At 38.9% G+C, this 72,089-nt stretch overlaps 2 protein-coding genes and 1 pseudogene across 4 annotated transcripts; 2 read left to right on the forward strand and 1 right to left on the reverse strand.

The window, feature by feature from the left end:
• The first annotated feature begins 12,042 nt into the window (after nucleotides 1-12,042).
• LOC145011160 (protein TIC 20-I, chloroplastic-like) lies at nucleotides 12,043-15,190 on the forward strand. Of its 3 annotated transcripts, none has more exons than XR_013664031.1 (3): nucleotides 12,043-12,210; nucleotides 12,770-12,968; nucleotides 13,568-14,359. XR_013664031.1 is itself a non-coding variant. In XM_078969800.1 (3 exons), exons 2-3 carry the CDS (start codon nucleotides 12,794-12,796, stop codon nucleotides 15,034-15,036), a joined length of 825 nt encoding a protein of 274 aa, XP_078825926.1. In that variant the 5' UTR covers nucleotides 12,050-12,217; nucleotides 12,770-12,793; the 3' UTR covers nucleotides 15,037-15,190. The 3 variants fall into 3 exon arrangements, 2 of the variants coding, with proteins under 2 accessions (XP_078825926.1, XP_078825925.1); XM_078969800.1 differs by lacking the exon at nucleotides 13,568-14,359 and adding an exon at nucleotides 14,387-15,190 and having other exon boundaries at nucleotides 12,050-12,217; XM_078969799.1 differs by lacking the exon at nucleotides 13,568-14,359 and adding an exon at nucleotides 14,387-15,190 and having other exon boundaries at nucleotides 12,051-12,210.
• Nucleotides 15,191-19,010: 3,820 nt separating this feature from the next.
• On the reverse strand, nucleotides 19,011-30,616 carry LOC145008646 (acyl-coenzyme A thioesterase 4, mitochondrial-like; annotated as a pseudogene).
• A 28,145-nt stretch (nucleotides 30,617-58,761) lies between these two features.
• On the forward strand, nucleotides 58,762-61,941 carry LOC145012271 (GDT1-like protein 3). Its single transcript, XM_078971063.1, has 9 exons — nucleotides 58,762-59,078; nucleotides 59,186-59,254; nucleotides 59,887-60,027; nucleotides 60,189-60,287; nucleotides 60,407-60,479; nucleotides 60,859-60,944; nucleotides 61,027-61,110; nucleotides 61,265-61,324; nucleotides 61,491-61,941. Exons 1-9 carry the CDS (start codon nucleotides 59,001-59,003, stop codon nucleotides 61,677-61,679), a joined length of 879 nt encoding a protein of 292 aa, XP_078827189.1. The 5' UTR covers nucleotides 58,762-59,000; the 3' UTR covers nucleotides 61,680-61,941.
• The last annotated feature ends 10,148 nt before the right edge of the window (nucleotides 61,942-72,089 follow it).

Raw genomic sequence — 72,089 nt, forward strand, 5'->3', positions numbered from 1 at the left:
CACATCATCCCACCGTTAGAGGGAATTTCGTCCCGAAATTTGAGTTTAAACAGAATTGATAATCATGCTACCGTTAGAAGTTTTATTTGCTTCTAGTGTTCTTAAGTGAACTTGGTTGCTCGCTTGGCATTCCAGCGAACCTTTCACTATCGGGATACGACTTTGCTTCTTTCATTTGATTTCACTAGCATGATAACTCTTCTTGGTCGAACGTATGTTGAATGTTTTTGTGGATTGTTAGAATAGTACATCTTGTACCCTACAAGTAGTGTCTCCAGATCTTCAAAGAAATTACCGTTGCTCCTGACTTAAGATCATGTGTTGTATAGTTAACTTCCTGTGTCTTAAGATGTCTTGAGGTATAAGCAGTGACCCTTCTCTTGCATAAGAACAAAACCAATTCATACTGATTATGAAGTCAGAACCTTGGGGTTGATTAGATGTCATGAAGATCTAAAAGAAAGTATGATTACTCATGAATTAAGGAAAAAGGATAGTGTAGGGTTTCAAAGTACTCCATGGATGATGACAATGGGCCCCTTGATGAAGTGTAGGTTAAAAGCCCAAGACTTGTCTTTTCCCTATAAATAGTCATGTATTATTCATTATTAGGGTTAAGAGTGAGGCAAAATGTAGCCGCCACTGTGTGAGGTTTCTTATGTAGTGTTAGATTCTTTAGTATATGCTTAAAGTGTAATTCATTCCTCATGTTTTCAATAAATCGAGTGATCATTCGACATAATCTTCATATTTTGTGTTTGTTCTTATTTTCCGCATCTTGTTCATCAAATCTCAATTAGGGTTTTAATCCCAACAAGTGGTATCAGAGCGGGTCTTTGAAGATCTATTGATTTTTGAAGTATCGGTTCTTGATTTGATGATTTTTGAACATTGAAGATTTTTGGTGTTTTGGCGTCTTGGAATCAAAACTGTTCATGGAGAATTATGTTACTGTTCATCAGTGTTTATCATGGTATGTTATGTTCCGATTTGATCTATTGTTCAATTCAAGGTTAATCGATTTCTTCCCAGATTTTGTTCACTTGATTAAGCGCGTGTTTTTTTGTCGATCTATTTTTAATGAGCCCAAGAAGTGTCTATTCATCGTTTGACCCAAAAAAAAATTGTTCTAGTCGCAAGTTAAAATCCCTTGTTCGTTCAATCTTATGTCGATTGAGAATTCCTGTATTTTAATCGATTCAAAATTACATTTGGGTTTTTCATAGTTTTGAGTACAATCCTTTCAATTGATTTAATCTTCTCGATAATAGAGTTTGTGGTTGAATAACTGATCTGTGATCTGTTTAAAGTGAGTTGATTAAGAACAAATTTCTGTGAATCTTTGATTTTGTGGGCTGTGTCAATCATCAATAATAAGAAGTCGATGGTGATTATTGATCGTATCATCTGGAAATCGTTTTTTTCTTCATTTTTTGATGTGGCAATTGGGTGTTTGTTAAATGGAAATTTCGACACCTGAGATGAACCGTTGAAGAACATATGAACATGGTATGCTAATCTTGTAGTCTGATGATGAATGGATGAATAACTTGTATCTCGATTTGGTTTGTCAATCTAGAAAAGTCAAAATTCATATCAGTTGAAATCGGGATGTTATAATCAATGAAGAAGTATTCAATGTTTTGGAGTTACTGTCAAATCGCCATATAGGTCTAGCATCATCAAAGCTTAATACAACCTGTGAATGAAATCGGGACTCAATCGGGAAGAACAAAAGTCAAACGAAAAGTCAAAATTACGAATGGATTCTCTACCTGCGAACGATTTGAATTCACACTTCTCTTTCATGGACGATCGTTGATATTGATTCACAGAATTTGTTAATTTGGATTCGCCGTCGCATGTGTGATGTTCGAAACGAACGGACTTGGAATCGGAACTGTGATTGTTATATTCGCAGCGAACCTGTGTTAGGAATCATTTTTCTGGGGTTTCGTACTGAGTCTGTAACCATTTGGCCCGGGTCCTTCTTGGTGATCTGGCTTGAAATCGACTACGAAAGGCTCGAATTCACATCTTTATTCTCGCAACGAAAGGCTTTGATCCATGATTTGTGGTTTCGTATGCGAACGATTGTTTGAAATTTCCGTTCCAGTCGTATTCTTTTAATCAGGCATCCAAATGGGGAAGAAGACACAATGTTACATTTTTGGTCCTTACAACTTCAGCGAATTGATACTTTTGGTCCTTGTGGTTTTCACAGCTTGGCGATTATGGACTATTTCCAGAATCTGTTGTGAATGAAGGGGAATATGATGCAAATTTATTATTTTAATCCCCTAACTTTCAGCAAAGTGACAGTTTTAGCCTGTTTTTCGAAAAGTTTGAAAATTTGAGGGCTGGTGAACAGTTTTGGATTTTTTTAACGCATATATTTTTTTCCTGAACAGAAAAATAAAGATTCCATCAAGTCCTGGCAGTTCGGAAAGTTGTTTTTGCTGATAATGACAAATTTTCACGACTTTTTCGGATTTTATACTTCATTGTATATATCATTTTGTCGCGGGGGAGCACAATAATTTTTATCCATTCAAGATCATTCTCATGACCATAAGAAGGATTTATAATCACGTTTTCGATTATAAATCAGGGGAGAATTTAGTATGGCCATTCGAAATTGGATTCGTAACTTTTCAAAGTTGAAGATTTTTGATAAAGCTTGTGGTAGAATTATGAAGGTAGCTTTTACAATGGAAGTTCTTCATCGAGCTCTGCTAAAGCTTTTACAGAGAAGTATCCTTTACAGCGTAAGTTCTTTATCGAGCTCTGCTAAGGACTTGTTATATCTCCAACTTCTTGTATTTTCTCGATCAAGCAGCATTACGAATCTTAAAGTTTGGGTTGTTACATGATATTTTTTGATGGCTTATATCATTAGCTTATCTGAAGATCATTGTGACTTGGAGGGGGAGCTCTTCAAAGACAAGAAGTGATTCGGTTTTTTTGTTCTGAAATGGTTTTTTATGGCGGGCTTGGTTTTCATGAAGAATTTTTTTTGGGATTACATTCGAAAATGAAGTTTAAAGACATTACTTCAGTGCTTGATTTATATATCCTAGATCTCGTGTTTGAAGACTATTGAAGAATCAAGATTCATGGTTTGCTTCATATATTCCTCGTTGTAGATCTTTTTATTTGTTAGATTCTTGTTTTGGAAGTTAAAGCATTGTCATCCATTCCATAGTTTGAGGGGGAGATTGTAGGGTTTCAAAGTACTCCATGGATGATGAAAATGGGCCCTTTGATGAAGTGTAGGTTAAAAGCCCAAGACTTTTCTTTTCCCTATAAATAGTCATGTATTATTCATTATTAGGGTTAAGAGTGAGGCAAAATGTAGCCGCCATGGTGTGAGGTTTCTTATGTAGTGTTAGATTCTTTAGTCTATGCTTAAAGTGTAATTCATTCCTCATGTTTTCAATAAATAGAGTGATCATTCGACATAATCTTCATATTTTGTGTTTGTTCTTATTTTTCGCATCTTGTTCATCAAATCTCAATTAGGGTTTTAATCCCAACAGATAGGTATTTCTAAGTTTATTCTCACAGAAGTACGATCACTCACAGTCTTGGGCTGTCTCTATCCTGAAGTTCATAGTAGAACTCATACCTGGTTCCTCAATCAAAGTCTCGGGTATACGAGTCATATTTAAGATTGAAAATGTGGGTCTTTGGATTGAACTTGACGTACTGCACGAGTGGTACTTCCGGGAGGTCTGCTGAGGTTTATTCGGAAAGGATAAGAAACATGAGGTACTCTACGCATGAGTACTTTGGAGTTCTGAAGTGATAGTTTCGTTAGAAAGATGATTTCGGAGAAAGAGATTTACACACGAAACTGGTATTGTGAGGATCAAATAGACTCTTATCGTATGATGAAATCGGAATCACTTGGAAATAAAGGCACTAGATTTGATCATGAAGGCGTTACAAACAAAACACAATAGTGTAATTTTTTTAACAGAGTTACAGTAGTTTAGAGTAACTACAGGAATACTGCTGCGAACAAAGTATACTACAAAAGGCAAGTATACGCAGCACGAGGGTCCCTTAACTGATGGGATCTCCCAAAAGATAAGACTCGAGTTGCACTAATTTTAAACATGTTTTAAAAAGACATACATAATACTGATGATTGGAAGTGAACATATACTATAGTAGGGTCCTTCGTTGCCTCTTTCCATTCCGAGGTCAAACTCCTCCGGATTCGCCGTCGTCCTTCTCTGTTGGACAGTCCCTCTTGAAGTGTCCCATTATGCCACATAGATGGCATATTCAAGAGATTTCGACATTGGTGTTTGAAGTAATGTGTTGGGTCTGAGTCCAACATATATTGGTAGTATGTTCATTCTTGTTGCATTTAAAGCAGTGTAACGGACGACAACTACCCAGATGATGGAAGCTGCACTTATTGCATTTCGGTAGGTTTCCGACATATTGCCTAACTGGTTTAGGGACAAATGGGATACCAGAAGGGATGGTAGTAGGAGGTACAGATGTCGTGGCTGCGAAGGTTGCCACATGTTGTTGTCTTTTGCTCGCCCCTTGTGGTGATTTTCCTTTAGATTTAGCTGAGAACTTTTTTTTTGTTATTCTTGGGTTCGGGATTCAGGGTGATGTGGTAGTTTGTTGCTCGTTGAGGTATTTGATTGTTACTTGGATTGGAATTATTGTTAACAATCCCGCTAACATTCGCGTTGTTAGCGTTAAGGTGCGTCAGAACAGCTGACATGGCAGCCGAGACTGCAGCTTGAAAGGTAGCTGCATCAATCTGAAGAGTTGGTGTTTGGTTGAAGGGTTGATCGTTTTTCTTCGGCGACATGATTCTGTTACATGGAAAGAAAATGAATTTGTGAGTGAGTATAGTTGAACCTGGATGTACTTCGATCACTTAAGTAAAGAGTAGAAGCATGTTGTTGAAGGTTTGACCTACATCCCTATGATGCAGTCCTAGTACAGATTAGAAGTATGTTCATGATGGTTTCACCTACATCCCTATGATGCAGTCCTAGTTCAGAGTAGAATTATGTTTGTAGAATGGTCTTTAAACGTTTGTTGTTCAAGCCGAGGTATTATAGGTTGGTGGATAATATGATCCAACCTTTAAAAGAGGCTTGAAAATGATTTCGGAGTTAAATTACCATAGTCCAATAACTTGACTAGGTGGGGTTTTAGATAGACTCCAATGATAGTATAATGAAGGTATTTGAACAAAGAGTAACACGGGAGTTAGCCGACTTTCGATATCATTGATGTTTAAGATGTAATAGGTTTGGGGAAATTGACCTTGTTGTAGGTCATACATCATATTCGGAGTAGAAAAGTCTTTGACAGCATAAAGACTTAACTAAAAGTACTTATAGTACAAGGTAGTCACATAGAAAGTACTACACAGAACATAGACAGGAACACGGTTCTTTAAAACAAAGAAGGAAGTAAGGTATCTCCTACTGGCGACGGTCACCCCTATGGTGAACCCTTAGTTCGATTAGTTGACGTTTCATATCAAGTAGGTATCTCTCGTACACCCTCTGGCGTACTTGGAGCTCTATGACTTCGGCTCAGATTTTAGCTAGTGTTCGTAGAAAGGTTTCATGGTCTCTCTCAGATCTCTCATGGATGTGTTCAAGGTGATTGGTGCGAATGGTATGCATTCTTGCATTGGCATTAACCTCTTCGATACGTTGAAAAGTCATCCTGCCCTGAATTTCGTTTCGGGCAACTCTACGGATTAGGATTTGTAGAACTCTGTATGCTGAGATTCCTTCGCTTGAGTGGTTGAGATTCCTTCGCTTGAGTGGTAGAAGCTTCGGTATCCATTAAACCGCATAGGTTGATCTTGCTCTTCGCTCCATGTTTCCAAGCATTCTACCCAAGGAGGCGTCGGGCCATGAAGAGTTGGACGAGGGTTAGGGTTTGAATTAGGAGCTACTGGGGGTAGGTTCTCATCCTCAGGTTCGGAGTTATCATCATCCAAAAGGTCTTCAGCATGGTGATCATTCAAAAGGGAGTGGATGATCATTCTCTGGTTCTTCTCTGAACCATCCAACACTGCCTTTGATCGGGAAGTACGGGTTGTCGTGGGGATGGAGTCCAGTCATGTTATCTATACGAGAATTTGGGTAAAGAAATAATTATTAGATGAACTATCTAGATAATTATTAGATAATCTTCATTAGTTACATCATTATTTGTAAAGTGCATACCAGTTATATGTGATCAAAACAAGATAGGCTTTCGAATAAGTGAACTCAACTCCAAATTCACAAGGAACCGGGGTAAAGCAGAATTTCACAGATTCTAAGTCTATGACATCCTAGTTACATATAACCTTAGTATATCCACTTAGCAACTATCAACTTAGTAATGAAGATCCTTTTTAGTTCTCAAGTAAGTAATTATGGTAACACAAAATACTCCTATAGTATTTTAGACTTAGGTTCTGTTATAATGTTCTCATTGTGGTAGTGTTGGTAAGTTTTTAGACTTGTTGCCACATCACAACCATTCTTGGGCATATGCTAATCACTCCTCGGACCAGCATAGTTGATCTGGCTATGCCATTCCCAGGACCGACCATACATCCCCAAGCTTACTTGTGATATTCAACAATCGTAATACTTTTGTTCTTGTCATTGTGACACTAATTTTAGTATGAATGCAGGCATGTATACTTAATTGAATATTTTATTATTTAAAAGTATAAACTCTTGGTCAGAGTATTTTTAATCCCATTGTAGTTATAGTTAGTATATCTTTTATGGGTTGATATACTTAATTCGCTATAAACAATGCTTTGATACCAATCTGTCACACCCCAAAACCGAGAACGGCGGAAACGTTATGGGGCGGAGGACGTCATGTAATGTATCACAACAATGTAAAGTAGTAAACAAGCAACAACATCATCCATTGCATTAATAGTATAATTTTAATTACAAGTGTGTTCTTTCATAATATACAACAATAAAATGAATAATCAGAAAATAAGACGAGTCTGGACTGCTCCGTCTTCACAAAACCTGGTCGTCGTACTTGTCTATTTGTGACCTGAGAATACAAGTTATCTTGAAAGCGAGTATCAGCCAAAAAGCTGGTGAATTCATAAGTATTAATGTGTTTTTGATTTGTAAAACTTGTAATGAAAGACTTAATATTGTTATGAAAGAAATTTCGTATAAGTGTCGAAATGTTTGTAAGTAATCGAAACCGTTTGGTAAACCCTAGAAATCCCTATGATTCCTATTAGTATAGATGAAATCTTCTACCAAGACCTAGCTGTTTTGAAAGTAGTCTTCTACCAAGACCTAGCTGTTTTGAAAGTAGTCTTCTACCAAGACCCGACTGTTTTGAAAGTAGCCTTCTAACAAGACCCGACTGTTCGATAATTATTATTAATATAAGAAATTGTATCCTTTGGTACTAGGATACTTAAATACAATTCACCTCATCGGTTATGTGAATGAGTCACAAGATAATGGTAATAATATAACTACTTACATATTATCCCTTTATACTAGGATAACTAACAATGTTAACTTTATACATCCGTAGATGTACATTTACCTCTGTTGCTAATAGCTAGGTGTAGGAATAGTTAGTCCCTTAAAGTATACCTGTAATGGTATCAACCGTAGACATCCATAGATGTGCAATTACCTCTGTTGCTAACAGCTGGGTGTAGGAATAGTTAGTCCCTTAAAGTATACCTATAATGGTATCTAGACATATAATATATAATAGTAATTCGCCATATAATATCTATGTAAAAGTATTCATGTAAACGTACTCATGTAAGCGTACCTATGTAAATGTACTCATGTATCATGTAATGTACTCGTATAGACTCATGAATGAACTGACTCTTGTGTGATTCCCTATACTTGGAATAGTAAGTGGTATCTCCTAACTATACCTATTATAGTTACTAGTAATGTACGAGTATAACCGGAAGTATACATTTGCTACTCAAAGGTATTGAACTGAATAATGGAACCTTGATACCTATATATGTATACATGATATATAAATAATATTTAGACGACCTTCGGACGGGTACCCGATATCCCACCAGACCACATCCAAATCGAGGAAAAGGAAACAGGGTGGATAGCTTTCCTAAGTCTTTTAAACATTTCTTATATAACTATACATATAAAGGCATGCAATTTACAATATAAAAGCGTTAAAGAAGTTTTCTAAAACCTTTGAAAAGTTTAATAATAAGAAACGATGACCTGATGTCAGTTTATAAAATGATTGAAAGTATTTTGTTTGATAATACAGTTTATGTATACAGAAAACCTCTGTTTGAAAACACCTTTGTAACAGAGTTTGAAAGGAAGCTTACAGCGTGTAAGACAGTATGACAAAGAGCTTCAAACATATAAAAACGTTTTAAGAAAGTCATTTTAAGTAAGATGTTTGGTAAAATTGCTAAACCTATAGTAAATCCATTTGTATACTAGTTATAAATCCCATACGATTGATTTATCAACAGTAAGTATAGTAAAAGATTGATGTTTTTCATGCGAAATTAATCGTATGTTTGTAGTACCAAAGATGGACACATATACATACCGTATACGCAGGGTGTTTGATTCACATATATATATATATATATATATATATATATATATATATATATATATATATATATATAACAACATTTTTCATTTCAAAAGTTATGATGTTATCGCGATATATTTTGCATACGAAAGTTTCCCTATAATAGTTATAAATCACATATGATTCCGTTGATAAAAAGCGTATAATGAAACTTTATTATATAACACACGATAATAATCGAGTGTTTTACTTGTATTCCCCCCCCCCCCCCCCTTAAAAGCATATAAAAGTATTTATAAAACATTTAAAAGTGTGACTTATAGGGGTATGAACTCACTTGATTGAAATGGTTGATTTGAAGTAGTCGAGAGAAGAATCGAGCAGAACTTCGACAGGAAGAGTTGAAAACGCGGGAAAATCTCGGGATTCTCGGGAATCTCGGGAACACAAAACCTTCCTTCGGGACTTGAAGGTGAAAACCGGGGCTTTGGGAGGGTCTCAGGGGCTTAAACACAGAGTTTCGACGCGAGAAAGAAGGGAATTGAGCAATGGAACTCGGAGCCCTTGAAATCTATTTATAGGGGCATTTCTGGTGTGTGCCATGTCATGGCAAGGTATGGCCACGTCGTGGGGAGTCAAACTTATCCTCTTCCATTGATTGGACGCCCTCGGTCACTTGTCGGGTCGCGACAAGCTTGTGCCACGTCATGGGGGCCTGACAGCCTCGGATTTTGGACCCCAAACTTGTAAAATTCATAACTTTTGCGTACGAGCACCGTTTTCGATGTTCTTTATATGAACGCGTAGCTGAAAACATGATCTACAACTCTCGTTTAGACTTCATCAGCTAATTTTGAATTTATTTTTAATCATTTATTTTTAACGGGCCGGGACACGAAAATTCCGTTAAAAATCCATAACTTCTTCATCCGATGTCCGTTTTCGTCAGACTTTTCATCGTTGCACTACTATTGTTGAGACCTTTGATTCTCATTTAGGTTGTTTTGGCCAAAGGTCTCTCGATCTCTATTTCGAGTTTTTTAGTTGTCTACTGCTATATCCGGATCTTGGAAAAATCATAACTTCTTCATATGAAGTCAGATTTGGGCGTTCTTTTTACGTACGTTTACGGTTTAATGTTATCTACAACTTTCATTTAGATATTTAAGGCTAAAAACTATTGTATTGAAACTTCGCGTTTTTCGTGTAATCGGTGTTCCCGGTTTTGCCGAGAATCTTTGGTTGGTCATAACTTCTTCGTTATAACTCGGATTCTAGGGTTCTTTATATGTACGAAAACCTTGATACGATTCCTACTATCTTATTTAACCCAAATAAGATTTTAGGAAAGTTAAATTTTGACCTAAGTTTGACTTGTGATCAATCATATTGTCTCGAAATATCGGGTTGTCACATTCTGGTGATAGGTACACTGTTTAGGGGTGGATGTACACTTTAAAGGGTTCCTGTGAGAGGTACACTTTAAAGGGGTGGGTGTACACATTCAAGGGTTCCGGTGAGAGGTACACTTTTACACTTTAAAGGGTTCCCGTGAGAGGTACACTTTAAAGGTATGGGTGCACATGTTCAAGGTTTCCGGTGAGGGGTACACTTTTCAAGGGTAGGTGTACACTTTAAAGGGTTCCATTGAGAGGTGCACTTTTTTAGGGTGTGAACAATCAGCGCCGCAAAGGTTAATGGTAGGTGTACACTTTCAAGGGTTTCGGTGATGGGTACACTTTTTAGGGGTGAGTGTACACTTTAAATTAATAAAATATGTACATTTTCAAGGTTTCCGGTGACCTGTACACTTTTTAGGAGTACGTGTACACTTGAAATGGTTGGGTGTACACTTCTAAGGGTTTTGGTGATAGGTGCACGTTTTGAGGTTGGGTGTACACTTTAATAGGTTCCTGTGAGAGGTACACTTTCAAGGGATGGGTGTACACTTTCAAGGGTTCCGATGAGAGGTACACTTTTTAGGGTGGGTGTACACTTTAAAGGTATACATTCAAACTGTGAGAGGTACGCTTTAAAAGCTTACTGGTTATTATGTAGGGGTGGGTGTACAGTTTAAAGGGTTCCGGTGAGAGGTACACTTTGTAGGAGTGGGTGTATACTTTAAAGGGTTTCGGTGAGTGGTACACTTTTTAGGGGACGGTGTACACTTTCCATGGTTTCGGTAAGATGTACACGTTCAATGGGTGGGTGTACATTTCCAGTGTGGGTGTACACTCTTTAAGGGTGGGTACAATTGCAAGGGGTGGTTGTACACTTTCAAGGGTTCCAGTGATGGGATACTGTCTAGGGGTGGGTGTACACTTTAAAGGGTTCCCATGAGAGGTACAATTTAAAGGGGTGGTTGTACACCTTGATGTGTGTGAAACAAACTAGTTTTAATCCTACTAACTTAAACACAAAGACAAACACACGAAAGGCAGTGTACCTATCGATTATCAGTTTAGTTCAGGTAACTAGTTTTAATCACTAGGTGGACGGTTATATTTTTAGAAAATACATATTGGTTTACAACTATGTGAGCTTATATCTACGAACTCCTAGTAGATATCAAGGATTGGGGTAGACCCTATTAAACTCAACCCTAATTACCTTATTCGGGCTGGGATTCGCGTTAACCAAGTTTGAGTTTTTTTGACACCCCTAATGAGGTGCATAAAGTTACCTCTTATGGTAAATATTATTACATTGAAAGACTAAAATCACCAAAAAAAATATTCAAATTTAGACCATTAGTATAAGTGCAAAATTTTTAGACAGTAACCATAGAAAATATAAACCAATAACCATTTTTGCAATTTTATATGTTAAGAGGGTGTTTGGATAGATTAACTTATAGCTTATTAGCTTATAACGGTGTGAGAAATTAGTTTTTACAAAAGTGTTTGGATTAGAAATAACCTATATGCTATAAGCAAGAGGATGCTTTTAAAATTAGTTTATTTAACTTATCTTCACCACAATAATCCGATTATTAATGTTTTTTTATCAAAACACTTAAACTTAGCTTAAAAATGTGGGAATAAGAAATAAGCTATAAACACTCTTTTTTTTCTCTATCCAAGCACCCTCTAAGAGAGTGTTTGGATAAATTAACTTATAGTTTATTAGCTTATTGCGGTGAGAATAAACAGTTTTTGTAAAAGTGTTTGTGGTGAGAATAAACAATAAGTAATAAACAATAAATAAAAATGAATGCTTATTAAAATCAACTTATTTAACGTATCCCTACTACAATAAACTGATTTTTAAGAATTCTTAGTCAAACACATTAATTTAGCTTATTATAATGAAACAAACAATAAACAATATCCAAAACACCCTCTAAAAAGGTGATTTTGTGATCCATTTTGGTCATTTTAGTGTTAATTCCGTTACCTATCACCGTTAGCTAATGTTATCCCGACCCAAATTTACAGGGTGCTTTCCGTAAATACTCGGAAATGCCTGACGATAAAACTGCTCCGGTGCATTATCCTCTCTATGTAAAACCCTCAGCCCTACTCGGAGACGAGGCCGTGCACCATCGTTCGTGATCGCAGTCGCCCATCAATCAACTGTTTGTTCCGCTGAAGAAGACATTCAGCTAGTGAATTTCGTTACTTGGTTCGCAGTACTATATCACTTGTCAATTTGTTTTTAGTTATATTTTAATTATGAGTAGCTCCGCCTAGGAAATTTTCGTGTTCGTTTATGTTTTAGCTGACTCGCGTTCAACGTTTGAATATGCTACTCAACGAGCAAATATAATCGATGGAAGCAATAATCGAAAAAAGTTTTGTTAAATCCTTCACGCTAAAGCGTCAATCTATTTGCCAATTTGGGTGTGTCTTTGAACTTTCATACTTCATATTTTAGCTCATTTTGGGAAACAAGATATGAGCTACGAGCCCTAAAATATCTGTTACATTCTCCGTTGTAGCGGTTACCGAGTTCAATAATCATTGCAGTTTGCAAAATTTATTAAAATAACAACACTTTTTGCAATACAAAGTTGCAATGTAGCTCTTTAGTCGGAATTGAATCTAAGTGATTTTCCAATACTGTAGCTTCTAATGTGTTTATGCAAATGAATATGGGATAGGTTAATGTGACCTTCTCTAGCTTTTGTTACTTACTTACTCCTAATGTGAACTTGGAACATACATTGTTGTTTTTTGTATAGGTCTGTACCAAGGTCTCTCGCAATATGATTTTAAATGGTCACTCCCTATATGGGGGGCAGTGGACGAACTACAAGGCATGTAAGACCAAACCGTTGAAGTCAATGTCTGAATGTGTTCTGCATCCATATACACTCTCAATTTCTAGGGTTAGAAGTTCTTTGAGATCTCATCAGGCGACAGGATTTTTCTGTTTGCAAGGTTTGTGCGTTCTCAAGCTACTTTAATTTGTCTTTAAAGTTTGAATGAGTGCCTCCATGTTTGTTATATCAGACTAATTAGATCATAATGAGAGTTCCCAGATTAATAGTCACTTGCGGAATCAGGCTAAGAATTATCAAGAACACACAGTACACAATGAATTAGTGTTGAACAGGGCCCTAATGCTTGATTATCACAGAAAGTTTACTAGACAGATATTTACATTGAGTGCTTGTAATGAGAATATGTGCACGATGTAAATAAGAGTTCACAATTTATAGAACATGTCAGCCATGTTGGTTAAGCCCTAACAAATAAGAAAGTGACATGTGCACTATACAGTTACATTTCATGAAAACTTTAAGAGTTTGGTCTTCCAGAGACAGCATCTTCAGAGTTGCATTTTCCAGTTTCCTTCAGAAGACCCTGGAATCAATCTCTCTTTGGAAGTCTTCTTCTTCTGGGAAACTGTACTTCTGGAAAGAGTTGGACATTTTCAACATTCTTCATATTTAATGCATGATTGCTTTATGATCATATACATATTCTGTTAGATGTGATCTTCAATGATGACCTTATTTAAACTGATTATGGCACAGACATATTAGAGATGGTGCTTTATTCACAAAGAAAACTGGGACATTTACGTGGGAGTAGAACTCTGGGATTTGCTTCTGTTTTCTTTTTATATTTCTTTGGAAGCTTGGAGTTATCATAAAGTCTCTCCTTATTTATGTTCATGATCATGTACTTTTGAGTAAAATGAAACCACAAAAGTAAAGACTCTTTTTTGTTAAGGTTAAATGTAAGAAATATCAACATAGCATCTTGCTATCATTTCATTCTACCACAACATTGTGCTTCCAACATTTTTTTCTTAATAAGGTGGTTTACTTTGAAAAATCTACCCCAACTATAACAGTGCACTTTCAAATTTTTTTCTTATTAGGTTGTTGTACTTGTGAAATTTTAAAAATTCTTGATACGTGAATGGAATTGTTATAATTTCAGTAGATTTTTTAAACTAGGATGTTGTGACAAGGAGATATGAAAGCAGATTGCTATGATAAACAAATGAATATTTAAGTAGTCTATGATACAGTTTGGATTGAATCTTGGAAGCAAAGGGCTATAAACGGAAAATTAGCTTTCAAGTGGCTAGAGATAGGCTCTCACTGTATAGTTCAAAAGATGATGACCAACTCCACCCAAACTTGTATATAAGCTAAACCTAAACCAACCTAACTAGGAGAGCTACGAAAATGCCCCCTCACCGAATCTTTTATTACATACCTACTACTTATTGAGTTATTTCCCTTGGGGCTAACTAAGAAGTGTAAAGGTCTAATAAATGGAAAACCACATGTCTTGTTTGTTTTTCTTTTCCTCTAATCCTTTTTAGTCATTTTTTTTAACAGCGGGAGGCACTCCATTTGTTCATCTGTCAGCCGCATCATCTGGTGGAGATGTAAGCTGCTTGACACCAAACAGCTTATCTCCAAAACCAAAAGGAAAAGGAAAACGCTATTCCAGCATATCTCCAAAAGCATCAAAGGACACGACACCGCTGAGCTACAAATTCCCCCCAATGGAAAAAAAACCAAAATGGTACTGGAGATCCTTAGCATGCCTGCCTTACCTAATGCCACTTCACGAAACATGGATGTACGCAGAAACCGCGTATCACCTTCACCCTTTCCTGGAAGATTTCGAGTTCCTGACTTACCCTTTTCTGAGCGCCCTCGGGGGTCTACCGAGCTGGTTCTTGATCGCGTATTTCATAATCGCGTATCTGGCAATTGTTAGAAGAAAAGAGTGGCCCCACTTTATCCGGTTTCATGTGGTGTCGGGGATGCTGTTGGAGATTGCCCTTCAGGTCACTGGAACCATATGGCGCTGGTTGCCTACCGCCTGGTATTGGGGTAAGATCGGGATGCATTTTTGGACCGCATTCGCGTTTGCTTTCCTGTTTACGGTTTTGGAGTGCGTTCGCTGTGCTCTTGCTGGAATGTATGCTGATGTCCCCTTTGTGTCTGATGCCGCTTATATCCAAATCCCTTATGAATAATAACCTAATCTGCATGTTGTTCATTATTATTATTATTCTCCTTCCCTCTCTCTTTTTTTGGTCTTTTTAGGACGTTAAGCTCGCAGATTGTGCTATGTTACATTACATCCATCCATCCTTGTATCTCCTCGTTTATGTAATCCTTTTTTTTTCATTTACGTGTCTTTTCTCTTTTGGATAAATGATGTTCAACAGATATTTGACAAAATGGAAGGAAAAAGTAAGGTGGAAAGCGTCTTTTTCCTATTAAGTTGCCATTTTAACTCAATAAGACACACCATATCACTTACTAGATTTAATGGAGTTTATAAATTCAATATTTTAACTAGACCATAGCTCAGTGTTTGACCACTTAATCTTGTGCCCTCCCCTGTTTATTATGACAAAATTATCCCTGGAATTATTTTATCCTGGAATATGTAAACTGTGTGGGTGGTCCGACAAGGTATGTTGCTATAATGCAGTAAGAAATGTATTTATATTGGTATTATGGGTAAAAATAAAGTACATTGTCTATATTGCTAAAAAGGGTGTAAAGTTTGTTGCTATTTTCAACAATTTACCCGGGAAATAACATCCTGTAAATAAGTTTGCAAGTTGTACAGCTTTTGACTGTGGAGTCCTTTTGTATAGTCTATAAACCAACCAATTGACCTATATAAGCACCATGTAGGAGTTTTCACTTGATTGAAAATTCTCAAAGTTTGAATTATCATTTTGTTTGGTCTGAGTAATTATAACTTAAAACGTGATTAATGGTTGATTACAGTTGTTTATATGGTGATATTAGAGCATCATGGTCATATATCTGTTTGGTCGCCGCTAGAAAGAGCTTTAAGACGCCATCAATGTCAGATTAAATTTCTTTGTATGGTAACAAACTATCAATAGCATCATGTCATACCATATTAAGCATCCCCTATATGGAAAGCTTTGTCCCATCTTTTAGACGAGGGTGTGTAGGCCTGACAATTGGGTTGGGTTTGGGTAGGCGGGTTAAAAAACATAAACTCAACCCAACCTATATAATATATGGGTTGATGGGTTGGCAGGTCACGAGTTGGTGGGTTGGAAACCACAACTCAACCCAACCCATATAACCTGTTTAAGTATATAGGTTTACGGGTTCACAAGTTAATGAGTCAAACCCAACCCATATAATCCATTTAATAAATAACCAACACATTTTAAAAAATAAGATTTTTTCAACTTAAATTTATAAAATAATTAAAGTAATAAACATAAAAAAAAGTTTTCAACATAAATTCATAAAGTTAATAACATCCAAATAAAAATAAAAAATGAAAACATTCATAGAAAGTGAATATGTTCTTCGTTCGTGACTCGTGAAAATAACGACATATATTTTTTCTTTTTCTGATTAATGAACCGCAAATGCAGATTAGTCACATACGAATATGGAAGAAATACAATGATACAAAATATTACGAACATTAATAATTAAATATACAATTTTTTAAATGTATATATATATATATATATATATATATATATATATATATACACGGGTTGACCCGCAAACCCAAACAGATAACCCAACTCAACCCATGAAATAAACGGGTTGGCGGGTTGATGGGTTGACGGGTCAAAAATCTCAACCAAAACCCGACTATTTCGGGTTGGGTCAGTGTCGGGTTACGGGTTGGGTCGAGAGTTGCCACCCTTAAGGGTGTGGGTGGGAAACTCTCATCATTTTTTATGGATCACAATACCCTTTCCCTCACCTAAACCCAATGAATTGGTGAGAAACTTTCCTCACTATTTGTTTTTTTTATTTTTTTAAATAAAATTGATTCATTTTTATGATCTATAATTTTTAAACTAATAATAAACAAAAATTTTAATTAAAAAGGAAATGTATTTCATTAATTAAAATAAAAATTACAATAAACCTAAGATTTAAAAAGTAGAATATTAAAAAAAAACACAAACAAAAAATCAAACAAACCAACAACAACCTATGAAAAATATTTTTTTCATAATTTTTTCTCTCTTCTTCGTCATGAGCTTGAGAGTCAGTCCCGAGAGATGGTCGGTGTTTTCCATCAAGAACTTCATATCCTTAATTTCTTGTCTCTCCGTGCGTCCCTTCTTTCTTTCTTCTTCTTTTTTTCTTTGTCGAACGTCAAACATTCAACGAAATTAAGATTATATCGATCAAATGACGCTGTTATTTTTCGCATTTCGTCAACGTTCATGCTGAAATCCGATGCACTCGAAGAAGCCCCTTTTCCCTTCCTCTTTGCTTTGTCCCTACCCATCGGTTGGACAATTTCTTCTAGCTCGAGTTCGTCCTCCTGATTTAAATCTACACCGACCCGAGCATCAGAGGAAGTTGTATAACCACTAGAGTCCGTTTTCGTTCGCTTTGATTTTTGTACTCCAAAAATAAAATATTGCTCGTATTTTTTTCCACATGGGACATCTAACCAATAATTTCCAACAGTCGTGTAACTTGAATGGTTTTCCGAATTCATCAAGGTAAAATTGCAAAGCTTCTTGAAGTATTTCTTCGTCGCCTTGGCCGCTTTTCGTTAGGATTTTAGCTTGTTGTATAACCCGTTTATCTTTTAAACACTTTTGCTATTTCTCGAAACTTTGAATTCATTTGGTGTTTTGTACGGTAGTCGCCATCTTTTCCTAGCTCCTCCTGAAATCATTCTAAAATGCGAAACCAAAAATGATCTCCCGGTTATGCATTTCCCGTCTTCGAGTACTCAGAAATGTCAACCCAAGCTTTTACCAAAACTAGTTCTTCTTGTGGAACCCTTGGTATCAACTTTTGTCTTCCCGGTTGTGCGACACCCTCGCGCGCTTGTTGTTTTCCTTTGCGTCGTTGTGGGGGTGGTGTGGGTTGAGTTTCGAGAACCATCTCTTCTTCTTCCGAGTCATCCAACTCATTGACAAGTTGGAATTGTTGTTGGGTTTGAGTTTGAAGTTGATTTAACGAATGTTGATCGGGAAAAACAACAAAGTTCGAAAACATTTGCGGAGTAACATTTGGAACTTGGACCGGGTAATATTGTCTAACATTTTAGTATTGAAATTATAGTGGAGATTGAATGGGAGCATCGAGATGAGGATGATAAACTCCTTATGATGATGAATCAATAGCAAAAATGTTTCGAGTAGGGGTGCTTAAACTCGAAACATGAGTTTTTTTCCTTCTATCGGAGGTTGGTGTTTGATTGTTGAGATTTTTTTTTTGAAGAAAATAGAGGTTGTAGAGGATTTGATTAAAGATAAATGAGTATGAGTATTTATAGAGGTTGTGGAGGCTAAAAAAATTATATTTTAAACCATTTAGCCGTTGCAAATTTAAAAAAAGGAAAAAAAAAAATCACATTTTACCGTTTTTAACAGTTATTTAAAAAAAACATTTATATCCAATCCCCATCGGAGAGAGAATGCGGCAACCCCACCCCCACCTCCTCCCGCGCAACCCTTCCCGCACCGCCGGTGCGGTGTTCATCGGAATGGGAAGCTTCCCACGGCTCATCCCGCACCCCGCTCCATCCGGCCTTAAGGTGAGGTTAAAATTGTGAATCTTGTTTTGATACGAGTCTTAGTTCAATTCAATGTACCGCAAAGGTAGAACAAAGTCTTCATGTATACCATGTATTATGTAACACACCAAAGGGATTAATATTTTTTTTTATATAATGTGGTCACTCATATCAAAGATTGGTTTAACCGGTTACAGGCCCAGTCCCTTTTAACCTATTTATGAAAATAAAAAATGGAACACATTAATAGAAATGAAATTGTTTACGTAAAACGGCTACCAACAATGGGTTTTATTAACGGCGTTGGTTTATTGGTCTTTTAACCCATCGGGTTTCAAAACTAGTAAAAGTAACTTATGTAGCTAGTTGGGCTTTTTAGGAGCAGGTTTCAAAACTAGTCTTTCTCCTCTAACACCAATTTTCTAGGTCGGGTCTTGGTCTTTTAGTTTAGGCCATGGTTGGTTCAAACAGTTTTCTTAAACATGTGGTGTTAACACTGTTGTCTGATAAATAATTACATTATAATTCGTTAAATAATTTAATATATGACACTATGATGTTCAAATTTTTATATAATATTTTAGTAGAACATTTTAATAAGTTATTGTAAAAAAAAACGCCTCCATCAAATTTCTTTGAATGGTTGCTAAAGTGAACATAATAATATAAATTAACAAGTACTGCAGAATGCAGAAAATATACTAATGCTCCAAATTCTAAATAAATATTGTAAAATTGCATTTATATATTATAGGGTGCATAGTTCTTCAATTTTATTGTTGATATTTTAATTCTTTTGGCGAGTCGTTATTGCCGTAACTTCCGTTAACTTGGCTTGGTATTATTTTTTTAAAAAGCTTAATTTTATTATTAATAAAAGAAAACCATCATAAATGGTCATGTGGTTTTTCCAGATCTCAAATTTAATCCTCGTGGTTTAAAAATGTTACAATGGTTCATGTGCTTTCAAAACTTTTGACGAGTGATATTGGTTCTTATTGCTAATTCCGTTAAGTTTTATCTATTAAGTGAATGATATTTTCGTCATTTCACTACCACATAGACCATTTATGATGTGTTCTTTTATTTTAAAAAGAAAAAAGAAAAAAATTACATGCAAATGCTCTCTCTCTCTCTCTCTCTCTCTCTCTCTCTCTCTCTCTCTCTCTCTCTCTCTCTCTCTCTCTCTCTCTCTCTCTCTCTCTCTCAACCACCTACACACTCTAGAAAGAAACCCACACCAATTTCACCACACCTTCTTCTTGTTCACTACCTGCATTTCAAAACCAAGCTGAAGGTTACGAATAAAAGCCATGAATTTGTTCCTTTCTTCTGCTTCTTTCCATAGGGATTTCTCCCTTTCATTATTGGGTGTGATTTTTTTAATTTATGCTGATTTTCCGGTTTTGGAGTCTGGTGCAACAAAAGTGAAGTTGGCAACTAAAGCTTGTGAGTCAACAAGATCGGATGTTTCTTCAGTGGACTGAAGGACTTCTAACTGAATCTCCATAGAAGAACGACCAACCCACGTAACAGCTCCGACTGTTTTAAAATCAATGTCAACAAGAAATTGACTTTTTGTTAACCATTTTGTCCACAGATGCAGTCACTAGCAACAAGGAATCGGTCATGCATGCATTATCGAAGCAGTGTTGTTTGTTTCACAGTTCCAACAGAAACCACAAGTGTTATAATCGCGATGTTCTCTCATGAATGCATATAATCTGACAAAAAAGAAGGTAAAGGGGCGTACTTTGAAGGAGATGGTACCCGCGAGAGCATCAGGGTCTTCAAGCAATTTCCCCGCACAAATTATGTTCCATGGGTTCCTATACCGTTCTCTGAGAATGTAATCGGAAGAAAAAGGGTAAAGAATGGTAATCCGACTGTGCGATGGAGTTTTTGCAGTAATGGAGTCGACATCGGAAGAAGGGGTGTTGAAAATGGATCTCGCTTGCCAAAGAACATGTTGGTGATTTGTTATCATCAGTGTTATTTAAGTGTAATAGGGATTACTTTGTTGACTAAAAATGATCTTGATAAATATTAAACAAGTAAGGAAGGTGTGGAGTACACACTTGTTTAAGTTTGATCAAGTATTAAAGTATACTGTCATCTAGGGGCGAAGCCCCTAAACGAACGGGGGTCCGGGAGCAGCGCCCCTGGGAGCGGGGTCCAAGGGGCAGAGCCCCTGGCTGGGGTCGAAAATCCAAATTTTGAATATTTGACCCGGTTTTGACTTTGAATTAATCCTTATACAAAACCCGGATTTATGACAGTTTTTACTGTTGAGAAAAACTGTTATATGACAGTTTTGACAGTTTTTCAGATAAGGAAGGTTTATAACCAATTTTAGTCACTTTTCTTGTAACATCCCGCGATAGCAAGAGTAGAGTTGAAGGACTAAAAGTGTAAATTTTGAAGGGAAACTCGGCGAGTCCATGGATGGACTCGGTGAGTAGGGTCGCGACTTTGGTCGCGAGTCAAGTGGCCTACTCGGCGAGTAGGTGCTGAGTGGAGAAAACCCTAAATCCGGGGAACGAGCCCTATTTAAAGAACATTATATCCTCTCCCCAGCCTCTTTGATCCCCCTTGAAGTCCAGAAACCCTAGAAAGCGTGATTGAAGAAGATTGGAGTGCATTTGGAGCTTGGGGAGGTGTTTGTTGAAGAAATCTTGAAGAAGAAGAGGCTTGGGTCAAAGGGCTTTGCTTGGATTCGAGTTTCATTGCAGTTGGGGCATTCTTTTGAGGTAATATCTCGTTCTTGGGCTATCACTCATATGGATTCATCATTTTGGGGTTTATGGGGAGCTTATCTTTGTATGTTTTAGAGTTTGGAGGATAGATCTGAGGTTGCTACCTCAGATCTGGGTTGGGGAAGGCCTAGAGAGCATTAAAGTCCTTGTGTTTGAGTGCTTAGTGAAGCTATCATGTCCCAAACCCTAGCTCTAAAGTGAATAAGGCCTAGATCTCTTTGGATTCACGTAAATTTTGCCACTTTACGTGATGGATGGATTGTAGGAGGCTAGATCTATGTTTTGGATCAATTGCATGGCCTGGAATGCTTCTGTATGGATTCAGACCGATGGTACTCGGCGAGTCACATGGGTGGACTCGACGAGTTGCTTGAAGATAAGCTGGAACTCGACGAGTTGGATAAACAACTCAGCGAGTAGGTTGAAGATAGCCTTAGACTCGGCGAGTCTTGTCGAAGAGTCCCAATATTTTCTGGTTGAGTCGAGAATCGGTGAGTCAAGGGATAACTCGGTGAGTTGGGTGCGAGTGGACTTAGAGTTGTTGGACTCGGCGAGTCTCGGGGTGACTCGGCGAGTTAGGTCGCGGATTGAGGGAACATCTGAGCTTGGGGACTCGGTGAGTCATCGGGTTGACTCGGCGAGTAGAGTCAGTCAGGGGTTGACTTTGACCTTGTCCAAGGGTTGACCAGTTGTCTTCCAGGGGTATTTTGGTAATTAAGGGTATATATTGAGTTGAGTGTTTTGGTGTTCAGTGGAGGAGTTCGTGTCGGAGTTCGGAGCAGCGGGATCTTATCCTTTAGCCGGCAGTTTCGAGGTGAGTTATCCTCACTATATCAACAGGGTCTAAGGCACCAAGGCCGGCCCTTTTATCGGATTGAGATCCGGGTATCTGTTGTTATGTTATTGCTTTGATATGTTTGCATCCTGGTAGTTAGGATGGTATTCGTTAGGGACCTGGTTAAGGTCGGTATCCTGGTATGTAGGGTGAGGCTATGCTAGTGACCGGTTAAGTCGGTATCTTGTTAGAGTATGTTGTGATATGTGATTTGCTAGATCGGTTGCCTGAATATGAATTGTTATGTGATTGCTTGTTTATATGTACATGGTTGTTTGGACTGGAGCTGGGTTGAGGCGGGTCCTGCTTCGTGTCGTAGGCCAAGATACCCAGGGCGGACCGGTTATTCCGAAGGCCCAGCGAGCGTCCGGATAGGCTGTAGGCCCCATGAGGGCGGACCAGACATGCCGAGGCTCGGAGAGTGGACCAGGCCGACTGAAGGCCCGATGCGGGCGGACCAGTTATACTGTAGACTCAGAGAGTGGACCAGGTGAGTTGAAGGCCCAGTACGGGCGGACCAACCACACTGCAGACTCGAGGGACATGATTGGACACGGAGGGTGGACCAGGTGGACTGAAGGCCCTACAAGGCGGACCAGTCCCACAGTAGACCCGGTATGCATGGCTGTTCTGTGATTCGTTATGAGATACATGTTATGTGTATGGTATATGTGGTTGGTATTTTGGGGGTATCTCACTAAGCTTTCGGGCTTACAGTTGTGGTTTAATGTTTTTCAGGTTCATCAGGAGACTATGGAAAGGCGAAGGTGGGATCGTACCGCTCCTCATGATTTGGTAGCAATGTGATTCTGGGAATACTCTAAATGATTTGTATTGAAAACCTTTTTGTAATAATTTAATGAGATCGGGTTGTTTTTTTTTTTGAAAAATTTAAATTGGTTGGATTTTTCGGTCGTTACAATTGGGTATCAGAGCCTTGGTTTGAGTGAATTGGAGGAACACTTGTGTGACTCCAGTCTCAAATCGAGGAGGGTTTTCAAAAGATAATTTAAAATGGTTTTCAAAATAAGTAAAGGAGGACGCGGAGGTACGATTAGTCGGAGCCAGTAAATAACCCCAAAATACCATACATGATATTTGTTTTATTGAGCTTTGATAGAACAACATGCTAGAGTTAGGCTAGGGATCTTCAGGATTTCTTGATGTGTTGCCTGACTTATGATGCCTGCTAGCCTAGGGTTTTCTTGTGAGAGATTTCTAGTGTTCCTCTAGTTGTGAGGATAGAGCGTTGTTATGTATGTTTTCGCTAGGGTGTTGTGGAAGTACTTCATATAGATATGGGTAGGTGTGGAAGGTAGTATGGGCCCGTACTACTGAAAGCACAGGACCCATATGCGTATCAGGGAAACCATGACCTCTAGGGTTGGGTTGAGAGTTGGTTCCTGGGATTGTGGGAAGTGTCTGAGATTTTGGTGGTTTATTTTCAGTATGGAGATTTAAGGGCATGCTGGGAGTGGATTCGGGTCAGGATCAGGAGCAGGAGAGGGAGTTCCGGGTGGGTCCGTACCGCCCGAGGTTGTCGGTCAGATGAGTACGCGCGAGTTGGATGCGAGGATTCGTGAGATCCTGCATGATGAGGTTGTTGCATTGTTCCGGGCTGAGCTGCCGGAACTGTTTGGGTCGATCAAGACCGCCATGGTGGAGTATTTTGATGAGCGTTATGCGGCTCTCACGGAGACGGCTGTCGCGGCAGCTACAGCGGTTGTAGCAGCGGCAGGGGGAGGAGCTAGTAGAGGTTTTCAGTATCGGGACTTCGATAATACGAAGCCTCCCACCTTTGATGGAGTTCAGGATCCGATTGTTGCTATGAGATGGCTATCAGATGTGGAGGGATGTTTCTTCATGTGTTCATGCCCTGCTGATCAGAGGGTGAGGTGCGCTCTGAACCTGTTAAGGCTCGGGGCAAAGGATTGGTGGAGGTTGACCACGGGGTCATATTCGGATGCGCAGAGGGCTGCGGTTTCTTGGGATCAGTTCAGAGAGATGTTCAGCACTCGTAATGTTCCGCAGGTCGAGAGGGAGAGCTTGGCTCAGGAGTTCCTGGAGCTGAAGTAGGATTCGGAGTCGGTGACAGAAATCACCAGGATGTTTACTGAGAGGGCGATGTTTTGCCCTGAGTTCGCTACGGAGCAGGCTCAGATATCCTGATATCTGAGTATGCTAAAGAGAGATATCAAACAGTTTGTTTCCACGCAGAGGTGCGAGACCTTGTTGGAGTTGCAGGAGGCCGCCAGGCGGCGTGAGTTAGAGATTGAGTTGCAGTTGCGTGAGCTGAGGCAAGCTCCGGTTTAGTCGCAGCCGGCGATGAAACGGTCTAAGACCGTTGATTCCAGGATGGGAGATCAGGGCAGCCACGTTTGTGGAAAGTGTGGGAGGGGTCACGCCGGAGTTTGTCGGTCCGGTGGTACATGCCGCAAGTGCGGAAAGGAGGGACACTATGCGAGGGATTGTCGGCAGTCAGTGTCGGTTCGAGATTTGAGGATATGTTATCATTGTCATCAGGTTGGACACTTGAGGGTCAACTGTCCACAGCTTGCTGCAGGACCGGTGCAAGCTCCAGCACCGGCCACGTTGAGGATCACAGGTGGAGATCAGGGTGGAGCGGAGCCCCCAAGGGCTTCGGGTCGTGCTTTTTAGCTTGCAGCGGAGGAGGTTCGAGCAGTGCCGGATGCAGCTGCGGGTATGTTTCTTTCTTGTTGTCTTGTTTATTATGATTATTGTGGAATATCGTTTATCTGCTAGTCTCGTTGGGTGGTTTTCGTTTTGGTATCCGTTGTTCCTTTAGGGTTTGGCATGGGTATGGGTTAGTATTTCGGGTTTTCGCTGGTTATCTTTGTGAGGATTATTGGTGGATGCGGTGTTGGTTTGAATGTCAGGTAGCATCTGCAGTCTGAGGAATGAATATTTGAAGATTGGGTTCCTTTCGAGCGGGATGATCGGTGTGGAAATGTGTTTTTGCGAAGGTTGCTAGTGCTAGTGGGAATCAGTCTGAGTGTAAATGTGGGTTTTGTGCAAGGTTATCTTGGGAGGTCGGCGATAGCGACCGGGGGTTGGTAGTCAGTACCTTAAGTGGGGGAGAATTTGAGAGTTCTCCGGAGGATCGACGAGTATGAACGGTTGTTTACCTGTATGGAATTCAGTAGCGTCTCGGTCAGCCAAGGGCATTGGTTGGTATGAGTAAATGGCAGGCGTGCGGGGCGGGATACAGACCAAGAGCTTGAATGTGCAGGGCCTGGGATCAGGTCGGGATCGAGTATGTATGATGGAGAGAGAGTTCGAAAACCCTAGGGGGCTAGAACAGTATGCATGGGAGGTTTTCCCGGAGAGGTAACTCGGAATGTTGATTGCTAGTTGAGCGGTCCGGATAGACTGAAGGCCAATGGGCGTACCAGTCAGGCCGAAGGCTCGGTGAATGGTCCAGCTAGACTGAAGGCCCTGGAGGGCGGTCTAGGTCTTCTGAAGGTTATGAGAGCGGTCCAGTTTGACTGAAGGCCTGGTAAGGCAGTCCAGTCATGCTGAAGACTCTGCATGTGTCGTTAGATCGGTGCAAGGTAATGGATTGAGTATGTCGTGATATGTTAGCGTTGCAAGGTCTGGCCCCGGATATTGATCGCAATCAGTGGAGGTAGTGCATGGACTTGAGGGTCTTCTCGGGTGGATTCAGAGTATGTATGGTGCATGGGATAGCGGTTACGCTATAAAGAGGTGGTGTAGCGTTGGGTGAGCACCGTAGTACTTGTCGTGGTGACAAGGCAGTCGACGGTGGTCATTGAGCAGCGTGTGCGGCGGCGGTTTGGGATGAAATCATGAGGGGATGTCTGCTTGGATCGTAGAAGGGAATTCCGAGGCTCGTAAGGGATGCAGATATGGAGTTTTGGATTCCCAGCTTGATTTCGGTAAAGGATTTGTGTATCAGTGGTTCATCCTGAGGGATATTTTGAGGGTCGTCAGAGTGATGGGTTTCCTAACCCGAGGGTGCTAGAGCTAGTTCAGCATGTGCATGAGATTACAAGAAGAGAACTCATGGGAGTTGCTTTGAAGGGTGTGTCTTTCTGTCAGCATGGAATGGATAGAGTTGGACTCGGATCGGGAATCGGGTGGTGCATAGTTATTTATGGCTCTTATGGGTCGAGTAATGGTTGTGATTTGGAGCAGTGTTGCATCATGAGTGGTACTCAGTTGTTGTGTGTGGTTATCAGAGGGTAAAGCTGGTGCCCGGTTTGAGACGGTGGTCAGGACATCGCAAGTAAGGAGAAAGTGAGTTCGAGTTTCGATGGGTATGCCTTGAGGGACGTGGTCCGGTTAAGGCCAGGTGGCGTGTTGTGGGAGTATATTTTTGGAGATGAGTTGTCGTAGGCTTCGAGGACGAAGCCTAATTTAACTGGGGGAGAATTGTAACATCCCGGAATAGCAAGAGTAGAGTTGAAGGACTAAAAGTGTAAATTTTGAAGGGCAACTCGGCGAGTCCATGGATGGACTCGAAGAGTAGGGTCGCGACTTTGGTCGTGAGTCAAGTGGCCTACTCGGCGAGTCCAAAGATGGACTCGGCGAGTAGGTGTTGAGTGGAGAAAACCCTAAATCCGGGGAACGAGCCCTATTTAAAGAACATTATATCCTCTCCCCAGCCTCTTTGATCCCCCTTGAAGTCCAGAAACCCTAGAAAGCGTGATTGAAGAAGATTGGAGTGCATTTGGAGCTTGGGGAGGTGTTTGTTGAAGAAATCTTGAAGAAGAAGAGGCTTGGGTCAAAGGGCTTTGCTTGGATTCGAGTTTCATTGCAGTTGGGGCATTCTTTTGAGGTAATATCTCGTTCTTGGGCTATCACTCATATGGATTCATCATTTTGGGGTTTATGGGGAGCTTATCTTTGTATGTTTTAGAGTTTGGAGGATAGATCTGAGGTTGCTACCTCAGATATGGGTTGGGGAAGGCCTAGAGAGCATTAAAGTCCTTGTGTTTGAGTGCTTAGTGAAGCTATCATGTCCCAAACCCTAGCTCTAAAGTGAATAAGGCCTAGATCTCTTTGGATTCACGTAAATTTTGCCACTTTACGTGATGGATGGATTGTAGGAGGCTAGATCTATGTTTTGGATCAATTGCATGGCCTGGAATGCTTCTGTATGGATTCAGACCGATGGTACTCGGCGAGTCACATGGGTGGACTCGACGAGTTGCTTGAAGATAAGCTGGAACTCGACGAGTTGGATAAACAACTCAGCGAGTAGGTTGAAGATAGCCTTAGACTCGGCGAGTCTGTTCTTGGACTCGGCGAGTCTTGTTGAAGAGTCCCAATATTTTCTGGTTGAGTCGAGAATCGGTGAGTCAAGGGATAACTCGGTGAGTTGGGTGCGAGTGGACTTAGAGTTGTTGGACTCGGCGAGTCTCGGGGTGACTCGGCGAGTTAGGTCGCGGATTGAGGGAACATCTGAGCTTGGGGACTCGGCGAGTCATCGGGTTGACTCGGCGAGTAGAGTCAGTCAGGGGTTGACTTTGACCTTGTCCAAGGGTTGACCAGTTGTCTTCCAAGGGTATTTTGGTAATTAAGGGTATATATTGAGTTGAGTGTTTTGGTGTTCAGTGGAGGAGTTCGTGTCGGAGTTCGGAGCAGCGGGATCTTATCCTTCAGCCGGCAATTTCGAGGTGAGTTATCCTCACTATATCAACAGGGTCTAAGGCACCAAGGCCGGCCCTTTTATCGGATTGAGATCCGGGTATCTGTTGTTATGTTATTGCTTTGATATGTTTGCATCCTGGTAGTTAGGATGGTATTCGTTAGGGACCTGGTTAAGGTCGGTATCCTGGTATGTAGGGTGAGGCTATGCTAGTGACCGGTTAAGTCGGTATCTTGTTAGAGTATGTTGTGATATGTGATTTGCTAGATCGGTTGCCTGAATATGAATTGTTATGTGATTGCTTGTTTATGTGTACATGGTTGTTTGGACTGGAGCTGGGTTGAGGCGGGTCCTGCTTCGTGCTGTAGGCCAAGATACCCAGGGCGGACCGGTTATTCCGAAGGCCCAACGAGCGGTCCGGATAGGCTGTAGGCCCCATGAGGGCGGACCAGACGTGCCGAGGCTCGGAGAGTGGACCAGGCCGACTGAAGGCGCGATGCGGGCGGACCAGTTATACTGTAGACTCGGAGAGTGGACCAGGTGAGTTGAAGGCCCAGTACGGGCGGACCAACCACACTGCAGACTCGAGGGACATGATTGGACACAGAGGGTGGACCAGGTGGACTGAAGGCCCTACAAGGCGGACCAGTCCCACAGTAGACCCGATATGCATGGCTATTATGTGATTCGTTATGAGATAGCATGTTATGTGTATAGTATATGTGGTTTGTATTTTGGGGGTATCTCACTAAGCTTTCGGGCTTACAGTTGTGGTTTAATGTTTTTCAGGTTCTTTAGGAGACTATGGCAAGGCGAAGGCGTGATCGTACCGCTCCTCATGATTTGGTAGCAATGTGATTCTGGGAATACTCTAAATGATTTGTATTGAAAACCTTTTTGTAATAATTTAATGAGATCGGGTTGTTTTTTTTGAAAAATTAAATTGGTTGGATTTTTCGGTCGTTACATTTCTGGTACTCACGAAATTACACCATCTCATTCTCTCTTTCTTTTCTCTATGATTTTATCTGAGTCTTATCCAATTGAGGATTTGGGAGTACCACCCAAATACTTCGATTTGAAAGTGATTATCACGATTCTTAGATTTCCAAGTGCCACTAAACCATATTTCTAACAGAACATTTATGGCTGGTAAATGATACATACCAGGCCACATACTGAGAGGCTTGCGCAAGGAAGAGCCGGTGTCAATGGGTGACACATCGTCATCTTGAAGATGTTGAGAATTAGGGCAAGATATAGTGGAGGCAACATAATTGGGATCAATTCCGGTGAACGAAGGTGGGTCTGGTGTCCCTGAAGAGGAATATGACCTGAAACTACAAAACAAGCGATTGAATACTTGGGAATCTTTCGAGGAAAATCATTTGTGTGGGGTGCAAAATCGATAATCATAATTGTGATTCCGATGTAGAAAATGAGTGGTGTGCAGTGATGGGTATCCGAGACTGAAAGGGAGAAATTTCATTTTTTTTTAAATAAGAGAAAACATCATGGTCCCTATGGTCGTGAAATGACAAAAATACACTCCAGTTAACATACAATACTTAACGGGGTTAGAAATAAGGACCAATCGTCAAAAGTTTTGAAAGCACTGGGAGCATCTATGATGTTTTTAAACCACAGGGACGAAACTTTAGATCTGGAGAAACCACATGGATCGTTTATGATGTTTTTTCTTAATAAAATACTAAAAAAGAAGTAAAGTTTACAAGGAAATTATAGTTAATAAGGTTTTGTGACCAAAAATCCGAATTAAAATTATGTTTAGGATTTTATGCATCAACTAGTTAAAAGAAAACGACACAAATTTATCCAACATGTTATCATTCTTTTGCTTTTGCTCATCAACATCGCCACTTCCAAGAGCTTTGGCATTGTCATATGCTTCATCACATGATATTATATCGAGTGTTACAAGTAGACAAAACAATAGACGATCAATAACCGTATAGATCATACATCAAAATCAATCGTTGCATGGATCATATGTTGTGATTTTTTACTACTTTTATACATTTCAGGAGAATCTACATTCACATATAGCTCACTAATAACACATTTTGTAGAAGACATACAAGTATATCTACAAAGAGTTTTGTTTATGCTTTTTATATGATATGATTTATTTATGTTTAGACACATGCTTAGACAAACCAACATGTAACACCTCTTATATGAGTAAAAAAAAATTTAAGGATAACTTGAAAACATTCAATCAACTTTAAGGATTAATGCATAATTAAGTTCCAAAACATAGTTAAACTACAATTTCATGGTTATGGCTTTCAAAATATGAGTGCATTCATTAAATCGAAGGTTGTGGTGCCACAAAAACCACAATTTCTTCTTTGTCATGTCATTGTCATACAATTTTTATCACAAAAGTGTAGTTTCTTTGCCACACACTAGGTGTGGTGCCATAATTTTTTAACTGTTTAAATTAAATAAAAACTCAAATTTTCATTAATTCAAATAAAAAAACATAGAAGAACTAAAAAAAACTTAAAAAATGAAAAACACACAAAAAAAAGTTCAGAATTATAATAACTAAAACATACTGCATGAAGTCTTCACCTGAGAACTCGTCTTCCGAGTCATCCGGGGGATCCAAATTGAGATCAGTGTTTTGAATCTCGTTAATGTGTTCCATCAGGTCCATGAAAATGTTGTGAAATGTTTCAATGTTGTGTATCTCCACTCTCCTATCCATATACTCATCGCCATTAATCTCTATTGGTTGTGTCTCGGGGATGGTTTCATACTCTCCATACACACATATCGCTCTTCCTTCATCTTCAATAATCATATTATGCAATATGATACATACATACATGACTTCTTGAAGTTTTCCCTTGTCCAAAAAAAAGTTTTGGTTTTTTTAGTATATACCAATGTTTTTTAAGAGCTCCAAAGGCTCACTCAACATCCTTCCTACCTTTCTTTTGAGCTCTCTTGATTTTTTTTTCGTCAAGAATCATTTGGACATGAAAATGATTTAACAAACACAACATAATAAGGATATATCCCATCAACAAGATAATAACCATACTTATATGGCGTTCCATGCACTTGAAAAGAAGAATCTAGTGCAAATTCGTCATATATGTTGTTAAATATAAGAGACTTATTAAGAATGTTGATGTCGTTAATCGAACCAGGAGAACCACAAAAGGCATGCCAAATCCACAGATCATATAATGGCACCGCTTCAAGTATGACCGTTAGGTCACCATGATCACCTCAGGTAAATTGACCATGGTGTGAGGTAGGGAAATTCTCCCATATCCAATGGAGGCAATCTAAACTTACGATCATTTCAGGAAAGTCATATATGCTAGCATGATAAACTTGCAATTATAAGATGTCATTGCATGTAGGCTTACGTAAATATTTTGGACCATAAAACTCAATCACATGTTTGAAAAAAAAGTGGATACTATCTTATGCGCTCCTAGCGGACATCCTAAATGTAACGACTGGTTCCTGGTACGCAGCTAACTTATTTATTTATTTATTTTGAAAGAGGGTCTCTACGAGTTGGTGGCCTTAACTCGTAGAGTAGAGGGTAGAGTATGTTGGATTAAGTGTCTAAGTTCATAACTATTTCTGGTATGTACTTGACCCGGTTGGCATGGTCCATTTGGGTTGCATAGCATCATGACACTTGGATAGACAAAATGAGAAAAGAGCACTTATGGATTATCAATATATTATAAGTTCTAATATATTAATAATAATATTATTTAATTAGTATTGATCAAGAATTAATTTGGTGATCAAAAAGAGACTAATTAAATATATGGGGTTGATTGTGTGAATCATCCATTCTTATATAGTGGGCTAATGATCTATGGTTTATTGAATTGGACTAAAATCCATAGGATGATCCATGGATAGTCAATGGAGGTTAAAACCCATGGATCATGGAGGAAATGAAAATCCATGTCAATTAAGGTTTACATGGTGTAACCCTACTTGTGGAACAACTATAAAAGGACCCCATGAGCTACCAAATTCGGCACTAAGTGAAGAACTAGAGGGCTAGCCGATTTTGAGTGTGTGTGTGTGTGTGTGTGTACTTCTCTCAAAGTTATTCCAAGAGTTTTGGTGTTGTGTAAAAAACTTGAGGCATCACATTTGGGGTGCTAGGCTCACAAAGTTCTTAAGGAATCCAAGAAACAAGACAGGTTTGTTTTCCTACTAGCTTTTATGTTTCAAGTTCCTCATGCCATGCTAGTTAGGTTAAGAACCTTGAAAAAATCAATTTTTCATGTATCTTAGTAAAACATAGATCCAAGGTTTCTAGGGTTGCATGCACACCTTAAGAGTGTTAGAATGCTCAAAACCCTTCAATGGTATCATAGCCTAGACTTGTTTTCTTGATACTTGATGCAAATTGTTAAAGAAACTCAAATTTTGCTACATTATGCTAAGTGAACTTGCAGAGTCCATGGGGGGCTCGACGAGTCCATGCATATATTTATCCTACTCGTCGAGTATGAGGCCCAGAGTGCAGTGTTTCGAGTTTTTCTGTTGGAAATGGACTGAACTTGGACTTATAAAACTTGTTTTTGATGTGTTAATGATTATGCTTATCCATTTACAATGGTTATTGTAACGCCCGTAGATCCGGGCTAGTCAATTTAGAGACGATAAGCATCAAAAATGACTTTTTGATGGAAGATTATTTAGAAGGATTAATCTTAACTAAGTTATAGTATATGATACAAGGATTCTATACATATAAAGAACGCTGAAATCCGAGTCATAACGAAGAAGTTATGACATATCGAAGTTTCGCGACAGAACCGACAACACGCCGAATGACGTAAAATACGAATTTAAGATAGAACAATATCTAGCCTTAGTAATATAAACTAAAGTTTAAGAGTTCATTAAACCGAGAGCGTGCATAAAAAGAACGCCCAAATCTGACTTCGTATGAGGAAGTTATGATTTTCTGAAGTTCGGGGCGCGAAACCCCAAAATTGTCAGATACCACGACGTGGCAAGCAGTGCCATGACGTGGCAAGTCTTCTAACACCTCCTAGAGTCCCTCAGACGCAACTTGCGATGATTCATGCAGCGATGACCAAGCCCACGACGTGGAAAAAGGTGCCACGACGTGGCAAGGGCCAATTATGCCCTATAAATAGATTTGAAAGGCCAGCCAAGTTTGGTTGCTCATTATCTCATCTCTCACCTGTATTGCATCGATTTACATGCAAATAAATACCCTTGAAGCCCCGATATCAATCCCGATGTGACATCCCCAAAATCACGGCCAGAAAAGACCGGTTTTGTTTATACTTTATTTTCAAAATCAGAGTAATCTTTTAATAAAAGAGTTGCGGAATTTGTCCCAAAACAATATTATGATAAAGATTTATCAAAAGCATTTCCATATAAATGTATTTCATTAAAAAGACTCGGGATGTCATGTTCGATACAGTACATAAGTATAAACAATACAACATAGGCCTTACTACATTATTCCGTATTTACAGGCCTAAAATCCATTAATCTCTTATCCCAAGACATTACATCTATGCTCATGCGCCACTACATGTAATACAAGAAACTGAGTGGGTCAGGCTTGGAAGCCTGGTGAGCACATAGGGTTTTCAACCCATAATAAATAAGTTTATTAACTTTATCAAACCAAATAAACCCGATTACCCATTCCCGTTATCCTCACTTTATGTCCCTAAGACATCTAACACAAGGGACCTAGTCTAAGGACTATCATCGTGATGGACACTACTACTAAGGGGATTTCTCACCCGTAAATGTCCTTAAGGCAACCATGTGGGGGATGGAGTACATCTGGTGAGCACACAGTTCAAATAAACACAAAGTTCGAATAAACACCTACAGGTTGCGAGCCTGCTAGTGTTCCACCGGACTGTTTAGAATAGTCCGTGGTCGTCATCTATACTCCGCTAGATGAATGGATCATCATTAACATCTATAACGAGGCCTCTCATTATTTTATTTTTTTTCACAGCAACTATTACATCTACCTATGTTTTACCCAACACATTTTATAGATATAAAATACATATACAATTTATATCATTTTAAAAAAAATGTATAAAATCGTTCATCCAGCATAGATAGCAAGTATACAAATAATATTCACACACAACACGTAATTTATATAAAATACTTCATATCTATGTGTAAGCTGAAAGTAACTATGCACTCACCTAAGAAGGTGGTGACTCGGTACTCGGACAGCGCTTCGTTTACTTTAAAATAATTTCCTTCGACGAAACCTAATATTATCACTAGTAGATTTTAGTATAATATTACAGTGACTAATTACTAGTCTTATTATTATTATTATTATATAAGCGTTTAAACAATACTTTCCAACCACTATGTACAGACAGGGGCCAGACATAAAACACCGGAGGGCAGGACCATTTTGGCGTATAGCACTTCTGAAATCCAACAACCCTACGCGGCCCTTTAAACCAGATTCCCTGTACCGCGAGTAGTTAAAAAGATATTATCACGACACTTATATAAGTCATAATAATAGCTCAAATATTTATTATAAATTTATAATAACAATACTAATTTTAAATACAAACTATATTTTAAAATAGGGTAAGCATAACTTACTTACAAGGGGATTTTTACTAGGAGTCGGGCTCTGCAGGGGCAGAACTTCGCCGCTGAATCTTTCTAAGAAAGATTCGTGCAGCGCTTCAGCGCTCACCTTACTATACTAAAACTACAGAAAGAGAAGTCGAATCACGAGGGACCGAAATGCTCGGGGGATAAGAAGAGAAAGACTCTTGAATCAAGAGAATGATGCAAGAAATATGAGAGCCCAAGCCTCTTATTTATAATAATTGAATTTACAAAAACTATCCTCCATAATTACTTAATGACCTTATAGTTATATAAACAACTAAACACCCCTTCATAATACTATTTTAAATAGATTTAATGATATTTGCACTAAACTAATGTCGAAAGAACTCAACATTAGTCTTATAATGACCGCATCGTCGATATCTTTCTAATGATATATACATATGTATATATATGTGTACGTATATATGATTTATACTTTATTTTAATACGTAAATATGCTATTATAATTTGTAACTCATTCATACGACCTCCATTTTTGACGTTATTTATATCCACGCGTAGGTGGAGAGGTAATCTACAACTTTCGTTTAGACTCCGCCGGCTAATTTTGACTTTATTTTTAAAGTTATCTTTTTAACAGGTCGGGACAGGATTGGTTCGTTAAAATCTGATAACTTCTTTATCCAATGTCCATTTTCGTCTGTCTTTTTATCATTACGCTACTAATAATGAGATCTTCGATTCTCGTTTAGGTTATAACGGCTAAAAACCGTTCAATCTAATACTCAAACTTCGGGATGTACACCGCTAAGCCGAAACTTCGAAAAATCATAATTTCCTCATAAGAAGTTAGATTTGGGCGTTCTTTTTATGGACGCTCTCAGGTTAACATGTTCTACGACTTTCATTTAGATTACTAAGGCTAAAAGAAGCTCTATCATAAATTCACTATTTGCGTCTCCCGGTGCCGTGCCGGTTTTGTAGTAAAAAACTTCGACGGGCCATAACTTCTTCGTTATAACTCGGATTTCGACACTCTTTATATGTACGGAAACCTTGTAACATATACTAAAACTTGGTTGAGATTATTTATTCTTAATAATCTGTTGTCGAAAAGTTGTTTCGACCCCTATTGCCTCTAAATTGACTAGCCCGGATCTACGGGCGTTACACCCGAGACCTGAAGCGAGTCTCGAAGCCCGAAGATCCCGAGAAGTGAAATTCTCAAGTCAAAGCTTTGCCCGCAAGAAGCCCGGTTTTTGCGAAGATCTTCCAGATCTACCGAAGAACACTACTTTTACAAGCCGTAGTGTTGTCCGAGCATTGTCTAATCAAGTGAGTGTGTGGTCACTTTCTTCTAACACATAAATATTAAGTATTTGCTATGAAATACATGCTACGTGTATAATATTTTATTGTTTATTTGAGATGATTATGGAATGGATGAATTATATAAGTTTTAATGAGTTAAACTATACACGTATTTTGTATATAAAAAATATGTTGGGTAGAACATGGGTAGATGAAATAGTGGAAACTATGAGACGTAGTGCCTATTGTATAAACCTTGGTGACTATGGAGTTAGCGCCTATTGTATAAACCTTGGTGACTATGGAGTTAGCGCCTATTGTATAAACCTTGGTGACTATGGAGTTAACGCCTATTGTATAAACCTTTGTGACTATGGAGTTAGCACATATTGTATAAACCTTGGTGACTATGGAGTTAGCACATGTTGAGTAAACCTTGGAGACTTTGGAGTTAGCGCTTGTTGAGTGAACCTTGGTGACTATGGAGTTAGCGCCTGATAACTATGGATTTAGTACTTGATAGATAAACTTTGGCAGCAACGGACTTCGTGCTGATTCCTTAGGTAAATCCTTAGGAACGAATGAATAAATGATATTTTTTTCTTAGGGTAAAACCTTAAGAAATAAAGAAGATAATGGGGATGGGTAATTGGTTGATTGCTTGATGATTAAATATTATTTTGGTCTGTATCGGAACATGACATCCTGAGATTTTGTTATTTAATGAAAATACGTTTCTTTAAGAAATGCTTTGATAAATTTTATTTTATCATATTTTATTTTGGGAACAAATTCCGCAACTGTTTTCCTTAAAAATGATTACTCTGATTTTAAAACAAAACTTAAACAAATCGGTATTTTCTGGCTGTGAAATTGGGGATATCACAGTTGGTATCAGAGCATTAGTTTAAGCGAACTAGGAATTTGTAGGATTTCTAGACTTAAACTTAGAATGCTAAGCGATGATTCTGAGATGAGAATCTACCATATTTTAGGCACAAGCACTAGTATATTTTAGGAAAGATGCCTAAAATGCTTTTATGTGCTAAATGTTATATGTTTTCCATATATGAAATTATTTGTTTGGATCTATGGTCTGTTGCCGACCGGATCTAGAAATTTTATGTGCTCAGGGTTCTAAACTTTTAATTACGATATTAGAACTGACATATAATTTTTCGGAGTAATAAGGAGGATTACACGTCTAAACCTTCATCTATCTATATTCTCGCCCGGTACACCAAACGTCTTCTTGGGTGTACGAAAGGTCATGGTGAAGACTCATAAATAATTGAGTAAATGGAGGAAATGAAAAGGCTTATGATAGTGAATGACACCTATCGGAAGATATTGTATGAGTGGTATCTTGCCTTTAGAATATGTATGATAAAATAACGGAACATTTAGAGGAGTACGGTACGTCTGAAGTACACCTTCGATTGGCTGGATAATGGAACGATTGGTGTAATTCTTGAATTTGTCCCATCGTCTGGAATTTCCATCACTCACCGAGTTAAATTAGAAATGATGATTGAAGATACGCATGGAAGAAGTCCTAGTAGAGTCTAGGAAAATTAGTATGATTAATTGGACACATTCATATGTGTTCAATTGTTTTGTGATATTAGGAATTGGGGACTGCGAGACAATGCTTGGGACGATTAAGAGTATGTGTGAATAGTAGTAGAGATCTATACTACTGGAAGCACAAGACTCACACTTGGATCAGGGAAAGTCGCAAGGTTACCAAGAAACTAGTGATTGGTCTCGTTTTATTCATGTATGCCATTACCATTGTTTCGGTAATGACTAGTAAGGGGTTGTTATTCTGACCCTAGCGTGTAACATCCCGAAATACCAAGAGTAGGGTTGATGGGCAAAAAGGGTAAATTGGAAAAGAGGAACTCGGCGAGTAAGGTCGCGAATTGGTTGCGTGTTAATTGGCCAACTCGGCGAGTCGGCGGCTGGACTCGGCGAGTTGGTGATGGGTGAAGAAAACCCTAACCTTCGGGGTTTGACCCCTATTTAAAGGATGTTATGCATCCTTTTTAGCCTCTATACCCCCTGAGAGTTCTAGAGAACACCCCCAAACGTAACAACTCCATTATTGTGAGGATTGAAGCTTGGAAGAAAGGGGTTTGTGGAGAGAAGTGGGTGGAATTCGAGGATAGCTTCAAGAGGGCTTGGAGATCTAGAGTCTACATCAGTTTAGTCTCATCTTTGGGGTAAGGATCCTCTGTCTTGAGCTCTTTTCCCCCTTGTTGTCTTTTTTGGGGGTTGTTTTGGGATTTTTGGGTGTATTTCATGAGTTATTCGGGATTGGAAGATGGATCTGAGGATGCTACCTCAGATCTGGAGTGGTGATGGTCCAAATGTGCATAAAGTCCCTGTGTTGAGTGTTGAGTGAAGCTATCTTATCCCAAACCTTAGCCCTAATGTGTATAATGCCTAGATCTTCATGGATTCACGTAAAGTTTGCCACTTTACGTGATGGATGGGTTGTAGGAGGCTAGATCTATGTTTTGGATAAATTGCATGTCATGGAATCCTTATGTATGGATTCAGACCGGTGGTACTCGGTGAGTCACAAGGGTGGACTCGACGAGTTGCTTGAAGATGAGCTAGAACTCAGCGAGTTGGATGAACAACTCGGCGAGTAGGTTGAATATAGCCTTAGACTCGGCGAGTCTGTTCTTGGACTCGGCGAGTCTTGTCAAAGAGTCCCAATATTTTCTGGTTGAGTCGAGAATCGGTGAGTCAAGGGATGACTCGGTGAGTTGGGTGCGAGTAGACTCAGAGTGGTTGGACTCGGCGAGTCTCGAGGTGACTCGGCGAGTCAAGTCGCGGATTGAGGGAAGTTCTGAACTTGGGGACTCGGCGAGTCATCGGGTTGACTCGGCGAGTAGAGTAAGTCAGGGGTTGACTTTGACCACGTCCAAGGGTTGACCAGTTGTCTTCCAGGGGTATTTTGGTAAATAAGGGTATATATTGAGTTGAGTGTTTTGGTGTTCAGTGGAGGAGTTCGTGTCGGAGTTCAGAGCAGCGGGATCTTATCCTTTCAGCTGGCAGTTTCGAGGTGAGTTATCCTCACTATATCAACAGGGTCTAAGGCACCAAGGCCGGCCCTTTATTGGATTGAGATTCGGATATGGTTATTATGTTATTGTTTGATATGTCTACATCCTGGTAGCTAGGATGGTATATGCTGGAGACCTAGTTAAGGTCAGTTTCCCGATATGTAGAGTGATGCTATGCTAGTGACCGGTTAGGTCGGTAACCTGGTTAGGGTAATGATATGCTATGTGATCTGCTTGCTCAGTTTGTTGACTATGATTGTTATATGATTGTATGTTATGTGCACATGGTTGTTTGGACTGGAGATGGGTTGAGGCGGGTCCTACTTTGTGTTGTCGGCCAAGATACCCAGGGCGGACCGGTTATTCCGAAGGCCCAGCGAGCGGTCCGGATAGGCTGTAGGCCCCACGAGGGCGGACCAGACGTGCCGAGGCTCGGAGAGTGGACCAGGCTGACTGAAGGCCCGATGCGGGCGGACCAGTCGCACTGTAGACTCAGAGAGTGGACCATGTGGGTTGAAGGCCCGGTGCGGGCGGACCAACCACACTGTAGACTCAAAGGACATGACTAGACTCGGAGGGTGGATCCGGTGGACTGAAGGCCCGATACGGCGGACCAGTCACACAGTAGACCCGATATGCATGGCTGTTCTACGTTCTGTTATGTTATGTATGCTTTTTATGCTATGGGCGAGAAGGCAATATGTTATGGGTCGGAAGGCAACATGTTTTGGACCGGAAGGTCGTAGCCTGGAAGGGCGTATATGTGGTTGGTATTTTGGGGGTATCTCACTAAGCTTTCGGGCTTACAGTTATGGTTTAATGTTTTTCAGGTTCTTCGGGAGACTGTGGCAAGGCAAAGACGTGATCGTACCGGCCGTCGCGTTTATGTTTTATGAAATTGACATGGGAATATTCTGATAAATAATATATTGAAAACCTTTTTGTAATATTTTAATGAAATCTGATTGTTTTTGAAAATTTTTAATTAGTTGGACTTTTCGGTCGTTACAAGTTGGTATCAGAGCCTTGGTTTGAGCGAATTGGGGGAAACTTGTGTGACTCCAGTCTCAAATCGAGGTGGGTTTTCAAAAGAGAATTTAAAATGGTTTTCAAAATAAGTAAAGGAGGACGCGGATGTACGATCAGCCGGAGCCAGTAAGTAACCCCAAATTACCATTCATGACATTTGTTTATTCGAGCTTTAATAGAACCACATGCTAGTGATAGGCTAGGGATCTTCACGATTTCATGATAATGTTGCCTGTTATGTGACGCCTGTTAGCCTAGGGTTCCTTTATTGAGGGTTCCAGTGTTCCTCTAGGAGTGAGGATCGAGCGCTTGCTATATATATTTGTCACTAGGGTGTTGTGGAAGTACTTCATACAAATATGGGTAGGTGTGGAAGGTAGTATGGGCCCATACTACTGAAAGCACAAGACCCATACGCGTATCGGGGAAACCATGACCTCTAAGGTTGGGTTGAGAGTTGGTTCCCGGGATAGTGGGAAGTGTCTGAGATTTCTGGTGGTTTATTTTCAGTATGGAGACTTCAGGGCATGCTGGGAGTGGATCCGGTCAGGATCAAGAGCAGGAGAGGGAGTTCCGGGTGGGTCCGTACAGCCCGAGGTTGTCAGTCAGATGAGTACGCGCGAGTTGGATGCGAGGATTCGTGAGATCCTACATGATGAGGTTGCTGCATTGTTTCGGGCTGAGCTGTCGGAGTTGTTTGGGTCGATCAAGATCGCCATGGTGGAGTATTTTGATGAGCGCTATGCGGCTCTCACGGAGATGGCTGCCGCGGCGGCTACAACGGCTGTAGCAGCGGCAGGGGGAGGAGCTAGTAGAGGTTTTCAGTATCGGAACTTCGACAATACGAAGCCTCCCACCTTTGATGGAATTCAGGATCCGATCGTTGCTATGAGATGGTTATCAGACGTGGAGGGATGTTTCTTCACGTGTTCATGCCCTGCTGATCAGAGGGTGAGGTGCGCTCTGAACCTGTTAAGGCTCGAGGCAAAGGATTGGTGGAGGTTGACCACGGGGTCATATTCGGATGCGCAGAGGGTTGCGATTTCATGGGATCAGTTCATAGAGATGTTCAGTACTCGTTATGTTCCACAGGTCGAGAGGGAGAGGTTGGCTCAGGAGTTCCTGGAGCTGAAGCAGGATACGGAGTCGGTGACAGAAATCACCAGGATGTTTACTGAGAGGGCGATGTTCTGCCTTGAGTTCGCTTTGGAGCAGGCTCAGATGTCCCGATATCTGAGTATGCTAAAGAGGGACATCTGGCAGTTTGTGTCCACGCAGAGGTGTGAGACCTTGTTGGAGTTGCAGGAGGCCGCCAGACGGCGTGAGATAGAGATTGAGTTGCAGTTGCGTGAACGGAGACAAGCTCCGGTTCAGTCGCAGCCGGCGACGAAACGGTCTAAGACCGTTGATTCCAGGATGGGAGATCAGGGCAGCCATGTTTGTGGAAAGTGTGGGAGGGGTCAAGCCGGAGTTTGTCGGTCTGGTGGTGCATGCCGCAAGTACGGAAAGGAGGGACACTATGCGCGGGATTGTCGGCAGTCAGTGTCGGTTCGGGATTTGAGGATATGTTATCATTGTCATCAGGATGGACACTTGAGGGTCAAATGTCCACAGCTTGCTGCAGGACCGGTGCAGGCTCCAGCACCGGCCACGTTGAGGATCACAGGTGGAGGTCAGGGTGGAGCGGAGCCCCCAAGGGCTTAGGGTCGTGCTTTTCAGCTTACTGCTGTGGGTATGTTTCTTTCCTATTGTTTTGATTATCTATGATTATTATGGAGTATCGTTATTTGCTAGTCTCGTTGGATGGTTATGGAATTGAGTTTCGGGTTTTCGTGTGGTATCCGTTGTTCCTTGAGGGTTTGGCGAATTGTGTTAGGGATTTCATTTTGGTATCCTTTGTTCCCTGAAGGATCGATATGGTTATGGATTAGTGCTTCGAGCTATCGTGGATTATGTTTGTGAGGATTAGTGGCGGATGCGGTGTTGGTTTGAATGTCGGGTAGCCTCTGTAGTCTGAGGAATGGATATTTGAAGATTGGGTTCCTTTCGAGCGGGTTGTTCAGTGTGGAAATATGATTTTTATGAAAGTTGTTAGCGCTGGTGAGAAACATTTTGCGTGTAAGTGTTGGTTTTCTGCAAGGTTGTTTTGGGAGATCGGTGATGGCGACCGGTGGTTAATTGTCAGTGTCTTAAGTGGGGGGGGGGGGAAATTGGAAATTCTCCGGATGGTCGTTAGGCTTGAGAGGTTGCTTAGATGCTTGGGGAGTTCAGCGGTATTTCTATCAGCCGAGAGCAGGCTCGTATGGGTCAGTAACAGGCATGCGGGGCGGAATACAGACCTAGGGCATTTGATTGTGGAAGGCCTGGGAGCAGGCCGGGATCGAGTATATATGATGGAGATAAAGTTCGGAACCCCTAGAGGGCTCGAACGGTATGCATAGGAGGATTTCCCAAAGAGATAGCTCGGAATGATGAATGCTATTTGAGCGGTCCGGATAGACTGAAGGCCGGTAGGCGTACCAGTCAGGCCGAAGGCTCGGAGGACGGTCCAGCCAGATTGGCGGAAGGTTCTGAGAGTGGTCCAGATTGGCTAAAGGCCTGGTGAGGTGGTCCAGTCATGCTGAAGACTCTGCGAGTATTGTTGGATCGGTTCGAAGATATGTATTGCGTATTTTGCAGTGTGATTGCATTGGAAGGTCTGGCCTCGGGTAGTGATCTTGAGCAGTGAAGGTAGTGCATGGGCATGAGAGTCCCTGCGATGAGATTCAGAGTAGTGGTGATGAATGGATATTGGGTGCGCTTTAAAGAGATGGTGTAGCGTGGGGTGAGCACTGTGGTACTTGTCATGGTGACAAGGCGGTCGAGTGGTTTCCTTGGTAAGGAAATAGGGAGGAATGAAATTCCGAAAGGGAGTGCAAATTCACGGAAGTGAAAGCGGTAGTGTAAAGTTATGATCGGAGTGGTCCGACGGTGGTCATTGAGCAGCATGTGCGGCGGCGGTTTGGGATGACATCATGAGGGGATGCCTGTCGGGGTTGCAGAAGGGATTTCCGGGGTTGTAAAGTCAAGAGGCTCGTGAGGGATGCAGATATTGAGTTTTGGGTTCCCAGTTTGATTTCGGGAAAGGATTTGTGTATCAGTGGTTCATCCTGAGGGATGTTTTGAGGATCGTCAGAGTGATGGATTTCCTAACCCGAGGGTGCTAGAGCTAGTTCAGCGTGTGCATGCGATTGCAAGAAGAGAACTCATGGGAGTTGCTCTGAAGAGTGTGTCTTTCTGTCAGCCTGGAATGGATAGAGTTGGACTCGGATCGGGAATCGGGTGGTGCATGGTTAACTTCTAGCTCATATGGGTCGAGTAATGGTTGTGATTTGGAGCAGTAATGGATTATGGGTAATTCTCGGTTGTTGAGTGCGGTTATCGGAGGGTATAGCCGGTGCCCGGTTTGAGTCGGTGGTTAGGACACCGTAAGAAAGGAGAAAGTGAGCTTCTGGTTTCTATGGTTGTGCCTTGAGGAACCTGGTCCGGTTAAGGCCAGGAGGTGCGTTGTGGGTGTGTTTTTGGAGTTGAGTTGCCGTAGGCTTCGAGGACGAAGCCTAATTTAAGTGGGGGAGAATTGTAACATCCCGGAATACCAAGAGTAGGGTTGATGGGCAAAAAGGGTAAATTGGAAAAGAGGAACTCGGCGAGTCCATGGGTGGACTCGGCGAGTAGGTTCGCGAATTGGTCGCGTGTTAATTGGCCAACTCGGTGAGTCAGCGGCTGGACTCGGCGAGTTGGTGCTGGGTGAAGAAAACCCTAACCTTCGGGGTTTGCCCCCTATTTAAAGGATGTTATGCATCCTTTTAGCCTCTATACCCCCTGAGAGTTCCAGAGAACACCCCCCAAACGTAACAACTCCATTATTGTGAGGATTGAAGCTTGGAAGAAAGGGGTTTGTAGAGAGAAGTGGGTGGAATTCGAGGATAGCTTCAAGAGGGCTTGGAGATCTAGAGTCTACATCAGTTTAGGCTCATCTTTGGGGTAAGGATCCTCTGTCTTGAGCTCTTTTACCCCTTGTTGTCTTCTTTGGGGGTTGTTTTGGGGTTTTTGGGTGTATTTCATGAGTTATTCGGGATTGGAAGATGGATATGAGGATGTTACCTCAGATCTGGAGTGGTGATGGTCCAAATGTGCATAAAGTCCATGTGTTGAGTGTTGAGTGAAGCTATCTTGTCCCAAACCTTAGCCCTAATGTGTATAATTCCTAGATCTTTATGGATTCACGTAAAGTTTGCCACTTTACGTGATGGATGGGTTGTAGGAGGCTAGATCTATGTTTTGGATCAATTGTATGGCCTGGAATGCTTCTGTATGGATTCAGACCGGTGGCACTCGGCGAGTCGCAAGGGTGGACTCGACGAGTTGCTTGAAGATGAGCTGGAACTCAGCGAGTTGGATGAACAACTCGGCGAGTAGGTTGAATATAGCCTTAGACTCGGCGAGTCTGTTCTTGGACTCGACGAGTCTTGTCAAAGAGTCCCAATATTTTCTGGTTGAGTCGAGAATCGGTGAGTCAAGGGATGACTCGGTGAGTTGGGTGCGAGTAGACTCAGAGTGGTTGGACTCGGCGAGTCTCGGGGTGACTCGGCGAGTCTCGGGGTGACTCGGCGAGTCAGGTCGCGGATTGAGGGAAGTTCTGAACTTGGGGACTCGGCGAGTCATCGGGTTGACTCGGCGAGTAGAGTCAGTCAGGGGTTGACTTTGACCTCGTCCAAGGGTTGACCAGTTGTCTTCCAGGGGTATTTTGGTAAATAAGGGTATATATTGAGTTGAGTGTTTTGGTGTTCAGTGGAGGAGTTTGTGTCGGAGTTCGGAGCAGCGGGATCTTATCCTTTCAGCCGGTAGTTTAGAGGTGAGTTATCCTCACTATATCAACAGGGTCTAAGGAACCAAGGCCGGCCCTTTATTGGATTGAGATTCGGATATAGTTATTATGTTATTGTTTGATATGTCTGCATCCTGGTAGCTAGGATGGTATATGCTGGAGACCTAGTTAAGGTCAGTTTCCCGATATGTAGAGTGATGTTATGCTAGTGACCGGTTAGGTCGATAACCTGGTTAGGGTAATGATATACTATGTGATCTGTTTGCTCGGTTTGTTGACTATGACTGTTATATGATTGTATGTTATGTGCACATGGTTGTTTGGACTGGAGATGGGTTGAGGTGGGTCCTGCTTTGTGCTGTAGGCCAAGATACCCAGGGGGACCGGTTATTCTGAAGGCCCAGCGAGCGGTTCGGATAGGCTGTAGGCCCCACGAGGGCGGACCAGACGTGCCGAGGCTCGGAGAGTGGACCAGGCCGACTGAAGGCCCGATGCGGGCGGACCAGTCGCACTGTAGACTCAGAGAGTGGACCAGGTGGGTTGAAGGCCCGGTGCGGGCGGACCAACCACACTGTAGACTCAAAGGACATGACTAGACTCGGAGGGTGGATCCGGTGGACTGAAGGCCCGATACGGCGGACCAGTCACACAGTAGACCCGATATGCATGGCTGTTCTACGTTCTGTTATGTTATGTATGCTTTTTATGCTATGTGCGAGAAGGCAATATGTTATGGGTCGGAAGGCAATATGTTTTGGACCGGAAGGTCGTAGCCTGGAAGGGCGTATATGTGGTTGGTATTTTGGGGGTATCTCACTAAGTTTTCGGGCTTACAGTTGTGGTTTAATGTTTTTCAGGTTCTTCGGGAGACTGTGGCAAGGCAAAGACGTGATCGTACCGGCCGTCGCGTTTATGTTTTATGAAATTGACCTGGGAATATTCTGATAAATAATATATTGAAAACCTTTTTGTAATATTTTCATGAAATCTGATTGTTTTTGAAAATTTTTAATTAGTTGGACTTTTCGGTCGTTACATAGCGGTCATGACAAATTGAGTCCGGCTGCAATGAGTTTGTTACGTGGTTCTGAGAACCGAGTTTGATGTAGCATCTGACTTAAGTCAGAAGATTGAAATCAATGCGATCAATGGCATCGCGCTCGCTGTTAAGGAAACTTGAAGCTAGAAATGCTACATGTAAAAATGGGATTATATCACATTAGAATATAAAGGAAGGTATATTCCATTTTGGAATTTGACTCTAAGAGACTTGAGTCTAAGCATTGCATTATACGATGAGAGGTCATTAGAACATGACCCATCGATCTGTTACAATAAATAAAGGAAAATACTTATTCTATGAAGAAGAAGGAGTCCTCAGTAAGGATTTATTTTTTACCTTGAAGGTTATGATTGAAATTCCAACATAGTACGAAAAGCAGATGCAAGATTGAGCATCGTTTGCAGTCAAGAAGCCCTAGAGTTAGATACTCTTTCGAAGAAACATAGAAGTTACGGTTATTACCTAGGATGAAGAGATAGTGTATGGAATAATTATACAAGTCCTTTTTCGTTGATGATTCCGGGACGTAATCATCCCAAGGGGGAGATAATTGTAACGCTCGTAGATCCGGGCTAGTCAATTTAGAGACGATAAGCATCAAAAATGATTTTTTGATGGAAGATTATTTAGAAGGATTAATCTTAACTAAGTTATACTATATCTTACAAGGATTTCGTACATATAAATAACGCCGAAATCCAAGTTATAACGAAGAAGTTATGACCTATTGAAGTTTCGCGACAGAACCGACACGACGCCGAATGACGTAAAATACGAATTTAAGATAGAACGATATCTAGCCTTAGTAATCTAAACAAAAGTTGAAGAGTTCGTTAAACCGAGAGTGTGCATAAAAAGAACGCCCAAATCTGACTTCGTATGAGGAAATTATGATTTTCTGAAGTTCAGGGCGCGAAACCCCAAAACTGTCAGATACCACGACGTGGCAAGCAGTGCCACGACATGGCAAGTCTTTTGACACCTCCTGGAGTCCCTCAGATGCAACTTGCGATGACGCATGCAGTGACGACCAAGCCCACGACGTGGAAAAAGGTGCCACGACATGGCAAGGGCCAATTTACCCTATAAATAGATCTGAAGGGCCAGTCGAGTTTGGTTGCTCATTCTCTCATCTCTCACCTGTATTGCATCGAATTACGTGCAAAGAAATACCCCCAAAGCCCCGGTATCAATCCCAAGACCCAAAGCGAGTCCCGAAGCCCGAAGATCCCGAGAAGTGAAATTCCCGAGTCGAAGCTCTGCCCGCGAGAAGCCCGGTTTTTGCAAAGATCTTCCAGATCTACCGAAGAATGCTACTTTTACAAGCCGTAGTGTTGTCCGAGCATCGTGTAATCAAGTGAGTGTGTGGTCACTTTCTTCTAACACATAAATATTAAGTATTTGCTATGAAATACGTGCTACGTGTATAATATTTTGTTGTTTATTTGAGATGATTGTGGAATGGATGAATTATATAAGTTTTAATGAGTTAAATTATATACGTATCTTGTATCTAAAAAATATGTTGGGTAGAACATGGGTAGATGAAATAGTGACAACTATGAGACGTAGTTCCTATTGTATAAACCTTGGTGACTATGGAGTTAGCGCCTATTGTATAAACCTTGGTGACTATGGAGTTAGCACCTATTGTATAAACCTTGGTGACTATGGAGTTAGCGCCTATTGTATAAACCTTGGTGACTATGGAGTTAGCACATGTTGAGTAAACCTTAGCGACTATGGAGTTAGCGCTTGTTAGGTGAACGTTGGTGACTATGGAGTTAGCGCCTGATAACTATGGATTTAGTACTTGATAGATGAACTTTGGCAGCAATGGACTTCGTGCTGATTCCTTAGGTAAATCCTTAGGAACGAATGAATAAAGGATAGTTGATTCTTAGGGTAAAACCTTAAGAAATAAAGAAGATAATGGGGATGGGTAATTGGGTTGATTGCTTGATGATTAAATATAATAATTATATTATTGTGGGTTGAAAACCCTATATGCTCACTAGGCTCCCAAGCCTGACCCATTCAGTTTTCTTTGCATTACAGGTAACGACACAAGAGCATAAGTTGGTGGACTTGACGAGAGATTTTGGATTATAGATTAGTAGTTATAAATAACTGTTGTAAGGTCTATTTTATACTGTTTATGCTTTTGGTCTGTATCGGAACATGACATCCCGAGATTTTGTTATTTAATGAAAATACATTTTTAAGAAATTCTTTGATAAATTTTATTTTATCATATTTTATTTTGGGAACAAATTTCGCAACTATTTTCCTTAGAAAGGATTACTCTGATTTTAAAATAAAGCATAAACAACTCGGTCTTTTCCGGCCATGAAATTGAGGATGTCACAGTTGGTATCAGAGCATTAGTTTAAGCGAACTAGGAATTTGTAGGATTTCTAGACTTAAACTTAGAATGCTAAGCGATGACTTTAGGGCACATGAAAGAGATGCTACCAAGTTAGCATGCATCATGTTGGCCATAATGACCGCGAAACTCCAGAAGTCCTATGAGGACTTTTACCCTTTTGAGATGCACATGGACTTGATGGACCGCTACCATCAAAGTGCTCGTCAACAGAAGTATGATATCATCTCTTCTATGACAACAACCTGAATGAAGGATGGTGAATCCATCATGGACCACTTACAGAAAATGCAAAGGTATGTGGATCGTTTGCTGAAATTGAATGTGAACTCCCCCAAGGAGTTGGCAATTGACATCATTTTGCACTCCTTACCTTCTTGTTATGATTAATTCCGAATGACCTATCACATGAACAAGGAGGAGGTTACACTCAGTAAACTTCAAGGACTTTTGATGACCGTCGAAACCGGTCTTAAAGGTAAATTGGTTGTTACCACTCCTACTCCTACCGTCGCCCCTGTTCTGGCCATTGGGCAAGGTAAAGGGAAAAAGAGGAAGAGCCCTTCGAAGGGTACCAATGGAAAGTCTCTTGATGGCTCATCTTCAAGTAGAACCAAAGGTGGTTCTATCACTTCTTCTGCCAACCCTAAACAGGCTGAATGCTTCTATTGCCATGAAAAGGCACACTGGAAGCGAAATGGTCCAAAGTACTTGCAAGATGTTAAGGATGGTAAAGTAAAACCCAACCATGCAGGTATTTACATTATATTATCTAATAACTCACCCTATTCTAATTCTTGGGTCCTTGATACAGGTTGTGGTATTCATATATGTTCTGATTTGCAGGGACTAAGAAGAAGTGAGAATGTGGAGCATGGGAAGATAAAGTTAATCATGGGGAATATGAAAGCTTCACCTATCACCAATATTGGAGTTTACTCTTTGTTGCTAAGTAGTGGGTTAACATTAGATTTGAATAAATGTTGTTACTAGTCTGAAACTGTGAGAAATATTATTTCCTTTCATGGTTTGTACAAACAAGGATTTACTTTTTCATTTGATTATGAATGTGGTGGTATTAATGCTTTCTTTAATAATATTCTTTATTTTAAAGCATTACCTTGTGATGGTGTATATGAAACTGTGTCGGTTGTTGATAGCCTAGGAAATAATGTGTTGTGTATCGATTCTTCCACTAACTTGGATAAAACATCATTATGGCATTGTCGTATTGGACATGTGAGCAAGAAACACATAGGCAACTCCAAAAGGATGGAGTCTGGACTCATTTGACCTAAAGTCGGATGATAGTTGTGAATCTTGTTCACTTGGAAAAATGACAAAATCACCCTTCATTGGTACCTGTTCTAGGGGTGAAGGTTTGTTGGATCTTGTACACACAAATGTGTGTGGACCCTTCATAACCGCCACAAGGGATGATAACTGCTTCTATGTGACTTTTACTGATGATTATAGTAGATATGGATATGTCTCCTTAATCAAGCGACAAGCATAAGTCAGAAACCTTTGAAAAATTCAAGGAATTTAAACAAGAAGTGAAGAATCAGTTAACATTAAGATGCTTCGATCTGAACGAGGTGGTGAGTATCTTAATACAAAGTTCCTTGACTATCTTAAGGAATGTGGGATTGTCTCACAAGTGACACTTCCCAGAACACCACAACTTAATGGTGTGGCTGAGAGGCATAATCGAACCTTCTTGGACATGGTTTGTTCCATGATGAGTCGAGCTTCGCTACCAATCTCATTTTGGGGGTATGCCTTAGAGATTGCCACCCATATTCTTAATCTATTCCTTACCAAAAAGTTTGCTAAAACACCTTACGAGATGTGGACTGGGAAAGTTTCCAATTTGGACCACATCAAGATTTGGGGCTGCGAGAATTTTGTGAGGCGCGAGACTCACAATAAGCTCGAACCTCAAAGTGAGAGGTGTATCTTCATTGGCTACCCACATAAATCCTTTGGTTACCTCTTCTATAAACCCAATGATAATGTGGTCTTTGTAGCACGGAGAGGAGTCATTCGCGTGCGCGCGCACGAGAGAGAGAGAGAGAGAGAGAGAGAGTTCATAAGCCAAAGAAACAATGGGAGGCAAATTGACCTTGAAGAAATTCAAGAGTCAAGTGGTGAAGGAACCTCAAACCCTAACAGTCAACCTGGGGAGGAAACTCTTGTTGATCTGACTAACGAGTTTGTACCTCTGAGGTGTTCCACAAGAGTTAGGAATGCACCTGAGCATTACTATGGTTTCCATATTACTGCAGATGTGATACATTTATTAGTAATAGTACTCTGGTAAGTCTGGATGAACCTAACAGCTACACGAAAGCCATGGCAGGCCCTGAGTCTACTAAAATGGAAAGAGGCTATGGACAACGAGATACAGTCCATGTATGTCAACCAAGTTTGGAACTTTGTTGACAATGTACCAGGTCGTAAGATAGTCGGGTGCAAATTGATCTTCAAGAAGAAGACCGACATGGATGGTAATGTACACACTTATAAGGCACGACTGGTTGCAAAGGGCTTTTCTCAAACTCCAAGAGTTTATTATGATGAGACCTTTTCACCAGTAGCAAAGATTAAGTCTATTAGGGTTATGTTAGCTATTGTTGCATTTCATGGTTATGAAATATGCAAATGGATGTTAAAACCGCTTTCCTTAATGGAAGGTTGGTTGAGGATGTTTACATGAGTCAGCCAGAGGGTTTTATCAGTACAGAGTACCCTGATAGAATGTGTAAGCTTGAGAAATCCATCTATGGATTGAAACAAGCACCTTGCAGATGGAATATTTGTTTTGATGAGAAAGTCAAAGAGTTTGGTTTTTCGAGGAGCGAAGATGAATCTTGTGTATATGTCAAGGCTAGTGGGAGTATAGTTAGCTTTTTGGTATTGTATATGGTTGACATACTACTTATAAGAAATGACATCCCAACTCTGTAGGAAGTGAAGTCATGGCTTGGGAAGTGTTTCCCTATGAAGGACCTTGGAGAAGTTGCCTATATCCTAGGGATAAGGATTTTTAGAGATAGGAGTAAAAGACTAATTGGACTTAGTTAGTGTACCTACTTGGATAAGGTGATGAATAGCTTCAGCATGCAGGATTCTAAGAAAAAAGAGTTACCGATCCAGAGTAACGTCAAGCCTCCTATTGCAAGTTGGTGTTTGTGAACCATTAGAGGCATCACACTTAAGGTGCTTAAGCTTCCAAAGGTCAAGAACTACAAGTCCTTCTAAGAGGTAAGTTATCTAATTAGTTGTATTGTTCTTTTGACAATTTGTATGCTATGCTTTGGAAAATTGAAAATATGCATGTATATTTAGAAAAAACATAGATCCGAAGCATTTAGGGTTGCATGTGCACCATAAGAGTGTTATAGTGTTCAAAACCCAACATGATCTACTCCAAAAGCAATGGGTGCTAGATCTTGGTTGATGGTTCCATTCAGTCTATAGGTTCATAAAAATGCAAGCTTTATAGTGTATTTTGGTCCATGCAAGCATTAAAAACTTTGTTAAGTCCTTATTGAGCTTTTGAGTCCCTTTTTGCCATGCAAGCACGTAAAGTTGAGTTTGTGCATAAATAGTCTTATAAAATCAGATCTTAGAGTTTGGCGCTTTTTCTTAAACAATTAAGGTCTTATTGCATGAAAAAGGGGTCCGAGGAGTACGTTGGGCGTACGTAAGTGTACGCTCAGCGTAATGTTGAGTTTGTGCATAAATAACTTGTACTCTGTGCTTTGAGGCTGTGTATGAGGGGAGTACATCTTGAGTACGCGGGGTGTAATACCCAATTCAACATTATTGGGCCTTTTGATTTTGGGCCTTGTTGGGCTATTGGGCTTCTGTTTTTAGGCCATGGTTAGGTTGATGACTTTCTTGGTATTGGTCCGTTGAGAATTTTAGGCCCAATTAGGAAGTTGGGCCATATTGGGCTTTTGTTGCTTTTGTCTTAGGCTTTGGATTGCCATTTTGGGTTTTGGGCTTTCTATGCATGTTGGGTTGTGCTTTGGTTATGGAACAAGTAAGGAAAGGTTAAAATGGACTTTTACCCTTTAGGAAGCTAGTTATGGAGTGGGCCTCAAATTTTAGGTTATCAGGTTAATTATTGATTAAGATTGTATTTATTGTTAGTTTGTGCAAGGTTATCCGGTTCGGCAGTACGAGCAGTCATTTTAGTATCAACGGATTGATGTGAGTTTTCCTCATTATACTTTTGGATCGAAGGCACCAAGGCCGACCCCATTGGATTGTTATCCTGGTTTATCGCATGTTGGTATTTTGTAGTGATATAGGATGATGCTATGCTTAGTGATATGTACAATCTGCCTGATTGTCTGTTGATTGGTTATATGTTTAGTTGTGTATATGTTGCTGTGGTATGGGTGGGTTGAGATTGTACCGCTTTGTGTTGTCAGTCAACAAACCCGATAATGTTTACATTGATATGTTGTTATGGTTTACTGGGCTTATATGTGTTTTAGATATGTATATGTTGATATGTGATGGTGTATTGGGTTGAGGCAGTCTTGTTGTGTGTAAAAGGACAAGAGACCTAGGGCGGTCCAGATAGACCGAAAGCATGCGGGGCGGACCAGTTATACCGAAGGCTCGAAGAATGGTCTAGATAAGCTGAAGGCCCATTGAGGCGGTCCAGTCATGCTGAAGGTTATGTGAGCGGTCCAAATAGTCAGTAGGTTGGTGGGGCGTTCCAATCAAGCTGAAGGCTTTGTATGCATGCTATTTGTTGGTATATGTTATCTGTTTGTGTGGTGGTATTTTGGGGGAAACTCATTAAGCTTTGTGCTTATAGTTTTGGTTTATGGTTTCAGGTATTTCAGAGAACCATGGCAAGGCGAATGTGTGACCGTACACAACCTGATCTTATGTCATTGATCTTGGGAGACACTGATTTTTAAATAATGTTATGGAAAAAATGTTTTGTAAACACTTTTATTAGTAAATGGGTTGTTCTGAAAAGTTTTAATTGGTTGAAATTATTGGGATGTTACAATACACCTAGAAAATAACATTATCAATCAAGACTTCAATCAACACATAACAAACAATTCTCTAGGATATAAGGCATCACAAATGTCAGAAAATTCTATCATGCAATTAATGAGCAGATCTACAACCTACGTTCTAGCATGCATAATAATTCATATCACAAATATAATATCATATGGGTATATTTGGAATTACTTATTTCTTGGTCTCCAACTGACTATAAACATTGAATTCTCCATTTGTCATGACATCTTTTAGCAAATTGTTTTCTTGAATAAAAGCATTTTCGTTTCAAAAACTCATTTAAAAAATCTGCCAGTCCTCAGTTTGACTTCAGACACATCGTAAGGCACCCCCCAAATCCTTCGAACCAAGGCTCTAATACCAACTTGTAACGTCCTAAAAGTTACAAAGAGATTTTTTTTTTAATTTTCAATTATAATAACCAATTAAAACTTTTGTTTCAAAAACCATCAAATAACATTCATATGATTAAAACCATACAACATCATAGTTAAGTTCATAAAACTACGAAAATGAACATCTTCGATGCATGTGTACTGACTCGTTGAGCTATTCTCACGAACAACCTGCAAAATCTTTAATCCACATCTGTAAGCATAAATCTTAGTGAGTTTCCCAATATATCATATATTCCATAATACATACAATGCATCCACACAAGATCTTGGCTCTAGAGCCGAGCAATCAAATATCATATGCACATACATATATCATGCGTAATGGGCCCATCCCTAGGGAGTATACAAGCCCAACCCTAACTCCATTGCTAAGGCTGAACCCTATACGTACATAAAAGTGTTGTGATCCAACCATAATCTTTCAAATTAGTGTTGTGATCCAACCATAGTCTTTCATATAAGTTGTTAGGAGCCAAATCCTTATCTTCCTTATGATTCATAAAGTCATATGTAGTCAGGGATCGGATAGACAGTCGACCAGGTGATCCACCCGAGAGAGAATAATCAGACAAAAACATCACAACAAGTATTAAACCAAGAGTTCTCAGGATATACAACTTAAAATACATAGAACCCAAGCTATCTTTATCATATAATCATGTAACATAAACACATAACAAATACTAGTATGTCCATACCCTTAGCAAACTAGCCTTCCCCAGTTACCCTTACCATTGACCACTTATTAGTTAAGTCCTTCGTTGGTTAGTCATAGATAACCTTGATAACTGATTTACCCCGGTTACCCTAACCAAACATATTTCCTAACAATACCATACGATCAACATGCAAGACCCTACCCGTATAGTATACCAAGACATCGAATGTCATAAACTGCACTTATATACCAAGGAGTTATCTTAGCCAGTAACATAATTGTACTCTAACAACACTGTTATCCTATCATGCAAGGCCATACAATGGGATACATGACATAGTGAGAAACTCACCTGAACTAAAGAACCGGAGAAACACAACAACACTCTCACACCTTACACTACTCAATCTCGCGAACTGACTGATCACTAAAAGAGATAAATCCTCAATCAACAACCAAATCCACCAAGTTTGACCCTAAGTCAAATTGGTCAAAAGTCAACAATCAACTGTCAACAAAAGTCAACGACCAACTAAGTCAAATTCTATGCCACGTTGTGGCAATGCCAAGACAAAACATTCATATTTCTAACCTTCACTATGTCGTGGCCACTAGTAGTATGTCATTTCTCTCATTAAAAGCTCAATCCTTACAGATCAATGCTCATATTTCTAGATATACTTTTTCTCATTGACTTAATGGATAAAGTTTCCAACTTTATCCATTAGGACACTACTTCAAGGAAAGATCTTAAACCCTAAGTCCATTGAGCTCAATGGGACCTAAACTTGAACATGGGACTAATAACTATCAAGCTAAGATCCATTTTTCTCAACTAATAGATGACCACAAGAGTCCCAAATAAGCTTTGGAGTTTCCCCAAACTCCAAGAGTTTCCAAGAAGGAACCAAAACCACTCATTAAAAACCTTAAACATAAATCTTGAAAGAACAAGGTCAAGGTGCAAGCTTTTTACCTCCAAAGGTCTAAAAACTTGAAGAAGATGATGGATCTAATATTGATTTATGCTTCCTTGCACTAAGAAGGAGTTCCTTTTTTTTTCACAAACTTTACTAAGACAAGAGGAACTACTTTAAAATCAATCCACTAAGCTCATAACTAAGGAAGATGGCTAGGGTTTCATTTTGGGAGGATGAAGGTTGAAGAAGATCCCCTAATGTGGGAGTTAAGGTGCTTAAATATGGGAGAAACCTTAAAAATGTATGGGTTTAAGTTGCAGTGCTCGCCACGTCGTGACCATTCTCTAACCACGTCGTGACGCTTACCCAAAAACACGCGTCCTTCATCTTGCATCACGTCATTGCACATGGTTTTCCTCAAAAACCATGCCTTCGACTCCTTTATATCATCCGCCGATCCATTATGGGAAATGAGTGTTACATTGAAATTCTTCCGAAGATGAAGGTGGCGACATTTTCTAGTGATTTTGAGATAAATAGATATAGAAAGATATAAGAATTGGATTTAAGTTTGGTAAAATAAGGCTTATGACGTTTTATTTATAGGTAAAAAAGAAAAAATGTTTTTTTTTCTTCAAATTTTGATCGTTCAAACATTAGGAGAAGAGAAAGAGGGGTAAAAGAAAAGAGATAAGGTGCAACAAGATTCTACCACTGCGGTTAAACCGCGCCTGAAACCGCATAGTGAAAAGGGGGGGGGGGGGGGGCGTGGATGTTCCCTATGGTCAAATCGTGGCCACACCCTGCAGTCTTAATATCAAAACAAAAGTTAAGATGCATCACTATAAAATACATGATCTTCTAAGAATATCTTAAACTAGCTATTCGTTCCATGCTTCAATCATAATGCTAAGCACTTGATATTTATCGTATTTCAAGTAGTTTTAAGAACTTGTAGCTTTTATATTTGGTATTATTTTACATCTATCAATAACTTAAAAGTACTTTTTTGAACACTTCCTTTTTAGCTTAAAAACTTAAAAATATTTTGTATTATTTTACACCTATCAAAAACATAAAAATATTTTTTCAAACACTTCCATACAAATAAAAGCTTTAGCTTCTGGCTAGTCTTGTTAAATAAGGATGGACTTTTTAATCAAAAAAACATACATGAATCGGAACGGATTGAAACCAATTTGTGGTCAAGAGCACCTATTTCTCTCATAAATGTTAAATATCTACTGAAATAAATGAAGATTTTTTTGTCACATCTTATATTTTTATTGAATTTGCCAAATGTCAGTTAGTAGTTATTTTGAATTTTTTTCCATATCATTTTATAAGTTTTCCTATTTTATTAAATTCACATAATATTTTAATGTAATAATTACAATAAGTATAATAATAAATGAATATCAATTTCATTAATGGACTTACTTTTTAATTTCAAATTTCTCAAATTTAAGTTCATTAGTTTCTTTTGTTTATTTATTTAAATTATTTGTTTTAATTTAAAAAATAAAAAAATATTTCAATTTTAATAATTCATTATTTTTCTTATTTTCTTATAAATCCAAAGCTCTTAAATATTTGGATTTTAATATTTAAGTTTTTTAAATTTACTCATATAATATATGGGTCTCACACCTAATTAGGAAATATATATTAACGAAGGGTTTAACGACTTGACTGATTTGTTTTTAATAATATAACCAACCACAAATTAGTTATGGAACAATAATGAGAAGATTTTTACAAATTTAGCAATGGAAACCAATAAGTTATTCATAAGAGTACTTCAAATGCTAGTTTATTGTTGACTCACCATATTATTCTGGTACTAAACCCTCACTATTTTCCACTTTTATAACGACGACTAACATATTATCCCCTTGAGCTAGTAACGAGTCAACCAATCAACATAATTTCTCTTTCCACCTAAGCACCATGTTATTAAACAATGCTAACTCATCCGTTACTAGTTACTTAAAGGGACATTAAATAAAAAAGAGTAAATTACATGAATGGTCCTTATGGTTTAGGGTAATTTGTATGTTTGGTCCCTAACTTAGTTTTTTAACTCGGAAGATCCCTACTTTTGTTTTTGTTACGCGTTTGGTCCCTGTCTTACCTAAAAAGACTATTATGCCCTTGATTTTTTAATCTATTCAAATAAACACACCTCCCAACTCCACCCTCCTCACCTTACCTTACCTACCCCGCCATTTTTCTCTATGTAAATAATAGCCTTTTTAGCCAAAATAGGGACCAAACGTGTAACAAAAACAAACAGTAGGGACCAAGCGTGTAACAAAAACAAACAATAAGGACCTTCCGAGTTAAAAAAATAAGTTAGGGATCAAACATGCAAATTACCCCAACCATAGGGACCATTCGTGTAATTTACTCAATAAAAAAAATAGAATAAATGACATCCGCCTAAAAGATAAAAGTAGTGGTGAAATAAAAAAACAAGACAAACTATAATGGATCAAAGTAGTGGTGAAATAAAAAAACAAGACAAACTATAATGGATCTTACATCATTTTCACTATGGAATAAAATAGAGTTCTCACTTGGAAGGTTTGATATATACAAAAGTTTTCTCTTAAATGTGATTTTTCTCATTATTGATGTTTCTTTATTAACCACTTAGTTCCCCCATAGCAGCCTCTTTAAGTACCTGATATATTTACCATTGTCCTCTCCCATGTGCACCACAATATTCTAATTTTCGTTAGTGACTTACTTCCATCCTTTTTTTACAACGTGCTAATCCAAGATTGATGCTTGTAAGAATCAAATCCATACAAACTCTATTTTGGAATGTTTCATAATCACAACTAGGCCACCTTGATGGTGGTTTTATGATATTCATATTCTACAAACATTCGAATCTGTATCTCGTAGATGATACCAAAGAGCTTTTAAATCAATGATATCAAGTGTTGTCATTAGTTGAGGGATAATTAATTATAAGATGAAATTTGGAGTAGTTTAGAATTGGATTACATTTCATAAACTAGATGTAAGACCCGTGTACTACAGGGGTTTATTAAAAATAAAAATTTAATATCAATATTTAAACATTAAATTTAATATTAATATCAATTTTAGAGCTCTCATTAATTATGTCATTTATTACATTATAAATATATCATTTCTTTTTCAAGCAAACATTTATTTTTTTTCAATTTTAACCGAAATGAGTTATGATATGTGAACAAATAAGAAAATTTCATGTGGAAATAAATAAATTCTAAAAATCTATTAAAATGCCATGTGTTCAAATTAATGAGGACATGACATATGGCAGAAAATAGGTTTTATTTTATTAGTATAGATAAAAATAAAATGACAGATGACATTAATGATCTTGTCGGTTTGAGTAATATGCAAGATGATAATTAATCAGTTGAGGGATAATTAATTAGTTGAGGGATAGTCACTTTAATCCCACCCAAAAATGTTAAGTATTTTGGAGTAAGGACCAATATGAAAGACGATTAATAGTTGAGGGACAATTTATGATATATCTTTTAAAGCTGTCAAAACAAGTGACGAAAGCTTCCATCTCCTCGGTGTCTCGCAATTGAACTTCTCGGCGGCCCACGCGCGCGCACACATTTTTTCTCTTTTCCATGGAAACGATGATACTATCTATGATCCCGTGAAGAAAATTGCTAGACATGCGGCAGCAATCGAAGAACAACAACGATTATCTCTCTCCCCTCCCCTGCTGCTTTCTTTACACAATCTCTGATACTTCATACATCTTCGCCAGTCCGATCGTCGTATCGGGAAAATCATGAATAGGCGTACATCTTTCGCTCTGTTCCTCCTCTGCCTCTTCGTTTTCCTTGCTGCATCTCGCGTTTCAGCTAAGGTATTGTTATTGTGATTTGTGAGTTGGGAGCGTATGCTTTCTTCAAATGTGTTTTTTTGGTACTTTGTGTTCAAGCGTTGATCTGACTATGGTTTGGACTTCATCAGGACCTTTTTGTTGACAATGATAACGGAGAGGCAACTGGATCCACTATAGATCTGGGCCGGCGTAGTAAAGTTAGTACTCTCCCTCTTTCGTTTTCTTTTCTTCTATTCTATTTGTAATTGGGAAATTGGGAAATGTAGTGGAAGTGCGGATAATTTGTATTCTTGTCTATGGGTTTTGTGCTAGTTGAGGTTTTAGGTTATCCTTTAGATCGTTTAATCATGTGAAGAGAAGCTAAAGTTCATTATAGTTTTGTAGAAATATAATTACCCAAAAAACACAAGTAATTTTTGGAGTTCAGTTTTGTTAACGAAATTACATATAAAGAGTAAACAAATGAATGGATTTAAACAAAATTACATCAGTTACTTGCTCTGTAGCTAGGTCCTCCATCTTCTACTTCTTCACTTTCATTAGTTTTCCACTTGTTTTCTACTTCTATGAGCAATCACTCTGTTAACTTGTTCATGATTCATTTCATCCTTCCCTATAAAAAGGTGCAACTTTGATTTGACACATAGAGTCTTTGACGAAAGATCAAATGCTGAAATTTCCCTTAATAACACAAAGTTGAGAAAACATATCATATGGACCACAATCACGGAGAAATCTATGAAGATGACATGTACTCAATTTGGATAGATTGTACTCGAATGCTAAAATACCACTTAAAAAAATATACAAATATATTTCTGTTGTACAGGTGGTTGTGGACACACTAAAAAACAATGTGATAGGTGGTGATAAGATTGATCCAAAGGCTGTGGGTGTACTGAATTTGGATTCTGGTCTTGGGGTTTTTGATGCATTTTTTGCTAGTTTGTCAATGATCCTTGTCAGTGAGGTTTGTGCTCTTTCCTTCATCTTTTCCTTTTTTTTTTCTTCCCAATTCCCATATACCTGTATTAGTTTTGTGGTTTATGTTGAGTGAGTAATCAGTTTGCTTAAAATTTTAAAAAGATTTGTTTTTAGGATACAAAACCAATGTCCTGTTTTATGTTGTAGATTGGAGATGAGACTTTTATAATAGCAGCTCTCATGGCAATGCGTCATCCAAAGTCAATTGTCCTCTCTGGTGCACTCAGTGCTCTATTTGTGATGACGGTATGCTGTGTTTTTTTCTTTCAGTATTCTTCTTACGAATGTTTTTTCTTTTTAAAATAAAAAAAAGGAAAATGCACCGAGATTCTGTTTTTGTATTTATTTATTTGTTTATTATATAGATACTTTCAACGGGGCTTGGTAGGATTGTTCCAAACCTGATATCCAGGAAGCATACAAATAGTGCCGCTACAGGCATGCCTCAAATCTGCTGTTTTTTTTTGTTTACATATTTGATTATCTGTTATCTGTATTTGATAAACAGTAATATTTTTAACAACTTTTAGTTTAGTCAACACTTAGGTGATGTTTCTTCTAGACTTGATTAGCTTTATGGATTAAGCTTTTAGTTTTGTCAAACCGTGCATGGCTGTTTCTTTTTTACTTAATCTGGATTGAATGACTTAATGGGTAAAAGTGATGAACATTGTGAATTAATTTTGTTGGTAGTTAAAGGGTAAAATTATCATTTAGTCACATTCAGACAGTTTATTTAGTACAGAAAAGAAACAGACTTTATGTATGCAACACTTTTTCAGACATACATCTAATTATTTATTTTCTTATGATGCAGTTCTTTATGCCTTTTTTGGGTTGCGGTTGCTTTATATTGCTTGGAGATCAAATTCAAAATCATCCCAGAAGAAGGAGATGGAAGAAGTATGTTTTTTTTGTTGCTCAAAACAACATAAAGTAGTCATCCAATGAAACCTATTTTAATGCTTCTAAAATTCTAAAAAAGGTGGAGGAGAAACTGGAGTCTGGACAAGGGAAAACAAGTGTCCGGCGATTCTTTTCTAGGTTCTGTACTCCTATATTCTTAGAGGTATGTAATTATGTTTGTATGTATGTATGTAATTATGTATGTATGTATGTATGTATGTATGTATGTTTACTTTTAGTGTACTAAATCTGCTCCTCTCTCTCATACGTTTACTTCTTATTTGGACTGATTTTTTCTTTTGTGGTTACACTTGCAGTCATTTATTTTGACATTTTTAGCAGAATGGGGTGATCGGAGCCAAATAGCCACAATAGCTGTAACATTTCCTTTGTTCTCTTTTTTTATTATATATATATATATATATATATATATATATATATATATATATATATATATATATATATATAAAGAAACAACATCCACAGGCATAATATGCGGTTGTTGTGGATTGATTGTAAATTATGTTTTTTTTTTGGGTGCAGCTAGCAACACATAAAAATGCAGTAGGGGTTGCAGTGGGGGCCATAATAGGGCACACGATCTGTACATCGGTTGCAGTGATTGGTGGAAGCATGCTGGCCTCCAAAATCTCACAACGTACGGTTGCAACAGTTGGAGGTTTGTTGTTCCTTGGCTTTTCTTTGTCATCCTACTTTTATCCTCCTTTATAAGTTGTAACCATATATAATCCATTATTTAGGAGCTGTTTAATTATGTGATGTTTGTTCAATGTATCATTGATATCATCTTCCAGAAACTGTTAACTACATATCTATAGTTTCACTTCTTTTCTTTTTTGCTTCTTGTAGTTGTATGTAAACTTTATGTCATGTTCCTATGGATATTCAATAGTACCAAAGCTTTTATTTGTAATATAACTTGATGAGTTAAATGTCAAGTAGTTTAAAGCCCTGTTTCTTCTTTTCTTCATTACATATTCATGTTGTATAATAGATAGCATGGTATTTGGATAAATGATGTTACTTTGTTTGGAGAGAGTGTTGTAACTATAAACAAATAGTGTTTCTATTTTGCACTGAATGACAGTAAATGGTCCAACCTCTATTAGTTAATTCTGCAACAATTAGTATTTTCATGTTTACACTCATAAGAAGAAGAAGAAGAAGAAGCCCACAGGTGACAACCCAAATGAGCAGAATCAAGCCATTTAGCCACAGGGGACAGTCCAGTCCAGTCCATGGGTAATTTTGTCCTTTTAGTGTTCCTGCAGCAGCTGCTGTGAGGGAAACACTGGTAGTGGGGAGGGAATGTTTAACGTCTTCATTGCAGTCTTCTGTCCGTTTCTTTAGTATTTGTAGTTGGATGTGATGCCTTTTTGTTTATGTTGAATTTGTAATTGCTTATGCAAAAAACTTGGGGATCACTTACCTCTCGAAAATGAGATCTTTCATTTTGTTTCTATGAGAATCATTGCAGTTCATCTCTATTTGGTTCTTATTTGAATTTAGATTTCAGTTTAGATAACAACACAGTAGTATGGGCATATCATACTGAATGGTCGGACCGAATGAACTTAATGATTATATGGAATGTGTAATTTTTTTTGGGATAATTTAGAATATTACTGCTAGACCATTAGCATTTTACTGTACATGCAGTTTCTCCTATAATAATGTTGTTTTAAGTCTTGGATAATTCATGGACAAACAACATTTTATAAGATCTTGAACTCATTATGTTCCAAACAAACTTTGCTATGCTCCAAAGTTTGTATTTCTTGTTGGGTTCATATTCCTTAACTTATGCTAATTGCTTATATATATATATATATATATATATATATATATATATATATATATATATATATATATATATATATATATATAAATTTTTTTTTTTACAAATAGATACCAATAAAGATATATTTTTATTTTAATGATCACTTATTTTTTTGAGAGGTTAGTGGTGATAAACCATGAAAATTGCACACCAGATAGTGTATAACGACAAATGAATTGAATCCACGAATAAAATCTCTTTGCAAAAAAGCTCGAAAAACAACAATAACAATAAAAATGAGAGTTTTAATCTTTTGATTGTTCTAAGAAAACAAACTTATACTAAAACTGGAAACTACACCAATATGAAAAAGAGTTTGATTTAAATCAATGAGAGAAATATTGTTGATTTTGGCTTTCATCACATGAATATGTAGTTAATTATCATTAGATAGTATGGTGCAAGGCTCATGACTTACTTTAATTTGGTTATAATGATCTAAAAGCTTAAATCATCTAGACATTTCTTAGTTACTAAATGAGAAATCTCCATAAAAGTCCTAAAGTTTTAGTGTAATTTATGAAAAAATCTCGAACTAATTTTTGTTTACAGAACAACACAGAATACCGGCTAAAACTTTGAAACAACTCTTTTTGGCCAATTTCGAAGATTTAGCCGGTATTTTGTCATTTTTCATTAGTTTGCTCAAAATATTAAGATTTTTCTGAAAATTACCCGATAACCAAAATATTGTGATTTTTTTGTAAATTACTATGGAATTAATGGATATTATTAATAACAATTCATTTGTAAACATAATTTTTTTATTATAAACAAATAAATACATTTGTTGCTAATTTCTAGGAATAAAATGGTCGACTATGTAATTCTCTATTGTTTGTTGACCATTTCAAAGTCTTTATGTTCTTCCTATGTATCATTGTGGGTGTCATAGTGAGAAGTACTCTGTTAGGCATGACCAATACAAGAGTTGATAATATTTATTAACACACAATCAATAAGTGTCTACTTGCTTTGACTTGAAGGCTTGAAGAATACATATTTCATCTTTCATTTTGGGTTAATGTTTGGTACATTCAACTGTTTTTTTTCTTCTTAAGTTTAGCCATGTTAAGTTAAACTAATCTTGGTGATTTTTGTATAATCCAAGGATTATTAGTTGTTTGAAGATTATTATGAACTTGTGGTGAAGTATTAAGAAATGCTTGGAGTATCCTACCTTCCACCTTTTTGGGAGGGATATAAAATTGCAAGTTGTGTCCCAATGACATAAGTATCAGTCCCAGTCTAATGATACATGCCAAAAGAAGAAGAGAGGATATGGTTCATCATTGGATGTATACTTTCATCTAAGGAACATCCACAAGCTTTACTTTTGAAACACGAATATCATACATCACTATTGCTTTAAATGGATAACCAACCAATCTATTTCGAAAAATCTTCGTAAATATAGCAATGTCATCATCATACAAGGCAATTTTCATTGCTATGGTTAGATAGCCTTTTGAAAGTATGATGTCTTAATAAGAAACATTAAAAATACATACAACTTTCATTATGCAATGTATTTAAGAAAAGATTGAAATTACAATGTTGTAAAAGATAAAAATGCAAGTAGGATGCTACAATGAACAAACTACGGAAAATCGACTGCTTCCCATTCATATATAATGAAAAAGTCTCGGTCATTCCATTACTTAACAACCAAAGCACCTAAAAATATAAGGTTTAAATGCAAGAAATAACAATGTACTTTCAGTGATTGCTTATTATATAAAGCGTCCTACTTTCCTTTCAAATACGGAGTGATTTATTTCACTACTTAATTAGGAAATTTTTTTAGTAAATGGTTGGATTATTCAAAGTATAATGCCATAACAAGGAAAAAAAATTGGAATTACAATGCTATAATATGGAAGAAAAAAAAGATGAAAGTAGAATGCTATAATTGGGTAGACATCCAAAAGTATAATATCCTTATAAGAAAATAGCTAAAAGTATGATGCTCTAATTTGGTAAGTTTTTCAAACTACATTGACTTATAAGAAAATTTTGAGATTAGAAAACTCTGTAAAAATACATAAATTTATCATACCCATCATATACTCTGTCTGTTACATAATCATGGAACACTGCAGAACACAGTAGGGTCTACTGAAACACTAACTGGAATATGAATAAAAACATTTTAGAAAATGAGCAACAAAAATGGATGTGAAAGACATAACACACATACCATAACTTTTTTATTTTTCAAAAAGAATTTATTAAACAATGAAAGAAGAGAAGTTACATTTCTTAAATATAACTGTTTTTGAAATTTTGGTCCCCAAAACATTCTCATTTTACTTGGAACAAAGATTAAAAACATTACAAACCTCAAAAATGAACCAAAAATTACAGAATCACTAACAGTCGATGATGAAAATAATCCATTAAGTACCAGAAGTAAAACACAATTATCTAATAAAGTATTAAGAAATGATCCAGTAACAAAAACTACAAGACCTGATTGGCATTTCTTGTACAGAATGAAATGAAATCCATACTTTCGGGATTCTTAGGCATAGATAGCTTCTGGTATTACTGTTTCTTTTGCTTGTTGATGATCTTACAAGAGCACATCCCAAATTGAGGGCAGCTGAACACCATACCAAGAGAACTATCAACTAAATGAACTCAAGCCTTCGGACATTAAAAAGAGAGAATATATTTTTTAGTGAAAGTAAACACATAAAGATGCAATTTCCAATTTCAACATTTATATGTGGAACTATGTCAACTAAGAAATAAAGAGATACCATACCACAACTATTGATGATGTTTACTCTGAAGTTCTCTATGGATACCCCCATGATTTATGAATAATGAATATGAATAACCCCCCACCCAATTAACGATCAATAAAACTGCATTAACAATATGTAGTTTCTTTTTGTTGTAAGTTGCAGTTTAGAAAAACAGCGTAATACTACAAACCTCAATGATAAGAAAAACAGATTGTACAAAAAAACCGCCAACGAAAAAGCTGAAGACAGTGTAATACAAGAAACCCCGATGAGAAAAGAGAATTCAAAAAGAAACAACAACTAAACCTCTACTATTTTCTTATCCATGCATATAGAGGAAATTACAACATCTGAATTAGAGAAAAATACTAGAGACCAAAAATAAAAGAGAGAAGAGAAAAACGATAAGAAGGAAAACTTACAGCGATCTTAGCAATTTCATTGGATTATAGACACGGTGATGAGTGTCCGACGAAGGATGCGGGTGCTTGGGTCTCTAAGGAGTGGACTTACAGAGATCGCGATGAGTCTCTCCGGTGGTGTTTGGAGAGCGGGATGAGTGTAGGGATGTCAAAAAGTCTCGTGGGACCCCGAACCCATGAGGCCCCGATCCCGAATGGGGAATATTTGTTTAAAAAGTCGGGGATGGGGGTGGGAGCGGGGGCAAGGTTAACCCCCGTTTTAGTTTCGGGAGCGGGGATGGGGGTGGGTAGTCCCGTCCAGAACCCTCAATGGGGACCCCGTTAATATATTAATTATAAAAATATAATAAATAATACCAATCATTTTGAACTTTCAAAATTCAATCAAATATCATGTTTTTAAGTTTATACTATAACGTTTTTAAGATGTTATAATATTTTTATTTTAAATATATAAAATTGTGTTATAAATAACTATTTTTATCCAAAATGGTTTCTTTTAGCTCAAAAAAATTACTTCTTTTAGCCTAAAGAACACCTTCGTTCGCCCAAAAAAAAGTCAACCTAAATGGGGACGAGGAAACGGGGGCGGGGGTAATCTTGGGATTCGGGGGCGGGGGTGATGATGGGGAGGCTAGAGATTTCGGGGGCGGGGGAACAAGAAAACTTTGGGGGTGGGGGCGGGGGATGCAATCCCCGCCCCGTTTGCCCCCGTTGACATCCCTAGCTGAGTGCAGAGTGAAGATTAGAGAGAAGAACGTATATAACTTGCGCCGATACACCGACCCAACCTTTTGACCTCCCAAATGCAACGGTTCTTTTTTGAAACCTTTCCAAAATTAATAACCTCCTAAATTACAGCTTATTATACAAGCAATATATCACATTATTTTTTCTATAAAACAACTTAAATGTATATAATTTATTTAATTTGTTTTATTTTTATAAAAGAACTTAAATGTATGATTATGTTATTTATGCATCCTTTATATTAAAGTTAGTTTTATAGGTAAATTACAAATTTGGTCCCCGTGAATTCTTTGAATATCATATATGGTTTGTTTAGTGTGCTTTGAATTTGGTCTTCGTTTAGATTGAAATGGTCATGTTATTGACATAACGTAATAGTTATTCTATTAATTTTATATTTTTAATCTCAATTATTTTAAACAATATTACTCAATGGTCTCTACCCGCTGCTTGCATATAAATAAAACTTAATATAATTTTCGATTTACTGTTATTTTTAATAATTGTTATGATCAATTAATTTAAAATTTATGCATACGACCATACTTTACTTTTGATGATAGATATAGATATAAATAAATTTAAGTTGTTTTTTTTTACTATTATTATAAAAAGAATAGTTTATGGATAGTATTTTAATTAATTTGACGATTCGATTGTGGTTTGTATTCAACACATTTCAACATTTTAACTATCTAAAAAAATATTTGATTGTTTTTTAAGTTTATTTGAGATTTTGGTTTATGTTTTAAATCTAATATCATATTTAAATTAATAAATTAAACATATTATATTGATAATTTAAAAATCCTATTTAAACATTGTATTGAACACCATATTTAAATTAAAGAACAATTTACTGGAATCGTCCCTATGGTTACTAGAATTTTGTGTTTGATCCCTATCTTTTATTTTGCACTCGGACCATCTCTAACATTTGATTTTGTTACGTTGTGTAACGCATGTTTCAAGTATTGTTTAAATTATTTAATATTTTAGGGTTTGTGAATGGACTCGGTGAGTTGGAGAGCCCTGACTCGTCGAGTAGAGACTATTAGGTGTAACACCCGTTTATTTAAATAAATTAATAAATGAAAGTCCCAGACTAAATTGTGAAGAATTTTAAAAGTCAGGGGTTGAAAGTGTAATTTTCAGATTAGTTTTGTAAATATTTATGAAGGCATGGACTAATTGGTAAATTCCGGATTTTAATTGTTAGGAAATTCTGAAACTGGGGTAGAAAAGGTAAATTAGGGGCCTTGGTTTGAAAAGATTCTAAGGGGAGGGACTAGAACTGTAAATATGGGAATCATATATGTGGAGCTGGGTATATAAGTCATATGAGAACCCTAAACCTAGCTTGTTGTAGCAGCCGTCGGGTAGCACCCCCCTTTCAGCCGCCACCACCCGTTTCCTCCACCCTCCGGTCACTCATGGCTGCCAATCGACCGCCGACTTCATGCCAACGTCGTTGCCGCCCAAGGAAGCCGCTTACGATCCATTTCCGTCGTCGTTTTGGGCCACGGTTAGTTCGGTTGCAACAAAAATCGTATGTGTGTGTGTGTGTGTTTATTGAAGTTTAGTGGTGTTTGGGTGTTTAGTCTAGCCGGAAATAAAAAGGAAGCCACTACCACCACCATGAGATGGTAGCTGTCGCCAAGCGCCACCGCCGGCGACAATGGTGTGGTTGGGTGTGTGTGTATTAGTTAATGTGTGTGTGTTAGTGAGTGTGTGTATTTTGGATTAAAACCCTGTAATTGTAATTATCAAATTGAATAATAAAAATAATAATAACCACCACCGTAAGGTGGTGGCCGCCGCCGTGAGCAGCCATCGACCACCACTACCCGAGGTGGTAGTGGGTGGTGCCCCACTAGCAAACCCTAATGGGCCTAGAGATTAGTTTTGGGCTTAATGGGCCATGTTTGGGTGGAAAACCCTAATTATAAGTATTGGGCCTTACACTTTGTTGGTTTTGACAGGCTCTTCACAAGATTCCTACAGAAGAGAAGTAACAGGGGACAAAAAGAAAGTTTTTACAGAGGGGTAGTTTAGGCAAAGGTTTTGTATTGTATTATTTCAAGTGGAGGAGATGATTACAACGTACACAATGCCTAGGTATTTAAACATAAAACAATGCTGAAAAATAGGAACTAACTACCACTTAACCAAAGACCAGGTAACAACTTACGTGGCCTTGATTTATTCTCCCTATTGAATTAAACGTGCATAATTGTAAATAACTAAGCTTCTGAATTATTCCAACATTCTCCCCTTAATTCAGAACTTGATTGACTGAATTCACTCCAATCAAACTTCTCATTTCTTCATACTTGACTCTTGCCATTGACTTTGTAAGAATATCAGCTCTCTGTTTCGTACCACATACATGATTTACCACGATCTCCCCTGTTTCGACACATTCACGGATAAAATGATATCTTATATTGATATGCTTACTATGTCCATGGAATACTGGATTTTTCATTAAGTCAATAGCTGATCGGTTGTCAACCAACAGCTCCACCGGTGGTATCTTTTGCCCTGTTATTGCAGTAAGTAGTCGTCGAAGCCAGATGCCTTGGCAAGCTGCTTGTGTTGCTGCCATAAATTCTGCTTCACATGATGACAGAGCTACACTTCTTTGTTTTTGAGAGGACCAAGTCACTAAGTTTCCATTCATGTAGAAAGCTGTACCACCTGTACTTTTCCCATCTTCCAGATCTTTCCCAAAATCACTGTCTGAATACCCTGTGAGCGTGACTCGTTTGTCCCCTTTGCTATACACTAGACCATAATTTAAAGTTCCTTTTATGTACCTGAGTATGGCCTTTACAGCTTGAAAGTGCTTTACTGTTGGCTTTTCCATAAAGCGACTAACTACTCCCACTGAGAATGAGAGATCAGGACGTGTGTGGGTTAAGTACCTGAGTGCTCCTACTATGCTTCGGTATTCAGTGGGGTCCACAGTCTCCCCTTCTTCGTCTTTAAGTAGCTTCAATTTGTGATCCATGGGTGTCCTCGTTGCATTGCAATCCATCATACGAGACTTAAGAAGGATGTTCTTCGCATATGCTTCCTGCTTCAATGTGATCCCTTCTTCATTTTGGTTCACTTCAATTCCCAAATAATAAGTTAAAAGTCCGAGGTCGCTCATCTCGAATTTGACTTTCATCTCTGCTTTAAACTTTTCGACATCCTTAGAGCTGCTTCCGGTGACAAGCAGGTCATCTACATATACTCCCACAATGAGAGTGTTGCCGTCTTTCTTCCTTGTGTAGACAGAGTATTCTTGATAGCACCTGATAAACCCCAAATTCTTCAGATGCTTGTCAAGACAGGCATTCCACGCTCTAGGTGCTTGCTTGAGCCCGTAGAGAGCCTTTGAGAGTTTGTACACCTTGCCTGATTCATCTTGTTTCTCAAAACCTTCAGGCTGCATCACGTAAACCTCTTCTTTTAATTCTCCATTCAGGAATGCCGATTTTACATCGAGATGGTGTACCCACCATCCACTGGACCCTGCAAGTGCTAAAATGACACGTACTGTCTCAATTCTAGCCACGGGAGCAAAAACTTCCTCGTAGTCGATCCCTTGTTTCTGTACATACCCTTTAGCCACAATTCTCGCTTTGTGTTTCGAGATTCGGCCATTTGGGTCTTTCTTCAGCTTGTATACCCACTTCAATCCAATCGCTTTTCGCCCTTCAGGTAGATCGACCAGAGTCCAGGTCTTGTTTCTTTCAATCGAAGCCAGTTCTTCCTTCATCGCATCGACCCACTCTGCTTTAGTCTTCGCTTGTTGGTATGAGGTCGGTTCTTCTTCATTCCGGAGCAATAAGAGTTCTTCTGGGGGCAAATGTATTTCTTCTGTATCTTCGTATAGGTCTGCAAGTGTACGATAGCGTTTTGGGGCGCCACCGCCGGTGGAACTCGAAGCAGTGCTGGGAGACGGAGACGAAGGTGAAGTTGAGGATGCCGATGAATTTGGAGTTATCGGCGAGTCACCTGGACCATCATATTGATTCGGTGAATAGTTTGGGCTGCCATCAGACACGAATGGGCTTCCTTGTGAGTCCGTGTGGGGAGTAATGGGCTCATCAGCATCCGACCCGTAATCAGACCCTATACCGTGTTGTGGGGTATAGTGACCCGATCCGCCTTCGTCTTCAAACTCCCCCGAATCTGCAAAATTGAAACCTTCCACCGTGAAATTCATACCTGGAATTGCTCTAATCTTATCTTTCTCCCCCCAATTCCATGTTTGATTTTCGTCAAACACGACATCTCTGCTTACATACATCGATCCGGTATCAGGATCCAGCAACCGATGAGCTTTGGTCCCCTTTTCAGTTCCAACATACACGACTTTCTTTCTTCGATCATCGAGTTTCTTCAGATGACCCTTTGCTATCTTCATGTGTGCGATACACCCAAAAACCCTCAGGTGCCCGACATTCGGTTTCCTTCCGGTCCACATCTCATATGGCGAGGACTCCTTAAGTGTTTTCGAGCTCAGTCTGTTCAAGACATAGACACTATGGTTCACAGCTTCTCCCCACAAAACATCAGGTACGTTCATTGTTTTCAAACAACATCTAACCATCTCCAAAACTGTTCGATTTCTTCTCTCTACCACCCCGTTCTGTTGTGGAGAATAGGGTGATGTGTAGTGTCGATCGAGCCCGGTCTCGTTGCAATACATGGTAAATTCATTTGAGAGGAACTCCCCTCCTCTATCTGTTCTAAGTATCTTCATCTTCTCACCCGTCTCTATTTCGACTTTGGTTCTGAAATTCTTGAAGGTCTGCAATGCTTCATCTTTTGTTTTTAAAAGGTACACCCACATTACTCTGCTGAAATCGTCTACAAGCAACATGAAATACTTGTTCCCAGCTGGTGTTGGTGGTGAAACGGGCCCACATAGATCGCCGTGTATCAGCTCCAGCCTCTTCTTTGCTCTAAAGCTCGTGCAAGTCGGAAAGAGATATCTGGTTTGTTTCCCTTTGAGGCATCCTTCACAGGGTTTAGATGGAATTACCATCTTTGGAATTCCTTCAATCAAGCCTTTGTCAGCCATTAACTTTAACGAGGTAAAGTTTACATGACCTAGTCTTGTGTGCCATAGCCATGTTGGGTCTTTAATTTCAGCAGTCAAACATAGCGAATTAACTTCTTCAAGCTCAATTTTGTAAAGGCGATTTGGGGATTTTTGTACCTTCATCAGCAGCCTTCCTCTTCTGTCGTGAACCCATAGGAACGGCTCTTTTATTTTGATCTCATCACCTCCCTCTGATAGCTGGCCGAGACTTATGATGTTGCTGCACAAGTCAGGTATGTAATACACTTCTTCCAG

Source organism: Lactuca saligna, chromosome 8 (assembly GCF_052625555.1).
Source record: "Lactuca saligna cultivar CGN05327 chromosome 8, ASM5262555v1, whole genome shotgun sequence".
Classification (NCBI taxonomy): domain Eukaryota; kingdom Viridiplantae; phylum Streptophyta; class Magnoliopsida; order Asterales; family Asteraceae; genus Lactuca; species Lactuca saligna.

Bases quoted from the DNA above. Each gene is read 5' to 3' on its own strand.
- LOC145012271 (XM_078971063.1), top strand. From the start codon at position 59,001: ATGAATAGGCGTACATCTTTCGCTCTGTTCCTCCTCTGCCTCTTCGTT. The intron at 59,255-59,886 runs GTTAGTACTCTC...TCTGTTGTACAG, and splicing joins ATCTGGGCCGGCGTAGTAAA to GTGGTTGTGGACACACTAAA. The intron at 60,028-60,188 runs GTTTGTGCTCTT...TTTATGTTGTAG, and splicing joins CAATGATCCTTGTCAGTGAG to ATTGGAGATGAGACTTTTAT.
- LOC145011160 (XM_078969800.1), top strand. From the start codon at position 12,794: ATGATTTTAAATGGTCACTCCCTATATGGGGGGCAGTGGACGAACTAC. The intron at 12,969-14,386 runs GTTTGTGCGTTC...TTTTTTTAACAG, and splicing joins AGGATTTTTCTGTTTGCAAG to CGGGAGGCACTCCATTTGTT.